Source organism: Pseudopipra pipra, chromosome 2, assembly GCF_036250125.1.
Source record: "Pseudopipra pipra isolate bDixPip1 chromosome 2, bDixPip1.hap1, whole genome shotgun sequence".
NCBI classification, from domain to species: Eukaryota; Metazoa; Chordata; class Aves; order Passeriformes; family Pipridae; genus Pseudopipra; species Pseudopipra pipra.
In genome coordinates, this window is record NC_087550.1 from 18111443 (window position 1) to 18183531 (window position 72089).

Below are 72089 nucleotides of genomic sequence, written 5' to 3' on the forward strand. Positions count from 1 at the left end.
TACAAAGTATTCTCCTTTAAGAGCTTAGTTTAAGCTGATATGCAAAAGCTAATTTTCTGCAGGGCAGAGAATTCCCTGTTCTCTTCCACTGGGCTCCCAGGTCACAGCTACTTTTCTCAGCTGAACCATAGCTCTCCCTTAACCAATACAGCCAAAGGAAACACACCAAATCCCTCCCTGAGCATATCGATAATAACAAGTTTTGAATGCATGCATGGTAGACAGAACATTAGTCACCTTTTGTATTTTAAAGCAATCCTGCTGTTTACAGAATGTAAGACAAGGTCATTTTGCAATTCAAAGCTATAGTTTCAGTTACCTTCCAGATACTTTTTTGGGTTGTGTTTTCTTTCTATTTTTTTTTCTTAGATCCATAATATGAAGCCCAACAATTTATTTATTTCAAAGTGCACCTTTGTTACTTTGCTTGTTAGTGGGATATTTGTAGCTATGATAAGGAATGAAAGAAAGAGTTCACATACCATATATTCTAGCTTACCTATCGTCTTCAAAAAATTGTGTCAAGTTCTAACACTGGATTTGAATTTGAAGTAGTGACAGTCTTTTTGTAATGTTACAGAAGTTACTAAAGTCCTACACATGCTGTTCATGCTTTGGAATGATATCCATATTTAAATATTTCAGGTAGGAGTGATATTTTTTGTGAAAAACTAAGCAAATAATTATTTATGGCTATATTTCATGCTATTTTGTTCTGTATTTTATCTCTGGGAGATCTCATCTCTGTATTCTGAACACACATAATGATACAATGAAGAAATTCAGGGTTTGCAGTAGCACCCATTTCAGCTTGTAATGGGAATTTTAAAGAACTGTTGAGAAGATTTCAAATATCTGTATTGGCTGCAAACAAGTTTTTGTCCTTGAATTATCTTGACTTCATTTAATTCAGGACAGTTCAATGTTTACATTATAACTTCACAGTGCTCAGAATCAGACATAGAAAAGGACCATTAAGATATGTTAAATTCCCTCTTCTTTGCAGGTCAAGGCAGTATTGTTCTTTAAATAGCATTTTTCTGTCATTTGCCTGCCCTGGATAAAGATTTATTGGCCTGATTTTGAAAAAGAAACAGCTACAGGAAACAAGCCACACAGAATGAAGATAAGAAGGCTTTCAGTTCTGAAAGCTGATAAATGTGGATCCTGATATTCATGCTAAAATACTGCAGGAATGTCTTGAAAAGTACTTTGAGGGTGACTCCTGCCAATAAGTGTAGAATTGTAAGTAAGGGTGTCCACTTATGTCTTCAGGGCATGAAAATGTAAGTACTTTATGAAACAATCAAGTTTACAACCTTAAGATGCTGCAGTCGTGTGCTGTGAGGAATGAACGATCTTTTAGGAAGCTGATACAAAAGAAAGGTTGAACTCGTAGTCGCATCTGTTCAGACTTTTTCCTTTGAACTCTGAGCCTTAGATACTAAGCACCCAGTGAAAAAAAATACAAGATATTATTCTCTTAATTTTAAAAGTAAAATAGATTGTAGTTTTTATGTGGAAACTTTAAGATTTACTCTTTGTCTGCTGACTAAAGGGAAGTGCTTTATCAGAGGGAGAAGTTAGGAATTGCACAGCCAGCAGTAGAATGCTGGAAAATTGGATTTATGCAACTGAGGGTACCCTTCCTTTCCAATTCTACTGTAATTATTAACAAAATAATAAATAGGAGTATAATTTAGCATTTATGAGAGATAGCTAACATGATAAGTGGTTTGCACAAATGTCTGTTTTAAAAAGCTTTCGTACAACTCTTTCTGGTCACAGTCCATGGGTCTTATAAATAATTTGCAGATCAATGTGGAAAATGGCACAGTTTAAACAAACAAACAAAAAAGAGATAACAAAGGTAAGCTGCAGAGTTTGGTGATGTTGGATGGTTTATCATGAGATATGACTCAAACAGGTTGGGTATTTGCTAGTTAGAATGTCTTTACCTAAAATTCCCTTCTTGCAGTATGTTTATTATTATTATTATTATGTTAAATTCTGTTAGCTAGTTTTGCAATATTAGCAACATTCTCCACACTGCCCTCCAAATTTTTAAAGCCACAACTTCTTCAGTGAAACGAAGGAGCATCTCCTACCGGCATCTCCTTTCATGTGAGCATTTTATTTTACAGTTTCATCCTGTCTTTAAAAACTTTTTCTCCTTGATTTATGCATCCTTTGTCCTCCTCTTCTCTGTAAATCAAGGGCCCCTGTAGGTCTTCATGGTCATCTTTTAGTCCTTTGATAAGCACTAGAAAAGGGAAAAAGACTTAAAGTACTATCTAAAATCATCACTGACGGCACGTGAGGTAGTGATCCTTGAAATGAGCAGGGCAGCTCAAGGTTGAGAGTTACAGTCCCTGATCAAAATCCCAAGGAAAGCTCTCCATAGCTGAAATCCCTCTTTGCAACTGGAGCAGTTATGGACAGCAAACTGCAGCGTAGTGGGTTATCATGCTCCAAGTTACTCCATTCCAGCTCTGCTGAGGTAACTGTCCTCATGCTTACACACAGCATATGTGAAGTAGTGCCACTTATTTTGAGCTTTTGTCATCTGGAGAATCCTGGGTCCGTGTTTGCTGAGTTTCTTTGTTTTGCTTTTCCTTGACAGAGAGATTGGCTTCCGAGAACAGGATTCACACTAGTCTGTTAGCACAGCACAGCATTCCATATGGCCACACACTCCTCCTCACTGTTTACAAAAGGTTGCCACAAATGAGTTGATGTGTTCATCCATTTCCTCTGAAATCCTGAGAAGAAGAGAAGCCCTCGCCTGGGTAGGATGGACATGAGATACAGCTCCATGATGCACAGCTTCTGGGAAAGGGACTGGGGCAGGGGCAGAGGGTGAAATACGACCTTGAAATAGAGCTATTGTCACAAATCCAAACCTCAGCACTGTATGGGCTGCCGTGAAGAAAATTAACTCCATCCCAGCTAGACCCAGTACACACACCAGGGATGTTCAATTCACAAAGAAAATAAATAAATAGCTCATTCCCCTGACCTTGAGACTATCCACAGCAGCCCTACTAACACCCCTGCGAGATCCCAAATCAACTTGTCCATTTTCTCCAACATGTAGTGCTGGATATTTTCTACAGGCCAAATTCTGTCACCTAATTGGTGACACCTGTGCAAACACACTTAACAGTGGGGTCTGAATCAGATGGGACTGATTTCCTGATGATGTTTACCTAGGGTTATAAATGGGCAAGCAGCAACAGCCTCCTTCCTTCTGTAATGTGGCCTCAGTAACTTGGCAAGCTAGAAAAAAAATTACAGAGAAGTTTCTAGTCATGGTAGTCTGCTACTATGATGGTTAAGGGGGCATGGATCTGCAACAGTAAAAATAATGATCTTAAAGCAGCTCTTCAGACAGACAGCCTACTTGGAATAATTTTTTTCCCTTTTTTCTCTGTCTCCACAGGATGCCTTACATGAAGAAGCATAAAAATACTAAACACATGTAAACTTGTGAGCTGGAATTCTCTGGTTGCAGTTAGGCATGTAAGTCAAACCTGAAAATAAACCATTTAAAAAATAAGGCCTGTAGGGAAGACAAAACAGGTGTAGAGTGGCCACTGAGAAAATCGTTTGCCTGTTGTTCATCTCCTTTAACACCTGATATTTCCCGGGGGTTTCCTGGGATCCATCAGGTTTGCCTTCCATGTGGGCCTGCTCTCCAAAAGACTTCAATGTAAGGATCCAGAAAGAGGAGCTGCATAGCATGAGTCCTGCTGGCTTCATGTAGAAGGATGCTCTGAATTTTTTCTTCCCCAGCATTTGAGAAATAGCAAACACTAGTTAATATCCTGAAGCTCTCCTTCAATATTAATTACTAATCAACTTTAAAAAATAACATCCCTGACTAGAAAAGATAATAGGATTGTGAAGACCATGTTTGGTCCAGTGGCTTACCGTTAGCCTTTTTTTGTGTCATTTGGATTTTTTAAGTTATTAAATACTGCATTAGTAGCTTCATTACACCTCAATTTCAAGCAGCTCTCAGTTCCACTGTTTTCTGTAACTCTAGAGGTGGTATTTGCATAGGGCAGGATGAAGAATGTTACTCACAGGGTTAATTTTCTTTTTATATGCTTCAGTGTGTCCATTGCAGGGGAATTAGGCAAGGCTGGAGGAACTGCAAACCAAAGCCAAGTGATGATTGATCTCTGTCTCCTCTTTCCTGCTTTTGTCCCATGCTCTACAGATGTTCAGCTGTGTCAAAGCATCTTCATAACTTCTCCAAGGCCAAGGGTAAGCCTGCATTGAGAACAGCATTGCTTCACTTTCTTCACCTGTAGCTTTATTATACAGGTGTGCCTAAACACATATTGTTGAAGTCATATCCCTGATATGTTATGGTTCAGGGAAATGCCTCCTCCAGCCTGCTGTGGACTTGTGCCTGCAAAGATCCTCAGAGCTGGGAAAAATGTCAGGGCTGGATGGGAGTTCAAGGGTGAAGCGACTTTTCAGAAGAAACAGAACACTGTGAATTAGTCTGGAAAGTGAACGATTTGAGGTTAGTTTTCTGTATGTTCCTGTGCTGTTGCTTGAGACCATCTTTCTGTGAGGTCTTGTGAAGAAGGATTGTGCTTTCTCTGCAATGAACATGTGGTTTGTTGAAGGAATCACGTATCAGGAGTTTCTAATGTGACAGCAGAGATCCAGGGTGGGGTGAAGAAGTCCTTTGAGTTTGGTGGGGGTTTTGTTTTCCTTTGATCAGTTGATCCCTTCAAAACAGTATGGGCTGATTTATTCATCTGAACTGATGTCACTGGTATTCTGTTTATCTACTGAAAAAGTGCAGCTGAAGCTGCCACAGGTATAAGAAGAGCTTTTCTATTTTAAGCACCTGCCCATCAAGTGTATTACCATAAATTCATTTCAAGTATAGAGATCATTAAGTGACACCTTTTAATCACTATCAAATTGGATTTGGATGAAGAACATTGACATAAGACTCATTGATTTTGTCATCACTTCTAAAGCAAACACCTTTCCTATCTCTGCACAAAATTTAAGGCAATACAGTTTTGTTCTCAAATATAAAGTGTTTTGCTTTTTTAAAAAAAAAGAAAAATCTGAAGGTTTGGATGTTAGCTGCTCTTTCTTCTGTCTGTGAGAAACCTGCTTATCAACTGGAGAAAGTAGTTAAAATGGCTTTTGGATAATGGAGATACTGATCTTTTATAACTGCTTTTAAAAAATTAGTGCTATGCAGGATTCTTTCTTCACCTCAGACATTTGTTTTTGACAAAATGATGATGGGACTGTACGTAACACTTGAACTGCAGAAGAAACACTATCATTTCCCAAACAGGGCATGGGGAATGCAAATGGCAGTCTAGAATAATGAGCAAGTGTTAGCTAATTATATTTTACCTGTGCCTGCTTTATTCTGATTCTTTTTCCTATTTTAGATAGAAGACTAAGACATGGATGAGTTGCTTAAAATTAAAATAAAAAATAGAACCAACATAGTGCTTTCATCTTCAAACTCAATTAAAAGTAGTTTCCATTTTTTAAAAACTTTTTCAAGGCAGGGAATTGCAAGATTACACTTTGCATGTTCTTACAAGTTCCTTTCTCTTGGCATGCAAGCAAGTTGCCAGTCATCATAGAAAATGTTTTGGCAGTATCTTTCTGACATTTTTGTGTGGGAAGTGTAAGAAGAAATAGAGAGTTCACTCTCTACTGTAACTGTTCTTTCAAGAAGTGATTTTTGAGGTGGAGTTGCTTTCTGAGAGCTAAGCAATGGGAGTTATCAAAGATTTCTAAAGGGAAGAATTGCAAGGGTTATAAAATGGCCTTTAAAAATATATATTTATGTAATATTTTTATTACCTGAGCAATAGCCGGTTGTGAACACTTATGTGCTGTTCATGACCTTTCTTCTACCCAACTCCAGTCTCCTAGAATACAAGTTCAGTTCCTCAGATGCCTCCAGTGGGGCTTTCCTGACTTGTGCATGGGTCCTTGGAGCCCTTTGGGTGGGGAACAGCAGGGAAGCCAGAAGCAGAAAGGAGGAGTGATGCCTCCATGATAGATATCACCTCCATGATGGATATCTCCTCCATGAGGATACCTAAAAGCCCTAATAAGATAGATTTCTTTGGAAACCAGACTCTGCACAAATCCTGCAAGTTCCAGTGAAGGGTGGGTGGTCTCCACTTCCTCTGACATCGTGGGGCCCCCCAGCTGCAGGTTGAGCTGCCTCTACAGAGTCCCTGCTGGCTTCCCCTGCTCCTGTCTGGGCCAGTGGTAACACACACCAGGTGATCACAAACACTCTGCCTCTTGTTTAAAAACCACAAACCCTGATTTGACCCCATCCCAGTCTCCTCTATCCATGCTGGCATGAAGTCTGTTTTTGCTCAGTCTCAGGCCTGCAAATATGTGAAATCCCACAGCCCTGCCCCAGTTCCATCATCAAGTAAAGCTCTGTCATGGGGTGATGGCACTACCCATTTCATGGCATAATTTTGTGAGTTAGCCCGTGCAGGGCCTTGATGATCCTTGTATCTTCCAACTCAGGATATCCTGTGATTCTATGACTTCTTCTTGCTTCCTTCTGCCAGGAAGGCAGATATTTACAGCAGTGGCCGTGGCCACACCTGTAACCCCAGAGCAGGACCTGAGCCCCTTTTCGAATAAAGGCTGAAATCTCCTCTGTGATCTCTTTCCACCAGGCTTTCCTTCTTCCATTAATCCTACGTAAGGAAGGAAGTAGCACAGTGACACACTGTTATCACTGCTTGTGTAATGGCAAACACTGCTGGGTGACTAAATTTCTTGGTCTTTCCCAAGTTAGCCTTGAGCCAAAAAAAAAAAAAAAATAGACAAAATAGACTAATGCAAGTTGCAAGAGGTAGGAGAAAAAAGGGCTTTTAGAAGGACAGCGTGCAAACTGATTTCTGGAAAAGAGTGCTCTGTGTGCAAGATCCTTAAACTGTGAAGGTTTTAAAGGGTACAGTCACAGTTCTGCCATTGAGGAGCTGTTGGACTGTGGCAAGATGCAGCCCAGCTTCAGTCAAAGGAAACTTTGAGTCTTGCTTCAAGCTGATATGAAATTAAATGCCAAAGGCCCAGGACTGTTTCACTACCTTGGAAAGGAATAAATGAAGAGGAGTTTGAATGCGAAAAAGTCTTATAGTCATGAAACAGTTGGCATGCAAAAGGGATTAGTCCAAAATCCAGCCATTTTTTGAGAGAAATATTTTCCAAGCTTTCTAGTTCATTCATTTTTCCTATTTAGTTTCTTTTGTTTGGTCATTGTCAAATGATAGTACAATAATAGATTATTAAGACAGTTTCAGGGGGGCATTGGAGCATTTTTGTGTATGTCTGTGGTTTTGTTTTTACTGCAAGCTAAGCATTGGTCTAAGGAAATAGAAGGAGAGTCAGTCTGGATCTGTCTTCCACCTACTTTGGAATCAAAGCAGAGAGCTGAAGAATAACATGTATCTTCAGGCTCTTGAATTCCAACTGAATTAAAATCCTGTGAAGGGCTTATCTTTGTCAGTTTACTGCCCTCCTCTTGTGCAAAGTGAAAGGTGTTTCTTTGATTTTCACTGTAGTGCTGTCAAAGGCAGGGGAGTCATTTGTTGCCCTATTTGGTTGATGCTGTTATACCCGAACTTGGTACTGCTGGTAGCTCAACAGCAAATGCTGATCATCTGGTTTTATTGAAGTGAAGACAGAGGTGACTAAAATCAAGCAGACATATGTAGATATGTGAATCTCTGTCAGGGAAAGCAAGAAAATTGGGATTAGTTCATTCTTCTCAGCCTTGAGTCCAGATGTTAGACATGTTATTGATCTTATACTCTCACGATAGGCAGGACTTCTTTGTTTAATCATTACTTTTTCCTGAACAGAAGCTAGTGTGGTCATTTGACTTCTACCACACTTTTGCTAAGAAAGTTTGGATCAGATGATCCTCGAGATCCCCTTTCAGCCTGCTATTCTATGATTCACCACTTAAGCTATAATATTCCTGGTTTTAATGCCTTAAAGCTACTATTTCACCCTAAAAAGTGATTTTGTTTTATTTTTTAAGGCCTTACTCGGCAGTCCCCTTTGTCACCCTCTCCTTTACTCCTGGGTGGCATTTGAGCCTTTCCTGGCTGTGGAAAGGCTCTTTCCTTTTTCATCGTGTCTGTCTTTAGGCCCTGTGAGTTTCCAAATCCCATGAAACAGGATCAAAATCACAGCCTTTGCTGTGACCCCCGTTCCCCTCCACCTGCACATGCTGTATTTTGTCTTTTCTCCTCCCTGCCCTCCTGCTCACTGTGCCCTCTCGCATGGGATGCCTGGACACTTGGCTGCTATCTCACAATCACTTTCCACACAAACCATGTTCAAGTGAACTCTGAATGAAAGAATTCATCTGCGGCATCCGAAAGGGAGAACAATGGCGCAATTATTCATTAAATTTGGTTCTGGGGAAATTCAAGGAAATTGCTGCAAATCTATTGAAACTACATTTAAAAGGTCACCCTGTGCTTTACTATTTCCAGCTGCCTCATACAGACACTTCCCCTCCTCTGTGCTCATATGTGCCCCAGCAGAAGGCTGCATCTGGCAGAGAGGAGCTCTTCCCAGCCCAACCCACTCACTCCCATGGATGATCCGCTTTCCTGAAAGGAGACACGCTTACTTTTTAATTCAGTTTTTCTTTCCAATGTGTTCAGGAAGCTGCGTTTCCACTAAAGAAGGTCTCACTCTCCTTTTTGGAGAAGAAGCTCCAGGAATATTTCTGTAGCACATTATGTCCCATATTTGGAGTTTAAACTAGCTTATTTAACTGTTTCTGGAGCTATCAAGGAGTAACACCTCCATTTTCCTCTGCTGTTTTCCCAGACATAGCAACATTAACCTCTCAATGTGAAATGTCTTTATCTCCTGAAATTTCTAGTACTGGATTGGATACCAGCTCAAAAACTGACCACAACACTTGTCCAAACCCCAGCATCAGAAGAATACATGCAGCTCACTCTTGAGACTAGGTATGAAGGTAATCAGTTGATTCAGGTTGATGATTGGCTGACACTTTGGCTTTAGAGAAGGTGTTAGTAATGAAATTCATGTTTTGTCAAGTGATGTGTAGAATGACTTTCAGAACTGCCATCCTCTTGCAAGAAGAAATTCTTGAGTACTGCTGTGTAGTTTTTAAAATTTTAGGCTCTTTTGGTAAGAATCTTTCTCACTGCTATGATAAAGTTAGTGATTTCAATTCAAACAATCTGGAGCTTTATAGGACAAAATGAAGCTCTGTCCAGAAGTCATTATAGCCTAGAGAACCACTGGTTGTGGGTGTCTCTTTTATAGGCTGTTTCAATAACTCATTTTGCAGATTTAAGTTAATTTCATAGCCTTTTGACTAACCTGATGTCCTTTGAAAGTGCTCAAAGTATTTACTGCATAAATGTGCCAAGTGTGGCCACAAGACTGTGGGTTATTGCTAAAAAACATCTCTACTAGAACACAAAAGGGAATTCAGGTAATTCAGATGGCTCTCTATGCATATGTAAGTAAAAATTCAAGTAGCCTGCCTTCATTTTCAAATTTCAGCTGGAGTTCAAGTGGCATGAGTGTCCATGCATGAGTATTTGTGTCTGAAAACTTTAATTGTTTTTCTGCTGGTCAGTAAAATGTGAATGTCCTGTAGGAGCTGTGCTTACTCCACATAGAAGCAAAGACAACACAATATGGTCCGGTGTAAAAATTGCAGCTAGGCACTCTAGAGTAAAATATGATTCTGTGGTTTCCCAAAACTGTAATATTAAAAAAAGATGTAGAAGCTGTATAAGTAAAATAAATACATTAAACCAACTGAGAAAAATAATTTTGATTTTCTTGAAGTTATTCAAATCTTCTTCAGTGATGTTGAGCCCCAGAACAAGATGAAACTGGAAAACTGAGCTTCATTCCCTAACAATACACTGCCAGCCTATTAATGGATCTGTCTATTATAGCAATCATTCTATTCTACCTGTGCAATCTTTCCATGGCTTCATCACTCTCCAGTGTTTCTACTGATGAAGTACCTGTGCAACTGCTATTGATAATTATTTCTAGAGGCATAGTCTGGCGCTGCCATACCAAATTAGCAGGACATCCATACATGCTGGAAAAACCTCAGATCTCATTTCCACCTTCTAATTCTATGACACTTTCCAACCTTTTTCGAGAAATCCATGTTCTCACTGTGAACTGTTATACCATCTTAACAACCAAATTTTCTGTGTCCAAAAAAAAAAAAATCTGTGGTATATATTTACTTGTATTAATGCAAGTTTGGAGAACTCCAAAGCCCACAGTTTAGCAATAACTGATTGGTTCCTTCTATCTAGGATACTTGCTTTCTATGCAATCTAAGAAATGGGAAAAAAAAAAAAAAAAAGAAGAAAAGTAATCAGGCATATATATATAGCCTATCCTTGAGGAGACTTTCTATAAAACTGTTGTGTAGTCACAAGTTAATGACAATCCTGTCACAAGATAATGAGACAGAAACACTTATAATCCATTATTTGCATTGGACGTAATGATTGGTAGTGCTGTTACACATTGTATGATCTTGTACTAGAAAGGTAATGAATTCACATCTGTATTCTTCAGTGCTGTGAGCCATTTTCTGTGAGCCTGAAACATACATCCTTCAGGATGCCCAATTTTAGAGCATGGTAAAATCAACTCTTTAACTTGATTGAGTCCTGATTCTGCAGGACTTGTGAGATGACATATCAGTTGTATCAGGGTCAAATGCAAAGGACAGATCCAGTCTTTGCCAGCCAATTTATTGACATAGATGAGCTACTTTCAGTCTTTGCTCAGAACCAGAACTGACAATTTCAAAGCATTTCTCTGAGTTCCCTTTCTGGACTAATAGTAGCCGCAGTTTCAAGATAACAGATTTCAGGGCAGATTAGTTCAACTTGAAAAAGATTCAGAGAAAACTTGGGTTGCCCAGGCTATCCAGGGAGCTTCTGAGGCAAATACAGTTATCTGTTATTGGTTCTTCTGGAACTCATTTCTTCTAATCACCTAGCTACAATACAGATGATCGCAGTGTTTTCTGTGTTAATCTCTGCTTATTCATTAAGTGTTCTTCCAGAAGCTGATTTTAGGGGCGTGCGCCTAAAATTTTCAGCATGCATTGGTGACTGTCCCTTTATTTCTAGACATGCAATTTTACATGTTGGATAAGACCTGTAAAAGTAGTCTTTGCCCATCTCAAATAAGTCTCTATGCTCTGTTGACACTGCTCCCACTAATAATGTAACTTCAAAGCTTTCACTGTGGGAAAGAGGGATCGTGTGCACAAGCAATTCTCTGAAAACCCTCAGCTTCCATTTCTGGTTTCAAATTAGCATGCCTTTATTACAAAGTCTATCATTTCAGGGAAAGGGACTTTTTTGTAATCACCTTATTTTGTAATTGTTGCTGAATATGCTGTTCCTGATACAATTGACCTGGTAGATCAAGACAGCTTGAACATTTTAGTGAGGCACAGAGCAATCTTTGGTTGCTATAAACAGTACCTGTAGTTGTACTTTGGCTAGATCTAATCCTTTGGCAATTATTGAGGGAATGAAAACAGACCTTAGCCTGGAGCAGAGAGGATGAGACAGGAATGGGGAAGTGTTAACCCTGAGTAACGAAAAGGGAGGTTATTTTCTTGTTTGTAGAAAAAATATTTCTGTAGTCCACAAAGTAAAGTATCTCTAATTTAATTGTTTGTACACTTAGCAGAAGGTAATTGTTCCAAATGACACATGAGTAAAAGCATGGGGGCTTTTTTAAATTTTTGATCCTCTTATGTTCACTATGATAAATGTTTATAAATAGTCTATTCCTCATTACTGCACGGTCTTAGAAATTATAAACCAAATGTCAGTACAGGTAGCTTTGCTATAATGCAATGGTAGTTGCCTTGTGAGGAACCATAGCAAAAATCAGACTACATCGTGCCCACAGTGTAATGTGGGGCTGTACAGGTCCCATTCCATCAGAAAGCTTGTGGTAGATCTCTCAGCACTGCGCCTTCTACCTGAACTCCACAGCAAGGGTAGCACCATAAATACTTCAACATAGACAGCAAGAGGAAGCAGCACTCTATAGTTCTCAGTGCTAGGTTCAACCAAAGCTGGTTTAAAATTGCAGACAAGATTCTTTTTAAGTCTTTCTTCTAAATAACTACCCAATTAGTTATATTTCAGTGCTAAGCAGCAACCACCAACACCCATGGTTGTCTTTTTAAACCGCTTCCTTTCTGTGGTTGTTTTCTTGCCCTTAGATAGTCCTTCCTGCATTTTGAGGATGCTGGACTAATACATTTCTCATTGCACCTTGCACAGTCAGGCCTTGGATTTATGATAATAATATTGACAGCAATTGTAAGGATGTTTTTTAAGCTTTCCTTGAATGAGCTCTCTGTTGCACAGCAGCTTTCAATCACAACCGGGACATAGTTGAATTATTCAGATAGGATCACACATGCTTATTCAGTTCTGCCAAGGAGGCAGTGACTGGCATGAAATCACCTTAGCAGCGACTGCTATGAGCAGGAGTAAGTAGCTGAATAGAAAGTGTCACTCCAAGCTGACTGTCTTGTAACACCTCGTAGAGAAAGAAGCTTTTAGAGGTTGACCCTAGAAGGCTGAAATACACCAGGCAGTCCCTGCTTCCTCCTCCACCCTGTATGGACTGACAATGACATAGGTAAAGCTCACTCCCCTAGAGAGGTGATGGTTAAATTATCATTGCAAGTCTCTATGAGTATTTGTTTTTTCTCTGAGGTGGTCAGCCACAGCACTCAGCCTGCCTAGTGCTGTGGGAGGATGTGACTTCGGTTTGGGCTCAAAGGGGACTGATCACCTTTACAGATATCCAGCTTAATACCACTCACCTCTCATGAAAAGAATTGTTCCTCTTTTTTCCAGCCAGTGGAAATCAGACTCTACAGGTTTGATGTCACTATGTTTGAAATACATATCTCTTAACAGTTTTGGGGGCAGAGCAGTAACTATTGATGTTTATATTATTAACATAATAATCACATACAAAGAATGCTTATTTCCTGGATGAACTTTTCTTTTTTTGGATAACTTTCTATCTTTGCATTCTAACTACCAATCTCATTGCTTCCTATGGATGATCCAAAACACAGCGATTTATTTTCCATTCTACATGAAGTGGTTACAGTAATGCACCTGCCTCAGGTGGGTGGTTTGTATATTTAATCAGCCAACATAAATTTGATTTGAACACAGCTCACTTTTACTGGCAACTAGCAGCAGGTATACATTAGATGGGTATTTTGTCTCAGCTGTTCTGGCTTAAATTAAGAAGATCAAATGCAAAGAAGGGACATAACAGTAGTGTGATGCATTAAAATCATTTGGGACCAGGTTCAATCATATGAATTACAGTAGTGATGAAGTAGTGTGTAGAACTTTCATTGAATACCAGTTGCCAATGTTCTGTTTGAAGGAACCATTTCAGATCATAAAATAAATGGTTCTTTCTCATTATATGCTCACCTGTCCTGCTGAGTTTATAGAAAACAGCGTATCTTAGTACTTATCCCATATTAGGCATTTTTAAATGGTTGTGTATAGGTTACTTGGGTTCTACGGTTGCCCCTATTTGCTCTGTTCAGAATGACTTGTTTTTCTCATTAAAAGAAAGCTCGTGGAGTATTAATCTTTTTCCTCAATTATTATTGGAGACATGGGATTTCTTATTTCTCCTGTGGCGTCAGACTAAACTTGAATCTTTCATCTGTTTCTCTCACAAAGCAAGGCTCCCACAATCATGTTGTCTCAGTAGGTACCTGCTTATCCCCTGTGTTTAGCCACAGTAATTTTGTAACCTGTGGGCTGTTTTCAGTTCAACTTGACAGAGCAGCAGAGATTGCAAAAGTAGTTTGGTTCTTCTAAACTTCGTAAAATTAGGGTTAGAGGAAGCTGAGGGAATGGGCAAGTGGTCTGACAGAAGAAGAGGCTGCAGCATAATTCAGATCTGACTTGGCACTTCCATGGAAGTAAGGGCCTTGCCTGGCAAAAAGTTTCTGCTGAAGCTAGAAATCACCCATGAGATATTGGGACATCTTGATTTTTGTCATTGTGTCGACCTTAGACAGTCACTCTGTTCACATGACTCAGAAAACATTTGGAAACTCAGACTGCCTGGCAGATATTCTCCTGCTAACAGGAGATCCAGTTAACATCTATACAGAGACAAACATGACTGCAGTTTTCTGTGACTCCTCTTCCTCTCTGCTTATTTGCCCTCTCCCCCAGGACCTCTGTTGTCTCTAGACTCAGGGAGCTCCAGTGTTTGTGTGGTTTAGGGGCTTTTTTCCTCAAAAAAATTGCAGTACTCAGAAACTACTTAGAGAAACTGCTCTCCATTGCACCAGAAGCAAAGATACTGTGTCCTGAGGCCTCACCTTCCACCCCCATGATCAGCATAGATGTACTTGAAGTTCTCTTTAGTTTAGCACTTTTCTTTGGTTTTGTCATGGATAAGTTACTGCCTGTGTATCTGTGCTGTGTAGAAAAAGCACAGAGATAAAACCTGTAGGTGGCAACATGAAGATGTGTTAGAAAAGGCATAAAAGAAGGGTCCGAAGTCGCCTGTGTTAAAGTGCTGAAAGAATATGTGAAGATAAATAGGGGGAGCAAATTCACAGGGTAAATATTTTTCCCAGTTATAATAAATGCAAATGGAGGTATTTAATATTCAAATGCTGTGAAAGCCATTTGCTCATTGTCATGAGTGGCATGTATTTCATAACATGAAATAAGCACCTCATCCTCCACCGCTACTCATGCGTGCACAATCCTTCCCATTTAATTCAGCAAGACTAATTATCTGAATTAGTGACATTAGCTTGAAGCTATGGATTTTCAGATTGAGTCTCTGGCTTTCAGAACAACTTCTTTAAAGGAATTAGTCATGTCTAAGTACAACAGAACTGTCAAATTGCATCCCCTGGCTTTGTCTGATGTTTTTGTTGCAAAGCCAGCCTTATGCAAGACTGTCCTCGTGGCAATAGACAGTGGTAATTCCAATTTTATGGCTCTGACAACCCTAAAATGGCTCATAAAGGTTGGGCAGTTACCTCACTAGCTAATAGCAGATGATAGCTGATAGCACTTCATTTTACCTTCCACCTCATTATGGACTTTGTCATCCTCACTCCAGGGATGTCTGCTATCTGTCTGCAAAGCAACTCCTGAACTAATCCCCATTTTGGTTTAACTTACCATGCAGTCATGAAAACTGCAGCTAATTCTCAAACAGGTCACAAACTCCTGCCTTGGCAGCAACATCAATCAGAGAGGCAGGGCAGAAAACAGCAACACTTCAGGAATGGGTGCAAAAGTGGCTTGGGCATCACTGCCTGTGGAGCTGCAATATCCCTGGGACTAGCAAGGTGCACAGCTGGAGCAGGTGCATCTTTTGAGTTTTACTGGATATCCATTAAATAAAAGGAGATGCTTATCCTTACAGTCCTGCATTTTGCTATAAATTGTAGAGTTTCAGTAACTCTGTCATGCCTGCACTGTTACTGAGGAAAATTTTGGAAGGTTTAGGATCTGGAACACTAGCTTATCCAAGATTGAGCAGCAGAGGGAAGGGGGACAGAAGAGACAGGCCATGACTGTGTTTAACCAGTGAGGTCTTTAAGTCTATACATCACTTGTCACCCCTTATCTTTGAATGAACTGTTCGTAATTAGGTAGTGTGACTGAAGATGTAAAATCCTACATGGCAAATACTAAACTTGCACCTCATTTATCTCTTTCAAGGGTTTAATGAATTTTCAGCTTCAGCTAATGAACAATGGCAATTTCAAGCCCAGGGAAATTGCAGGGAAATTAATAACAGCCTAAGGAGCCTAGGCCTAGGAGCATGGTAGAGATTGCCAAAAAACCAGAATGTGTGTTTCTTTTTAGAAGATCTAACATTAACTTCAAATTTTTTCCAATCATTATACAGTGCATATTTGCAAAGAACACTGAAATCACAATATGCAGAATCTTCTCTTAAGGGGTAAAAAGTGAGCAAAAATTGCCTTCCTTCACCTACCCTGTTATTATAAGGTTACCATACACCTTGTTTTACCCAACAGGTCCTCCTTGTTTATGCAGAAATTTTGACCAGGATGGAAAAACTTATAGTTGTTACCAAGATATTAATAACACACAAAAGAAATATGGCAGCCCAATCCTTTATTCAAAGATGTTCTTAAATAGGGTACAATAATTAATAGGAGCCAGGAAAATTCCAAACTCAAGAACTTGGCAGAAAGAACATTTGTCATCACTATTTTTTTTAGAAAAGGAGTAGTGAATGTTTCCATGAATTCCTAACTCCAAGGAGTAAGAAAAAAAACCAGCTCACAGTAGTAGCTGTGGATTCAGCTGGTTTGGGAATTCAAGACCAAGTACAGAAGTTTAAATAAGGAAAGCAGAGTATGGACATGAATGGATGTATACTACACTTCCTACTATTAATTTGACCCCGATACTTGAAAAAACAGAAATGCACCTGAAGTACAGAACTGTACATGAAGCACACGTGCTCTACATCTCTTACCCACCCAAAATGACTGATTTTCATTTCTTACTTGCCTCTCAGAAATGTAGCTAAAGGAAATAATGAGAAATAAATATGTGGTTTTCAGTCACAGAAGCGGGAATGTACATTTCAGAACAATTGTTTAGTCAAAAAAAATATTTTACCTGAAAACACTGTATTTTTTTAAACTCAATCTGCTAAAAGCTCATTATTGTTTTTGTTAAACTTCTTATTCAATTTATCATGAGTTAGATCTTAGTTCTACTTATGAATATAAAATATATAGTATTTATGCAGAGAATTAGTGTATTGATTTTGGGTTTAGACAGTTGGGTGAGATAAATTCGTCTTATCAAATACATAACGGCAAATACATAACATGCCATATCCTAACATGGCCAGATACAAGACATGTAGGATTTAATAGCTTGTCCTTGTCTGTTGGTGGAGGTGAATCCCAGACTGCTGTAGCAGGTCCACTTAAGATAGGATGTTGTCACTAGAAAAGATGGAATAAATTGCTTTTAGAAAAAAAATCACAAAATTAATTTAAAGATCTTATCAACAGCTGCACTCTTCAGATTTGTATGCTTTTGCAAATGTTTTCTTCTGGAAGTACAGAACCAGATTCCTGCATATGCTGTATAGGCTTGCCATCTCAGAATTATCACTAATCAGGAACAATAAGGTTAAAAAGAAATGTTCTACTTTATCCATAATGTTTTTTGTAACTTCCAGCTTGATGTCTTTGCTGCTATATGCCTTCATAAAAACTCTGATGCCAATTTCTGTCACATTTGCACTGGAAACTTATTTCAGTCTGGGAGTTAACTAGGCTTGCTTTGAAATCATAAACATGCTTCGGTGGGAGTGCCTGTGAATGTGTTTCTCTAAACTGGCTTTAATCCTGTCATACAGCCATCATTAGGATTATCATTCTGGAGGAATAACTCATCTTGGATTATGCCTGGCAGCTGCTGTGATCACAGCCTTCAGACACATGTATCCAACAACTAATAATTATACACAATTAGGTGTTTTCTATCTGAATAATTTTTCTGATGGAAAAGATGGTGGGTTTTTTTCCAGAAAACTAAGTAAAGTGTCTTCAGGTAATTTCAGATCTTTCATAAGGCAGAAGTGAGTGCTGCTATCCAAGAAAGCTGCCACCCATGTCAGTATTAGAAATGATAAGAGAATAATCTGGTGCTTCCTTCCAGTTGCCCGAGGTTTAGCAGGAGTGTAGGGAAATCATGGCTTTCAGATATTCTTTCCTACTTTGCTTCTGCTCAGAGTGAATGAAACTGGTGTCACCTTTTAGGCAGAACAGTCCTACGAAGCTCAATCTGAGACTCTCCAAATCAAATTCTTATCTTATTTTAAAAAAAAAAATCTTTTCAAAAGCTGCATTTCAAAAAGAAACTCGCTTTCAAAAAGAATATTACTTTTAAGTCAATTAAATTTAAACCATATTCAATTCAAAGCATATTATGAGAAGTTTACCTATTTTCCCATTGGTGGTTTCAGTCAGAGTGATCAGATTGCTGTCTTAACAAGTATTTTAAGCACTGAAACTGTGTGAGTTTAGTTCTACCCACTCTTGTCCATTTCAAGGGACTGCAGTATCTTCATATGAAAAGTGTTCCACGGGAATAATGTGTGTATTCTACCTCACGCTTGTCCAGCTGAATCATCTAGTAATTATTCCTTAAATCTGACAAAATTTTGTCCCAAAAATGTGTACAATTTTAGCACAGTCCTAAACAATTTTTCTATGACAGTTTGAGACACTTCATTTCATGTACTCTTGTGCAGATCTATAAATACTGCTTTTACCAACTGCTATGTCTAGTTCTCTTTTTGTTCTGCCGAGGTTTTATTCTACACTGAATACAGTTTTGTTACTGGAATAGATGGAAGTTTTTATCTTTTATTTTTCTCCTCAGGAATTGCTTTCTGTCTGCTTTTTAAATCAACTATATTGAGGCAGTTTAGCTTCTGTGGACTTTTAAAAGGATATATATTCTTTAAGCTTTTACTGAGTTCTCCAAAGCATAATTAAAAAAGAACCTGTCACAATAAAAATGACTGCATTTAAATAACTATTAAACTTGGACAGTAAAAACAAATCTTTAATTTTTCAGGACACCTCTCATAATTGGGTCTTTTAATGTGTCATTATGACACCATAAACCAATTGCCAGCACTGTTATATGGGTCAGTTTTACTTACTTAGGCACACACATACACTCCAAGCCTATGAAATGCTCTGTTGAGAAACTCCATCGTACTTGGATATCGAAGGATTGAAGGCAAGAGGGTTCAAGTCCATGTAGTACTGTGCTGTGTCTCTCAAAGCTGCCCATGATTCACTAATCTGAAGTAGATAAAAACAGGAAAGAATATTCTCAGCTTCGATAATAAATGCAGTGTGTGATCAGTGAGCAGACAGGAGTTTCAGACAACCTTCCCCGTGTTGATAAATCAGGCAAATTTCCTCTTTTGCCCCAAAGGATTTATGTGACGTGTTGAGTCCACACCTGTACTTTCTTTTTTTTAATAGATGCTGAAAGATGATGGAAGAAAATACCTGTTCAGCCACAGTGTATGCCCATGAATTCTGGCTGCTGCTTGGGTCCCAGGAGCTCTGAGAATATGGTATGTGTCGTTTAAGTCGTATGAATTGATTTGCTGATTCTTCTGTCAGAAAGGGTGATCCAAGGACACCTGAAACAGAAGCTGAGAAATATTTGTAATATTATAAAAATATCTTAGAATGTGCACTTCAGAAAACATGCTTATATCCAAGGTACATGGGTTTGGACCTGTAGTTTATTTAATAGAAATCAAAGATGGTCCTACCTTAGGTTCTCAGAAAGAAACTTCTTTTTTTTAGGCCTGAAGTTACCAAAACAGGTGTTCTAAATCACTATTTTGCTGTTGAATCCAAAGTAAATAAAGTTACAGTCTAACTAAGACATTAATTGATTTTTAATACAAGATTTTGAGACAAAAAATCCTCTTAGACTGGAATTGCAATAGTCTCAGGCATGCTGAGAAGCCTAAAATTTTTTAAAAGAACTCTAAACCTACCTATGAATTTAACTACAGTTTCTAAACCTCCTGGCTTATATATAATACTTATTCTTATTAGTATCAGCATAGAAATTGCATACATGGAAATAACTTGATAAACAGAAGGTATTGCAATTCTAATCTTGTTATTGCATTGCTTCAGATAGCTTCTGAGGTCACCACAGATGCAGAAGTACTTCTTGCAGATCTTTCTGAAATAACCAAACCAAGGTTTGAATTCCTTGTCAGCTTCATATGAAAGGCCCTGGTACAGGAAAAATCTTTTGTTTTTTATTCTTGTGTGTTTGAGACGTAACTTAATTTGGGGCTAAACTGGTTCAAAATAGCATATCAATTCCAATCATTTTTTAATTAACCATGATTAAGTTGGAGCTCGATACCTCGGCCAAGCTGAGACCACTGTCTGTAAACAGCTCTGCTCCAATTTAGGGAAGTTTTAAATGGACACCTGGGGGTGACCTGCACATAGTTGGTACAGATGGGCCAAGAACTTGTATTCCTGTCTATTAGGTCTTACCATAGGAGCTCAGCAGGGCAAGCTATCACCTCACTCACAGCTCTCTAATGACCTTATTTCTGAATTTCTATGGGGAAAATCTAAGGATGTCAAATGTCTGCTTTCCTGTGCAATGATCAGCTGAAACCAGTTCACTTGTAATTCTTGTTGGCTTTCCTGATCACCCACAATATCATTGCTCATTAGTTTTTTAAATAGAAGAAAATGTATGCTGAATGCATAAAGGTAGAACATAGGTGAGCTAGAGAGTTTGCTGTTCTCTTTCCCTTTGTTTGTTGTCAATGCCAAAATTGCTATAAAAGAAGACAGGGAAAAGCTTGATTATGCAGTAATGAACAAAAACAAAAAAAAGGAAATGAATGTGCTTGTCATCTTCACTCTTAACAGACATCAAATGGTACTTTAGAAAATTTACTTAGCAAGCAATGAGAGTCCCAGTAGTTCCTTCCTACTTCGGTTTCCTCGTATTCTGAGTTACTATAATCATAAAATGGAGGTAGAAGTTTTAGGTTAGGAAGTTTTCAAGGAATACCATGTTCAAAAATGTTACCAACTCCATGGAAAAAAGTAAGTTCAGACATTTGGTGTGAAGACTCATGTGTGAACTGCTCTCTCCCTTAGGGAACAGAGGAATAGCTATTTCTGTACTTCAGAAAACAAGATTTTGGCCTGGGGAAGAAGAAAATATATTTCATGCATATGTCTATTAAGCTGCTATACTTCTATTCCAGAGCTGCACAAGAGAAAACTAAGCTTGTGCCAATTTCAATATTTCTCTGGCAATTTACTATTTTCCAATAGAAAAATCTATGATCTGTTAACTTCTCTTTAGTGAATTGTGACTTTGGGATTTTTTTTTTAATATTAAATATTTTGTAAGCTCATTATTGCATTTCTGGACTGAGATAACTGAACTGGGATCAGAAATTGGCTCAGTAACAGGCTTCTACTTTTGTTTAAATGTCTATATAGTTAGTAAGGGCCATTAAACATTAAATTTTATCACCAGTGTGTGCTCTGGCCTTCCAGATTTAAAGTAAACTGGAAAGAAAAAAGAACCTTAAGCAGCTCTTCTTCTTGTGTTTCTTTTCCTCGTTGCCAGCATCTTCAAAACATGAGCTTGTAATTCCGCTGATGGGACAGTGAGGTGTTGTCTTCACTACTGTGCTGCAGAGCTCTGTATCTTAAGGATATTATTATCTTTCAATTTTTAATAGTCTGCTCTGACTGCATCTGTATCCAGCAAGAAATGCCGTTCCCAACTATGCTGAGTATTCCCTTTGATTAAAGTGCACTTGCCTGCTCTGAGGAGAGGCAGGTGTGTCAGCTCTGCTCTTGGCTTCTCTTGTCACTGTTGACACCCAGTTCTTGTGCTCCTCTAGTGGCAGTCTCATCTCCTTTCACCTCTCGCATTTAGCACCTGTGAGCAGTCTCTGCAGGACTTTTCCCCAGCTGCTGGGGCACTCCAAAGATGCATAAGTACCAGAAGAAATGAGGTAAGTGCCTTTATATTCCAGCTAATCCTTGAGGCTTAGCTCATTCTCTCTTCATATTACTGTAAAACTCATTGTAAGACTCTGAACAGGGCAAAATTCATTCACCTACAGAAAAACTCTAGTGAGACCATTTATAGTGAAACCAGAAACAGCCCTGCTGGTCTTTCCCTCTGGCTGCATGGACTAACGGGGTTGCACATTTGCTTGTGTTGTGGCAGAGCTCTAATGGAGACCTGAGGGCATCAGATCAGATGTCCCCATCTGAGTAGCCCCTCTGAATACAGTGCATAGTCTTCATCAAATAACCTATGTCTTGTTTAAGTTCCTTGGACTGGGTGTAATTTTTCCCCAGCTTTTGAACATCTTAGTAAAATATTGTGGAAGAGTTTGTTGCTCTGGTTGGTGTTTTATAAACAGACTATTCAAGAAGGACTGCAGCTCTGTCTTGTAGAAGATTAGAACACAAACAAGGAGAATGGAATCTCAGAGCATCTGGATGTGAGACTAGAGGGAGTTAGGAGCAGGTGGGTAATGTTAATGAAATGGCTCACAGTGCATGAAGTTGAACCCCAAAAAGATGAAGAATTTCAAATTGTTCTGAAACAGTTAACTCACTGTGAAAAGCAATCAGACATATTGTAAGTTAATGTTTTTATTCAATACCATTTTCCCTCTTTTCTCTTAGATAAATATGTTATTTGAAAAGCAAATTTAGGGGTAAATGGCCCAGTGGGAAAATAGGAGGAAGGTGTGTGGAGGGTGAACTATTGCAGAGGTATCAGCTGTTACCAGTTAGAATGTTTCCTTTTATCATCTCTTGAAGATTCATTCAGTGTTCTCATATGAAAAGCAAATTATAGAAAAATTGGCTGGTTTTAGCAAGCAGATGCTTAGCTCATGTAATTATTGCCTTCAGCAGATAGTTTTGTCTATCCTGCACACCTAAAGAGATTGTCCAGAGGGAAAACTATTAGTAATCATTTCTGCTACGGTGCCTTCTGAGTATCTAATTTTGGATTACTGTGATCTGATATAAGACTAAACTTGAGAGAAGGGAGATGGTGGTAGAACCTTGGCATCTTTGTCAAAAAAAGAAAATGTTTGTTTAGCATTGACTATAAAAACTGATTATGAAAAGCAAAACTGATTATGAAAAGGCATACTTGGAATGTCAAAATAAAAAATATTACAGTATAGTAAGCAAACTGTACTTAAAATATAAAATCAACCTGGATAGATCTTAAATCATTGTGCATTAAAATCTCTTCATTCTAGACTCAAATGGAAGCATAACTGTCTTGTGCAAGGATAGGTTTCTAGAAAGCAAGATATTTAGCTGGATGCAAACAGAAAATCTTCACAGGAAGACACCCATTTCTATTAGCTGGATGTACAATGATCTACTTCATCACACAGTCAAAAAGGTGAGTATGAGATTAAATTTTGACACATTTTTCTGCTTAGGGGCCTATTTAATTGATACACCTTTTCTTTTTTAAAAGCTAAGCAGCATGAGCCCTTGTGTGCTTAGCAGTCTGGGGAGAACAGGCAAGCCACTATTTACACATCTAATGGCAAAGTTAAATGATAGGACAATCCTTTAAACTTGCTTTAGTATAGGATACACTTTTGCTTCTCCTCCCCACCCGAGAAACTTTTTTATCTAGCAGTATTTTATAAATGGTGAGAAGCAATCTCAAGGCTTAGGACCAAAATTTACCACTAGTGTGCATCTACCACAGGGAAAAGAGGTTTATCTCTGATTTGCTGTGATATTTAAAAAAAAAAAAAAAAAGCGACAATTACTTAGCAGCACTTCAGTTACTCTCTGTTCACATTGTTATATAAACTGAGAGTATTTGTTTCTCCCTGGTTTCTGAAGACTGTTGCAAGTTTCTGACAACCTGAAAATCTATTGTTAAAGTTAATATCAATGGAATTTAAATGTCAAAAGTTTGCAATTGTTCTGGCTCCTATTCTTTTAGTCTCATAACTCTTCTTATTATCAGCTTAGGTGACTGCTCAAAATGTCAGCTCATGGGGCTGAGGCTGCCAGTCTTATCAGCACTTTAGGACAGAGTTTGGACAGAGACTAAACTTGGACAGAGCTAAACTTCAACCTTGCTGAGGTGGCAGGAGCTGACGTGTTGGGAACTTTGAAAAAGTAAATCAAATGCTGCAGCTCAGGTGTGTTTCTTAAGGTTAGCAATGGGACAAAATGGACCACCTCCCCTTCATTCTTCAGCTATCTAACTTTCTAAATTTAAATTCACAAAGTCAGACTACAGAACTTGGGATGAGGACTCAGAATACCACAGCACAAGGGCTGAAAAACAGGTGTGGAATTAGCTGGTTTTCTCCTCACTCAAGTATTTCTCCAGGTTATGTGGCACTTCATCGAAATCAAGATGTGATTCTCTGTCAGTACTTTGTATATATGGCTGGATTGCAGAAGGGATAGACTTTTGGATTCTGCAGGCCACATCTGGCCCAGGCACCACCTTTTTTCAGTAGAAAAGTGCAATTACATTAAAGTCTAACACCTGCATATTGCTTTTTCAAATGTTAAAAAAGAAATGTGTGTATGTACGTTGGCTTTGAACCCCACAGTGTTTGGATGTTAACAGGCCTTAGAATAGAATTAAATCAGTCAGATTTGCTAATACCTGCTGATTTAAAGTCACTGATTTTTAAGAGCTTCAACACTGTTCATATCATCCAGTCTTTGAAATTTTGGTCTCATCTGTTTATTTTCAAAGCTTGACGTAAAGTAGTTTTTATTCCTTGACAACTGTAATTTTAAATCACAGGACACAAGAGCTCTATGGTTCAAGACATGAGAGCTCAGTCATTTAACAGTTGTTAGAGCTACAGCATCAGCCTCATTCCCTCATCAGCAAAAGCAGAGAAGTTACAGACACTTAAAGCAGAATTAACTATTGAACATAGTTCTGGTGTGATGCCAGGGGTCAGGAAAGTTGTCACATATGGGTAAATAGCAAGGCAATTTGGCAAAAATCCTAGATAATCCTAAGGAAGGAACTACTTTCACTGCAGCAAAATATATTAGAAAAAGCATTGGTCTACTCAGTGGGCCCTGTCGAAATTTCCTTTCTAAACCCATGTGTGGCTATCAGTTTAACCTTGAATGAATGGGCAAGACACCCCCATCAGACATCCAAGAGACTCTAGTTATTATCCCAGTGCCAAGAGATCACCCTCGTACTCCATCCCTTGCTGCTGCACTCTGCAGAGGCTAAAGGAAAAGGTCCAGAAAGCCTATTTCCAGAGATGTGACTGTGGTTTACTATGAGGAGTGATTTACAAAAGCTGAGTTGAGGGCATGATGAAGAGTCAGATTCTTATTGTTGCTGAAAGGATTCACAATTAATGAAATGTTTGTGATCATTGAAATGTTAATGTTTGTGATCATTGAAACTTTTGAGAGTTCATTAAAAATCAGTAATAAGTAATTCTTCCTGCCTTTTGAAGAATAGGAACCAAGGAAAGAGGGAAAACAAGACTACTTTAATCTGCCTTATGTCTCTTGTCTTTCCCAACAAAGTCTTCCAAAAGGAGGGGCAGCAAGCTGCTGTACTCCCAGTGTGGCTTCAGGTGACACTGCGTCATGATGGCTTTCAATGGAAAGGAGGTGAAGTTCAAGATAGATAAGTACCCAGGAATGGTCCAAGTTCAGGTGCACAAAAGATCAGGAAGCACAAATAACGGGAAAAGAAGGTTTCTAGGTTAGCTCTATCTTGCAGGAGAGAGAAAGTCTCTTTCCAACTCCTTACCTTCCTACAGAGTTTCACTGCAGCCAAAACTCAGGGTCGTGGGACAAGGAAACTAATTTGGCCCAAAAGAGCGATTACACCCGGCTGTGGTCCCAATTCAGAAAATACCTTTTTCATTAATTCATGATTAATCATTGGCTAATTCTGTCTCCCTCATTTTGCCTTAGCTGTTCACATCATTTATTTACTGCATGTGTATTGGAGCACTCAGATCTAAGAAATGCTTTTAATGCATGCATGTGGACGGAGCAACTTTCTATGATGCAGGCAATCACCTGAGAAGTCAAGTCACTGCTTTGTTTGTTCTAATTTAGTGAGAAATAAATTAATCTTGCAGCATGTGCATCACTGATCATTGACTGTACCAGCGTGTGCTGCTTTGGGAAGAGCATGTGACAGCCCTGCCTTATCCATTTTCCCTCTGGTTCAAGTTTTATAGGTTGAGTCTTGATTGTAGGTGCCCTGGTTACAGGGTACTGTGAAGGATCATTGATCAGACAGCCTGAGTGCTTTAAAAAAAATAGTCTCCTTAAGCCATTCAAATTAGGCATCCCAGAAATCACTCACAACATAGATCATTTTGGGTCCTTATAAATGCATGTGAAATTGTTTCATGTAAACAGTAAATGTTGAGATCAGAATAATATTTCGGGAAGATTCCATAGAAACAGCATGAAGCTCTTTTTACAATTTTAACAGTTCAGGAAATCATCCTGTAAAAATGCCTTTCAGTCAGAAATGCATCCTCGCTCCTTATACATGAGGATTGAGCAGTAAAAGGCTCAAAAGTAGTCACGAAGAGCAGAATCAAACTGTATTTCACAGAATTTGCCATGCAATCTTCTGCTCACCCACTCTCCCATATGTCCCTGCTGCAGTGATTTCCAGTTAATTCTCTTCCATCAGTGCTGTTCTGGTGGTGACACAGGGGTTTTTGCCAGCTGACTATTTAACAAGCCAGAAGGGAATGACATGAGACAGGATGCCAGGCACTTACCTGTAAACAGCAGAGCAGACACCAAAATTTGAAACATTTTCAGAGACATGGCAAATTATTCAGAAAGGGTTTCCTTTGTAAAGTGAAGACAGTGACACAGTTTTATACTTTGTTATCTTTAGGTTTATAAATCATTCACCAAATACGTGTAAACCGTTGGTGCAGGCAGAGGGCAGGGTACAGTGCTTAGCTCAGATTTGCCCTATATGCCTCTGTTTGTACACTTTGGACTTTGCAAGCTGAGCCTCTAATGAGCCATAATGGCTCATTATTGTGTGGATGCATTTACTTCTCCATAAGTTTTATGATGCAAAGTAGCCCGTTGGGCTTGTTCTATGAGCACTGAACAGGCGAAACTCAGTGTATCAGTCTTCTGCATGATTATTTCCCCTCATCCTGGTGATAGGCACGAGCAGTTTATAGTTTGGTGTGAATATGAACGGCATTTGAATCCACCTGCTCTGAGAGCAGTGCCAGTTTTTAGCTGTATAGTGCTTGGGTCGAGGAAATAAAAGTATGATAAAATTGACTGAAAAAGCACTAAGGCAGAAGGAGAGAGGGAGTTGGATTTCTGTCCTGAACAAGTCAGAGGTCCCAGGGTCTCTTGTTGCCTTCTGCTGGTTCAGGACTCTGTAATGTGGGACACTATGAGTTCATGCTCTCTTACCTTTCCCACCTCTCCAGATAACGGTTGCCTTTTTATATACAACTCACTCGTTGGCAGCAGTCGTTGTACTGCAGACCAGTTTATCTTCATAAGCTCACCTACACCGATGATAACAGACCACAGAAAAGCTGAGCTTTATTGCACAGTGACGTGAGTGATCATCACAGGCGCGCGTGTACCCAAAGGGCTTTACATAAGGAAATTAGACTCTGTTGACGTCACAGGTCAGGGACCAGACTCCACGCTGATGGGCAGTAGTACTTCATTCTTACATTCACAGTGAGAACCGTCCTGTCCAGACAGTGGATGGAGTAAAGGTTTGTTGGGAAGCAAAGGAGCATTTAATTGCGTAGTTACAAAGTCTTATAGCTTTTTGTTATTACGTATGGGTGGCCAGGAGGGGAGACTATTGAACAGCAGGTCTAATAGTGTAATCCTTAACCTTAATGTAGGTCACATCACCACTTTAGTATTATTTTAGCATTGTTCTAAAAAAAAAATCAATCCATCCACCACAGGTGGCGAAGTACGCATGGAGGCAGGTGCTCTGCATTCTGGTGCCATGTTAACAACAAATATTAATTATCCAAACCAATGATCAGTTTTCTCACCTCTGAGCTTCTAAATTAAATTTTAGATGTCAGCATTTTTGTGGACTAGCACAAAAGGTGTAAGGACTGGGATATTTGCCAATAGGTGACACAGATAGCTATGGCAGACAAGCTCTCAAAACCTGTAGATCCCCCAGAAATAAGTTCCAGGAAATCATACAAGTTATCCTTTCATCTCACACACTTTGTGAGCCATCTTCTCCAGCCTCTTACACACTTCTCTCCTACATGGACCTGCCTTTCTATTGCGGTTTCCCTCCCACAGGGAGGTTTTTCCTCACAGTTCCTGGTATAATGACCGGAAGAACATGTTGGTATGTCATTTTATTTTTATTGCAGTTATGCCTTCTTTAATGTGAAGCCCACTTATAGAGAGCAGTGCTAGGGATATGTCATAGGTAGAGAGACAATAGCAGCCAGTAAGACTTCACTGCTACCTGGAAGCAGATCACAGGGAGTTATGCTGGACTGACAACACAGACCCAAGTCACCTACTCCTCCTAATTCATCTTAAGAAGCAAGTGAAAGAGATAAGAAAGTTTTTTCAGGAGCAGGATTTAAAAAAATGGTCAAACAGCTAAAGGCGACAGATCCCAACCGACCCTGAGTAAACTAAGTTCAGGCTCCCAGAACATAAAAACAACCTTGCTCTTACCATTTCTAAATGAAACTTGCCACGTACTGGAGAATATGACTTGTCTATCTCCCTTACTGATGAAGCTTGACTCTGTTATAGGAAAAGTTCTCACAGAGAGGCACAGAATGTCTTCAGGTGGGGTCACAAAACATGATGGGGATGTTGCAATGCCTGGATTTAGACTTCAGAAGAACACAAGGCTTACCCTTCTGTAGAGTGGGACAGCAGTCAGACAGTTTAGGTTATGATACAAGATCTGTGAAGAAGCTAAATTTCAGACAGCATGTCCCCTTGGACATATAGATCCATGACACCTGAACACTCCTCCTGGTTTTCTACATTTTATCCCTTATCCTGTCATGTTTGCTTCTTTGTCTGATTTAGGCCTTGCTCCTGGCCTCTAATCTTTCTTGTCTAGGCTGCCCAACTCTGTGTTCTTCCCTTGAGACTTGTCTTGCCTCTTGTTCTGTGCACTTGAGTTTTACATAAAATGATGCTGTGCCCATAAACCCCAACATCTTTAGACTGAAGAATTTATAGGTCTCTTATGAGGAGAGTGGCTTCCCAGTGTCATTTCCCTTTCCTCCTTTCATATGTGTCCTGCTTCCCATATACACATGGTGTACAGCCCTAAGGTTCATTCCCTCCCTGCCTCCTACCCCACCCTTGCTATTGCTGAGTCTCATTTCTGCTCAGAATAGTCAGTGTTTTTCCTGAAGCCCTATAATGTATGTGTAGTTTGGGGGTTGCATATGCCCCAGTGGCTCACATACAAAAATTTTTAGAAGACAGATGATTTCTGAGCTGTTTTTTGAGGCCATTACATAGAAAATCTGGATATCACTAAAAACCCATGAAAAGCATGAATTTTTTCATTGAATGTAGAATTTTAGCTGTTAAACACTAACAGATATGCAGGCTGCGATTTTTGGAAGATTCAGAGCTTGGCCCAACAGCTCAGATTTTTATATGGAGTTTAATTGTATCATTTCCATATGATGCCCTGCCTCTCTCGTGAAATTTCTATTCCCTACTTTAAAGCACGGAAGGCTTAATCAAAAGAAGTTGTCATCAGAATATTCAGTGCAAGTTAAACTTCACATCGAACATCCTTGTCTCACCTGGAGAAACAGCCGAGATATTGGTTAAAATGGTTCCAAAAAATATCAGTTTGATGCAGACACCTGAGATAGTAAAAATAATTTAAAATTTAAAAAAAACTCAGACCAAATTATAAAAGTTTAACTGAGTTATAGGCAAGTGAAAATAAGATTATCTGAAGAGACATTTCAGGCAATCTACAAGGGTATCAGCCTTATCAATAAGGCGTAAGGTAGGCTTCAAACAACAGAACTTTAAGTTAGGGAAAATCAGAACATTTTTCCTGTTACATTTCTTAATCCTACATGGTTAATCATCATTGTAAGGGAAAGATCTGTGTTCTTCCCCTGCTAGTATCAATTACTTTTCTTTTAGGAAAAATATTAAAATCCCAAACTGAAACAGTTACAGCAAGAAAAACAACAAAAGAGGTTGGACTCATCTTAAAAAAACATCCTGAGGAAGATGATGTTGACTGGCTGTACAATGAGGCCTCTGTCTTCTTGAATTATTTTTTATTGTATTTTTCACTAGTGCAGGAGTTGTAAAATATCTAAGAGGGGAGCTGAACATCCCTAAGATTGCTTGTTGCTTCAAGTTGATCGAAATCTGATAGCATACAAAGTTATTGGGAAGGAGAAAGCTGGTAGGAAATCTTATATATAGCCTGGGTTTGGGAACAAAAAGATAGATAAAGTTGAACAATTTGGGCTGGAAAATCTGCAATCTTTTTCTTCCTTGACACCAGCTTCACACCTGCACAGTGAAACCTAATTCTTTTAGTCAAATTTCACCATCTAAGTATAATGCTAATCCCTAAGATTTTGTAAACCACTATGTAACTGTTGAAAAATGTAATCTTCTTCTGGTGTATTTAATATCAAATTCCTCATCTGTTTCAGCTTGTCTAACTTTTGCCAGTTTTGTTTATTTATCTCTAAGGAATCTTTAATTTAAGTATACCAGTGTTTAACTTTGGGTTTTGAGTATCTGAAAATACCTGTTGTGTTGCTATGATATCTTTTTGGAATAGAGATGAGAAAAATGCAGGGTAATATTTAAAAGGAACATGAAACACACGGAGAATGTGAAAAACCTCTCGCAAAACAAAGGAAACATGCAAGAAATTGTACATGGGGGACAACGTACAAGAACTCAAACAGAATGTGTATTAGCAGCATAGAAAGACCACAAGTTTCTTATACCTTGTCTTGCTGTTATGTTTGGCGTTCTCTTCCTGGTTTAGTCTAATTAAACTGAACCAGAAGGCTGTGCAAAGGCAGACTTCATCAAATTAAGTGAAGCAGACCTCTTCCAGGAGCACAGCATAAGACATGTTGTACTGGGTTAAACTGAGAACCCGACATCCTGTGCCTGACTTAGGCCAGCAGCAGAGGACTGGGGAGGGGGAGAAGAAAACAGTGGCCATGGCTGTTGCCACCAGCACACCTTCTGTACAACCAGCACGTTGTGGCTAAGGACTTGAAGTGAGGGCCAGTAGCTTAGTGTTCAGTATTTCTTGATGGATTCTCAATACCTTAGTTTTGTAACCACATTTAAAATCCACAGGTGAACTAGGTGCAGTATTGAACCCTGCACCTGAAGATTATTTGAGTAACATTTCTTCTGTTACTTTTGTCTCATGGGAAGAGCCTGGATACGTAATTCTGCATCATGTTTCTTTTCTGGTGGAAAGGAAGGAAGGCTAAAGTTGGACTGTTTGCAGTGTGGGTGCTGCTGCAGTTCACTGGAAAAGACGATCCTTGGCAGGAGTTTTAAGAAAGTACTGGGGGACTTTCAGCATTTTGGATCAGTCAGTGATTCCAGTTACTGTTTTCTATATTCTACCCTGCTGCCTCTGAGCAGTGCAAGTCTTGGAAGACATCTGCCATCATCCTGGCACTAAAGGCATGTATCCACACACAACCTTGGGGCAGCACTCTGGTTCCAGCCACAAGCAGCGCTACCAGAACTCTGGTTCCAGTTACAGGATGCCTCTCCAGAGTCATCTGGAGAGTGACCTGCCTTTACAAGATTTTCCCCCTTATGAAAATTCACTATCTCCTATTTTTCCAAAGTGATGGTATAAAGGCAGTTTGTATAAATCTATGTACAGTAGAATTGAGCTAAGACTTACAGGGAGGTCTAATGTGAGCAAGTTAGCAGATCTTTTATTGACCATTACTTCAAATGCCTGTCATGTCTTGAAGTAAGCCTACTGGCATATGGTGAAGTATTTAGCACAGCAGGACTGTGCACTTTACACCTTCTGACTTGGAGGTGTGCTTTAGTTCATCTTTTTATTCCAACAAGCCACAGCTCTTGATAAGCCCTTGTCTGCCTGTGATGAACAGCACCACCAGTCCCATCCTGCTGCTCTTGTGCACAAGCACTTCAGTTCTTTTTGCCTTTATAGCTCCCAAGGGCACGAGTAACTCTCTCTTCGTGGTGGGAGAAGGCATGAATGCTTTACCTCGACATGTTTTCCCAGAATTGCACTGTCTAAAACTCTTATCTTTCAACAACAGGTACTCCTAATTTTGCCAATTCCAGGAGCAGGTGCACTTGTGCCCTGGCATTTGCACAGCATGGCTGCGTCTCTGGCAGAGTCCTCATGCTGGTTTGTACTCCCTCTGTCTGGGTTTCTGGGGTGCAGATGGTAGTCAGCAGGTTTGTTCCTTCCATGCCTCCAGCCATTTCATCAAGTCCCCTACAAGCATCACCCATAGGCTCGAACCTTGTAGTCCTTTACTGAACAAGTGTCGAGTGACCACCACGACTAATGACTGTGGTTTCCTTCCCTTTATCACTACAAAGTTGAAGAAAGTATTCCAAGATTCATACAAGCAGCCTAAAAAGTTAGATAATTAGTGCTTTAAATGGTTATCTAGTTCACAAAGTCATGACCTTCATACATGACTGTAATGTCTAAGGAATACGTTTCCTGTTGCTGGGATTGTAATAACTGAACTTCTAACACCCTTTGCAGAATATTTACTACTGTATGAACAATGTTTTTCTACAATTCCAGCAACTTCCTTATTCTTTACAATATGTCTGACTTGGTGCCTATTCAGTGCCTCATTTTCATGGGATAATGGGTGTCTTCAATGCATAGTGAAGCTAGAGGAGCAACAAGCACCTGGATTACCTAGATTTTTTTGAACCACTGAACTCAAGTACAGATCCCAAGGTGTAACTAAGTGACCTGCTCAGTCACCCTCACTGATAACTTGGACACTGGCCTTGTTCTCAGTTCACCTGAATGCAGCTGCCCCAGTGTAACAAGAAAATATAGTGACATCAGACTGCACAAGAAGGTGAAGCAGTGTGCAAAATCTCCAACTGTCAGTGCTTTATCTTCTGAGTGCTTACTTCTTATTCTGTAGGAGATTATATAGTCCGGGTGCCTTTTTTTTTATTTAAACTTTAGGTTTCTACTTTAAAACCTCTCATGATAGCATGACCTGCAGTTCTTGTGGTGGCAGCCAGAAATTGTCACAGCATTCCAGAGAGGCTGCTGCTGTCTGAACTTGCTGTAGTATAGATATTAGCTGACAGCTCTTGGTGCCATTCTAATCCATCACTCCTGATCCACAATAGAGCAACTCTGACTTGCAAAGACACATAACATGATCCTCTTGATGTAGCATAAGGCCACATCCAGAATCTTCTGTATGTTTTTCTTGCCTTTCTGCCAGCAGTGATGTAGGAACTGTGGTAATTTCAACTTGAAACAATTTTAAATACAGAATTCTTTAAGACCCCTCCCTCTTCCCAAAATTAATATATATTGCTTTTCCTATACAGATTTGGAATGGTGTTTATGATGTTGGGATGATCCAGACAGGGCAGGACTTGATGATTCTGCTTCCTCTAACATGATCCCTTGGAGGCAGGGTGTGGGGATACCATTTCTCAGCTAAAACAATAAAGCTGTTGGGAGTGTCTTGTGCTGTCACTCCCTTTTTACTTACATAGTGCAGCAATTTCTAACAGCTATAAACAAACAACTGTTTTAGCTTGTTGTAGAGTCAATTTTTATTACTTCTTCTTAGAAGCTAAATAACATAAAGCCAAACGATTTGACTTTGATGTATAGGGCTGAGCATCAAACCGTAACCTGTATTCTCATAGTCCTGTCATACAACTGGGAAAATTAGTGTCCCAATGAGAAACGTGAAAAATTGTATAGCTAGAGCAATATGAGAAGCATTTAAGTGCTGTCACAGACTGCAGTGGGAATTAACTGCTATTGGTGTGACTTGTGCCACAGGTGTATTTAACACAGTCAAGTTAAATCCTTGTTCTGTGAAAGTCCGTCTTTTAATCTGGCTTCGATCCTCCTATCACCTGCTGCTGGGGAATGTGGGATGTGCACTTGGGAGATAAGACCTGGGTTTAAATCTCATTATACTGGTAAAACAGGAATAGATTCACTAGGAATGGAGCTGTACAGCTGTGAAAACTGATTAGATCACTCTAATTACAACAACACAAGTCTGCATAGCACCAGCCCTTCATAGATCACTCTGTCACACTATCACAAAGGGGTAGGGGTGTAGTACTAAATCCAAAAACATGTATAGGAGCCTTACAACAAAGTAGAGATAATTGCTTTGCACTTAAAGTGCTGTAAAGGAATGTACAGAGTACAATATAGAGTACAGTACATAGTTTGAGGAAGGGGATTAGATGACTTGGTCAGCATTTTGCTGTTTAGAAATCCTTAACAGAACCTTTCACAATTATGTGTTTGAATCACCAAAGCAGCTTTTACTTGACTCTGTGCATCTAAAACTGAGGATACTAATTTATTTATTTTAGCTCTAGTCATTACTTCCTTTTCAGTGACTGCAGAGATGTTCATTAATGCCTAGAATTACTATGTTTTTAAGGATGAAATACTTTTCATTTTTGTGGAATCTCCAGTGGCCATCTGAGTGAGGAACATAATGACCATCATCTAGTCAATAAAAGCTTTAACAAAATCAGCCACGTTTTACCAAAGCAGTACAGGAGATGGTAAATGACATGTGATCTGAATGAAGTAATGCACTTCAAATGTTGTGGGTTTCAGCTTTTTTAATTATTTTTTATTTTATTTTTCATTGTTTGCTTATGAGAAAAAGTATCTTATTTGGCCAAAACATACATGATTGTGTTTCCCTTGCTATTTCAACAATGACTGACATCTGTGACTACTCCATCTCAAGAAAATACTGGAGACGTTCACTGTATCTCATAGGAAAACAGATTTTGGAAAAGTAACTGCTGCAATGTTATTATGATTTATCTGATTGATTGAAATTACAGTAATTATCAGCACTAAATCTGGGAAGCTATAACCTATGTTGGCATGATGGAGACATAGATTGAAGTCTATGAGCCTCATGTCTTGAACTCTGTTCCTGTTTATTGTGTATGTGTAGGAAATTAAAATTTCTCTTTCAAGTTATTTAATGTACCACGTTATCTAGACTAGATTCAACACTCCCAAATGCAAAAAATGTGTTGAAATTGGCATGTTACTTAAAGGCAAAAATGAAATTTTATCTATAATCTGTTGCAACTAATTGTTTCATTAAGAAGTTCCTAGTACTCTCTTCAAATAGTTTACAGGAGACCCAATTTTTTAGTTGCTAGTTTATGTTGACTTAACTTGTCCTCTTAGCACAGTTCCTCAAAGAAGCAGTTCTGGCTGACTGTGTGTTTCCCATCTCCAGTGACCAAAGAGTATACACCTCTAAAACTCCTTTATTGTGCATGTCGATTTATTGTCTTCCATTTTGCTATCATATTAGATGAATACTTTAACTGCCAAGAATGAATGAGAAATCACACAGTGGGCAAGTTGCTAGCTGAAGTTAATTCATATCATGAAAACACAATAGTTCGGTAGCAGCACAGAGAAAAATAGTAATTTTTAAAAAATTTTTAATGAGCAGTAAACAAACATTTTGTAAAGTCATAAGGTCTAGAAAGTTACTCTTTATAATTCAAGCATTTTGAAAGTGTAAAGTGCCTGGATGCAAGACTGAAATAGTATCTCAGGATAACAGAAAATGGTGAGCATTATTTAATTTTCACACAGAGAATCTGTGCTTAAACAGGAGGTGAGAGAAATTTCTTGTAACTGAGTATTTCCAGAAAGTCATTAAATAAAATGTGCCATGAAAACATGGTATAACAGAAACAGTATATTGACAAGGTGTTAACTCATCAGTGTGCTCCATGAGCTCAAAGATGCAAAATATGTTGTCCAAGTTTCTTAATGCCTTCCTGGTAGGCTGAAGGCAGGGGAGAAGAGCAAGGTTCATTTCAGAGGTACTTGTGAAATAAAGGGTATTGAAAGCAATGTTATACTTAACTCCCTCTCTACTTTGCAAGAAACTAATGTTCTTTGAGTTGCCCATTGTCAGACTGTGTCTTGAGGTTCATAGTGAGGTTATCATAGACTAGAACGAAGCAATTGCAAAGAGATTCCTGCTGTGCCTTGCCTCTCGACACTGACAAGGCTACAGAAAACACCTGGGCTTACCTCTGCCTTGTTCCTTTGCTACCAAATACATGTAATGTAAAATTCTTCTACTGTCCACTTTTTCCCCCAGACTACCTAGTCTTGATGGTGGTGAGATGTAAGGGAGAAGATCTGCTAAACCATGTCACTAGAGGATGAGGTAGGAAGAGGTAACTGCGAGAAGGAGTGGGTCTTTGTGAAATCTCTTCCCAGTTTGGATCTCAGCAAACTCTCGCGTGTGAAATGTGAAACTCCATCCACATAAGTAACATTTAGGTGTTAATAAAAACGATCAATAAAGCGACAAAGTATCAGCCTTCAGAGGCACTCTCAAATGTCACATCATTCCTTGGATGCTGTAGATGTGTCCTGGCAAACTCCCTTGGCACGTGCTGTATGTCACTGATGCACATTCAGTGAAGTACTCACCTTGGTAAGAAAATCAGATCGAAATATCAGGATCCTAAAAGCTGCATATCAACATCTGGAATGCCTAATAGCTATTTTATTATTTCTTAACTGTCCCTGAGATGTTTAAGCTTTCTGACCTTCCCATTGCATCAGTGGCACTCTCAGCTTCATTTCTTGTGAAATATTCAGTAGCTTGCCTTCTAAAGCTTTCCACCTCTTAATCCTCTTATTGTCTCTCTTGATATCAACCTTAGCTGCTGACATGACAGCTTTTTCTAATATGTATGTGAGCTAAAAGGTTTGGATAAAAGCCAAGGAACATCTTGCCTCTTGGAGCATTGTAGTAAACAGATATTGCATTAAGACCTTGCTACCCAGACTTTAAAAAAAAAATTAAAAAAAAAAAAGCCTAGCAAAGTATTGCCTGAACAACAACTTAATTCTACAAAGCTTGTGAAGGACACACAGTGTTCACTGCTGTTGGTCAGTCCCACTTGCTGAGGAGTGTCCAGCATCACTGAGCTTGCCAAAGATGAATAGAAATGGCTTTGAAGTCTAAATTGTATCTCTTCTGTGGAGTGGCTTTATTTCATCCCCGCAGACGAGTTACTAAAGTGAAAGCTAAAGCTTTTTGCCTTTTTGTTTTGTTCTGGGTTTTTTTACATTTTTTTCTTTTAACAGAGGCTTTTATTCAGGAATCCATCCCCTCCTGGAAGAGTCAGTAACAGGGATTTCTGGCAATACTGGCTGCAGACAGCGGCCACCAGGTGCTGGCAGTGCCATGCTGCAGGGTGGTTTGATGTGCCAGACATCCCTGTGCATCCTGAGGCTCAGCTGATCCCTCTTGCCATTGCCCCTGGACAAAGTTGGGCACGTCCCTGCTTGTCTAAGGGATGCCATCAGTTTACTGAGGGCAAGTCCAGGATGGTGAAAGGAAACACAACCTATCTCCACTGCTGCTTCCCTCTTCCTGAAAGGGGAGCAACCCAATCATCAGTATTGAGCTTTAAAGGAAGAGGGAGCTTTCTTTCCCCCACTGTTGGCATCTTAGAAGGAAAGAGTGAAGGGGAATGTGTTTGTTCTCATCACTCCTGTGTGGGGGAGGCCTTCAGCTCCAACTTCCCCTGCTAACACTTTGTTAGTGTTGCCATCTACCCAACTCATCAGAGGTGATGTTTTTCGTAAGTAAGGGATTTCTAAATAAAAATAATTTAAAATAGTTCTGTGGATTGCTGAGAATTGTAAACCTTTTGAAGCCACGTACTAGTGCATTTATGCAGCACAGCACTAGCTAACAGATCCTCCAAGCAGCCTGCTGTCAATTAGTGCCCCAGTCCTCAGGCACTCTGGGGGCTGCACTGAGGAAGGGGCAAATTCCCAGCATCCCACTGGCTTGGGGCACATCAGTGTTCAGCTGGTGCTTCCAGAATTCTCAGGAGAGGCCTCTATGGCATAGTGCTCATGTGTTTGCAGGAAGGGGAAAGTTTCTGCCCCTGCGTCAAGAATCCAGCTGTGCAACAGGAAAGGAGGGGATAGATGAGGCAGCCCAAAAGCTGGCTTGAGACAGGTTTTTGGCTGAATATGTTCTGCTTCTCTGCCGATGTCACAAGGGAGTTCTTTCAAAGCACTGTTCAATTAAACTTCCTTTTTTGAGACTGTATGAGTAAGAAGGATTCATTTTTCAACCTAAAGGTCCTGTCAGTGACTTTGTAGTGTTTATTTTCAGAGACTCGTGAGTGACCAGACTTGACATATTCACTGGTAAGCACTGTGAGCCCCGTGATAGGGGAAGTGACACTAATTGCCCCAGGGAAACATATGGAGAGTGTACTGGTCTGTGACCAGATCTTCTATTTAACACTCCTGCCGGCATACTGTCTCAGGATTTGAAAGCTCAGCTTCAGAAATGTCAGGTGATGACATTTTCATTTCCCTTTGAAAACTATCCCACAGTCAAATGGATATTGCCTTTTAGGAAGCTTTTTTTCCTCCCTTTTTTCTCCCCCTAAACTGTTTTTATCCTTCAAATGGAAGGCATGCAAAACTGTGTGTTTTGCATTTGGGTGTGAGAGCCTATTTCTTGTTAATATCAACACCAATAAGCCTGTTAAAGTACTGTCAGTTGAGTTTCCTTGCAGAAAAAGGTTTTTATTTTTCCAGGTGAGCTGTTTTCAATTGACCTTTCTACTCTTGGTCATTGATAGAAAAAAATATCTGCGGCACAGACCTGAGCATTCTCAAATTTTTTCTGGCTGTTATCTTGCTAGAAACTGGAGTTGAGCTGATCTGATTCCCCTAACAGTTTCTGACAATAAAAATCAAACCATACTTTTTATTTTTACTATTATTATTATTATTATTATTATTATTACTACATGGGAGATTTCTAAAATAGCTCTTTTTATAGTGCTGTGATGTCTCAGAAGCCAGCCTTCACTTGTGCTCCTCCTTTCTTCCTCCTTGTGTGTCGTTTCCTTCGCACGCTGCCAGGAGCATCAGATGTGGCCTTGAACGAAGGCCAGCATTTGCACAGCTCTCATGAGGTTTGAAAGGGATGCCATGACAAGTTTCCTTTCTGCACAGCTTGGAACAAAATAAAATATGCCCATATGTAAAACACAACTGCAGTAAATGGCAAAAAATGGAGTTAGAATAGCACATCAGAACATTTTATCAGCTCTCTTCTGTGGGTGTGAAGAAAAACTTTTAACAAAAAGACTGCTAATTTCCTGACACTTTTTTTTTATTATTTTTTCCAGTGGGTGGAGGTGAGCTGAAAGCAAAATGCCTACTGTGCTTTTTGGACAATAGATATGGCATGACCCCAAGTAAGGTAGTTACATAAATGCTGAGCTACATAGTTAAATTTCTTTAAATTAACGGAATACCATACATATAGAGTAATTTATTATAAAAGGAAAAATATGTCTAGATCAATAAACATTTGTACATTATTTTATTAGAAGAAAAAATTAATATGAGGCTGAGAAGTTTGCTTTTTATTGTTTCTGAGATGACTGTGCATTTTTTTAAATGAATGAAGTGTCAAATTGATCTTTAGAGAAGCCTATCTGACTTGCTTTAAGCAGTAGCACCACCACATGTCAGGAAGCAGCCAGAGGTCCAAAACACAGTATTAACTCTTAATTCTGTGATTAGAAAAAAAAAATCAAGAAAGTATGCTATAAGGAAAATATTCAGTAGTTTTTGTTAATTCTATAAAAATAGAATATTAGTCACAATTTGCAAGTCAGATTAATTTGCCAGCTAAATATCCTTCCTACTATTCTTCTTCCTTCTTTTCTCAGTTTTAAGTCCCTTCTTATACTGTGGCTAAATTGTGTAAGGTCACAGAGGGTCCTCCCTAACTGCTGCATTACTCTCTCTCCAGAATTCACATTTCATTACATATTTGCTGTAGCCCTTGCTGCATTGTCCTTTAGGTTTATCTGTGCATGTTGGGATCCTCTGGCACGTGAATTAAGGTGAAAATATAACCAAAAAGCACAGGTGCGTAAAAAGTAAGTCTGGGACTCTCATGCTTCTTAGAGAGATAGCCACAGTGAGAAATCAGAAGAGCACTTGAGAGAGCTTTTTGTTCTAAATTCTCCAGCTCCCTTGCGATGTATAGTTAGTGCCATGGAAAGCTCACCTGCAGCAGTGCAGTTGTAAGGATCAAAAATAGTAGTGGCACAGATGAATGTATATGACCTTTTTCTTTGAAGCTAATGAGAGAAGAAGCTTGCAAGGGATTCTCACTTATTTTTTGAAAAATGCGTGGAACTTTAATTAAAATATTATTTAAGCAGTAATTAATGTGCTCTAATTGTTACAGAGATGCGGCTGGCACCTGAATTCCCAGTCCCTGTATCGTGCTTAAGCCAGGTAAACTGTAACCATTGAAGATCTGTTATCTGGACAAGGCCATTTATCATTGAAATCCTATATTTTAAAGAAAACTCCTACCAACACCATCTACTTGTGAGAAAAGAGTCAATATAAGCTTACAGCACTGCATATTATAATTTTCTACATAGTCCCACACATGTATCCTAAAAGGTCTTTACTACAAGTGGTTGTCATGGTGGTAACTTTCATTGGTTTGGAGGATCTGTGGTAAAAATATGCACAGTTTTGGTGTTGTGTTTTGCAAGCTCACATAGGGATAGCATTAGAGCGCTCTGCTACGACAGTGCTCTCATTCATAGGTTGTTCCTCTCCAGGGAAGAAGCTACATGCTGTTGTACTGGGAAGTCCTTAGCTGCCTAAAAAGTCTTTTCTGGCTTTATTTATATATCTCTTTTCAAGACACCATTTGCCCTTTTTCAAGTAGCCAAATAGCCTTGTAAACAAAAAGGTGTCTTTGTCATTTGATATCTCGTTTGTTTCGTGCCAATGTCAAGTAGATAATGCAAAATCTGCCTCCTGGTATCTTTGGGTTTGACACAGGCTGAAAATAAGCTGTTCTCAAAATGGGGTTGCCAGGTATTCTTGCAAGCCAGCTCTTTGTATTTAAGCCTTTGAAAGACATTGAGTATGTGGATTTTCCTGAGAAGCAGACCTCTTCATTGGCTTCAGCAGGCATCAGTGCCTACCAGAACTTCTGAATCTGCATATTTGTGTGTTCTTTGCTGCGGGACAGCAGATCACAGTCTGGTCTCTGATGTGGCCAATCAGCTGTCTGATCTCAAGTATAATGCCTGCTGTTAAAGGTGTTTCTCCTTACATTAGAAACAGCCCTTACCTGTTCTGAATACTGAAGATCAACATCCTCATGCTACTGAAGTATCCAGAGCATTGCGTCAAATACGATGCAAATATTGGCTAATTCGTAAATAAAACTTAATATTTATGGTTTTATGTGAGTAGACAGCAGTTCAGGGCATTGGAATTCGGCCTGTTGTCTCTGAAATTCATCTCTCGCTGCTGTCAGTGACATGGGACAGGTAGAGGAGTGCACTTGTTAGCTGTACTGAGTTTGCTGAGCAGGGGGAAAATGTCTTAGATGCCCACCCGGCTGAACAGATAATAATATACACTTGAGTTCTGACAACTGTTTTGTTCTGAAGTATCGTGAATGATAATAGCACTAAGAAAAATGCTTTATGTATTTGAAACTGTGTATTGCGCAATTCAAGGTATTATCTAATGAATGCCTCAAAGGCACAACTCAGTAAGTGAAAAGGCTGTTTTTGTTTCAGAGGAAGCAAATGATTTCATTTCTCCTGGAAAGTTTTCTAAACGGGTTTGAGGTTCCAAGATTGTTAGCTACTGACAACAGATTAAGTCCAAGGACTTGCTTTTAAATCATAGCCTTGCTAACCAATTGTCTCTTATCTTAAAAAGTTGTTAATTTAATGACAAATTCAAAAAATGAAGGAGAATGAAGTTATATGACTGTGGGTAGTGAAAAACTGATGAGTTATCTTGTTCAATGTTTAGATTACAGTTGTTGCTAATAATTCAGCTGAAGCTCTGGAATACGTACTTTCTGGTTATTTCTAAGGAATGTTTCAGGAATATATTTTTTCTAATCATCCTGCTTCCTATTGTCTCATAGATTTTCAGAAGAATTCTGTCAATTGTTACTCATATTGTTGCTTTATATGGATGTAGTTTCTGACTGATCTAGGTACAAAACCCAGAAAATTTCCTTGGTACATAAATTCCACAGGGCAGCCCTGGGATTAAAATAGTTATTCCTTTCTCCAGAACCTTAGTTTATCCTCAAATTATCATGAATACAGCAGCACTATTACTCCAAATTTAACCTGAACATGTTAGAAAAGGGGCATCAGACATGCTTCCATCTTTTTCAAAATAGAGTAACATCTTGATAACAAGCTTTTGAGAGTAATCATCTCTTTCCTGATTTTATTGCATGCAAATAGGAAAAGATTTCATATTATTCACTGAAAAAGAAGAGGCAATGGCATAAGCCCTTCTCTTACACATTTTCTCAAAAAGGAGATCTTAATGAGGCAGTTTGGTTTTCTTTAGTTACCACATAAGCAGTTTGGGTATAGCTTTGAGTTAACTTCAATCTGATCAAATTTAAAACTCATAGATATTTAAGTGATCAACTGTTTATATTGTTTTGAATATTGCTCTCATTATTAACCCTTCTCACTCAAAGGTTGGTTGGTCCTTTGCTGCTCAAGGGAAAAACAAATGGAGTAAACAGGCTGTGCCTGGTCTTTGTGCACAGGAGAAAGGTAGATGTATACTACAGTAGAGCTGCTCTCTTATACTTTCACAAGAAGTTTTTTATGTCCCTGTCCCTAGTACTGGCAAGGACAGAAGAGAGCAGGTCTATGCCCCTGTGAAAACACCCATGGAGCAGAAGTCTGGCGAAGAATTCTATCTCCGCACAGATGAGACTCAACATTGTTTTAAATCCTGGTAGTTCATATGCTGGTGTGTTTAAATGCCTCTGAATAAGAAGTGATCACAACAACTGACGGATATTTTCTCATATCCAGGCCTGAAGTAAGAAAACCAAGCAATTTTCAGCATGTGCTCTGCATCTGTAATTTCAGCTTTGCATCTGCTGAGGAGAGATGTGATCCCAGTACAACAATTAAAAAAAAAAAGGTGAGTATCTTCATACCATAAGTATAAAAAAATAAAAACCTCAAAAAACATTTCAGGTGTGTTAGGGGGAAAAAAAACACAAACAAGAAACCCTAAAATAAACATCATACTTCTGTAAAGCAGTTATCAGGGACAGGAAACTGTGACTGCAGAAGAACAATTTGGTTTTAGATGTTCTGTTTCTGCCCTGCTGCATGCCATGTGTTGAAATACACCAAAGCATGGATTTAAATTTCAGATGTGCTTTTCATGTGGTTTTGTGTTGCCTCTGGTAACATTACTACTCCAAATATATAACTCAATAATAAGGTTATTGAGATAACAATCTGTCATGAGAAAATGCTGTGAATAGTAGCAAGTCTGATCTGGGGTGTTCCATAAAATTGTGGTTTATTAATAATTGTAATAACAGCTCATGATGACAGCACTGAGAGACAAACAAAGATAAGGAATGTTGTACAAGTTCCATTTGTGATTGATATTTTCCTGGAAGCGTGCTGTAGTTTTCTTCAGTGTTTTGTGGAGTTTTTTGGGGGGTTGAGTTTGGGTTTTTTTTTATTAAGAGAAAAAAGGTTTCTTTTGTTGGAAAAGTAAATTTTCTCCCTCAGCTGTTTAGTCATTTCTCCTTGAGATAATGAAGCAGTGCAACTGCTTCAAGCATTCCAGATCTCCTTATCTTAGTTAATGTTTTACTTATTTTGAGAATTTGGCAGTGAAGGCCAAATAACACTTGAGTGCATCATAAATTTTAGTAGAACCTTCCAAGACAGCATCCCCGTGAGAAGTACAGTGCTGTCAGCTGATATTTAGTTCTACACTTGATTTCTTATTGACAGTCAGATCTGAATCCAGTTCTTTAGGGTGCAAGATTATAATAACAAAGAAGTTAGGGCATTCCACTGTAGGTCTTTAGCTGATTTCCATAGGTTGGTACCTGGATGATCAGCCAATTTTGTACCTTTTTCAGGTGTAGCCCTTGAAAAGATCTCTGCAGAAATAGGAGTCAACAACATACATTTCAAAACTGTTGATCCTATGTCTTGAAAATAAAATGAAATCTAACTGTTAGCAGATTCTTCTGTTTTTAATTTCCCTAATAAAAACTCATTACAATTACCACTCTTCTCATTCTTTCTTTTGTGTGGCTAATTATCTTGCAAGTAATTCTTTCATTTATGATTTCTCAATAAAAAAAAATCAAAGGGTAATATCATTTCTTTCCTATTCTTAAAAAATAGTGTAGGGAGCATGCTTTTTATTATTTCAGATAGTTTTCCTAATGCTTTTAGAGTGATCAAGTACCAAAGACCCAATCACAGATTATGATATTTCTATGTGTTGTGGAAGTGCCACTCACTTCAAAACACCCTCGTTTAAATACCAAGGCTGAACTAATGCAATGGTTTGGTATCTTCCTTGATGTAAACAGTAAGTACAAAAAGCTACCATTTTAATGGTGATAGCTTATAATGATCTTAAAACATAATCTATGTGCAGCCATGCTAATGTGCAGTTAACAGTGAAGTATCATTTGGGACTCCATGCAGTTGTTGCTTTTTCTGGGTCCATTTGCTTAAATTTTTCTTCAAATACTTCAAGCAAAAGCCACGCCAGGTAACTCAGGTTGTTACAAAAGAAATCAGCCGGACCTATTATATTTTGAGAAGGATCCCTGTAGATGCTGTGTAGACATTTATTTTTTCCTTCACCTGCCTTTGGGGCTGGGCTTTTTTTAACGTCATTACATTAAAGGATGCAAGAATCTTTGTTTTTAGCTTATGTGTTACAGATGACAGAGGTGCTTGGTTTGTTTCCCCCACTTTTAGAGTTCTGATTTTACAAACACTTTGTTCTCCATCACTTCTCTCTACTCCTCCTCTATTTGACTTGGCATGAATCACCACAGGGTGTTATCCTAGTCATGATGTTCCAAGCAACTAAAAGAGGCAAGATTTGGAAATAGAGATCAGAGTTCATCCTCCTCCCAACGCTACTTTTGCTGCAGCTCCAGTAAATATGCATTTGCACCATTGGTGGCCTTCCTAGCATGACTGGGACCTAAAATTCTAACCAACTGAGCCAATATCAGGGCTCTATAACTTCCACAATTTTGTCTGAACTGAAGTAGACCTTAGAAAATAATAGCACTCTGTGTGTGTATTTGAAAAATGAATATTTTTCTCTAGGAACTTTATTTATTGCTTAAACTTTAGAGCAATGGAGAGCCCAGCTATATACAGAACCACTTTGAATGCTGGGCAGGTGGCATAGCTTCATTGGGCTACTGGGATAATTTCTTTAGCAGACACAGCAGGAACATGGTCTGTTATTACAGCAAGCTAATAACACCTCTGGAGGTGACAAATAGCATGGAAATGATTGTGCTATTTTTTTAATAAAAAGGAATATGGAGGCTTGGTTGTGGAAATGAAATGAAATATGGAGGCAGTAACAAGGCTTGGTTGTGGAAATTAAATGGGACAGCATTATGGTAATACTCAGTCATTTTTCAGTGAGGTTGGATGAACACTATAGAAAATGTTTAAAAAAATAAATAAGTGCACTGCCTCTGTTTTGGACAAGAACTACCTCGGGGATAAAAAAAAAGGCAAGTTCAGCTCTTAAAAAGGAGGAAGCCATACTGGAAATAGAGAAGGCTTTACTTAGTGATTAATCTTTGTATTTATTTTGATTTTTTTTATTCACTGGTATTTTTGTGTCTTCAGACCCTTAAGAACTGTAGTTTCAGAGAGCTTTTATAAAGCATCATTGACACACTATCACATGCACCATCCAGTAATACTTTTAGAAGAAAGTACAAAATTGCTGGGATTTTTTTTCTTAACATTTAGCTAGGGAGAATGCCAAATATGTCAATAAATGCTGATTCAGAATTTTTAGAAGGAATTTCTAAGAAATGTTGATCCTACAGAGAACAGAAGAATAGACTAAACAGCAAGGATGTAACTGGTGACCAAGGGAAGCTGAGAAAAAATAAAAAGAACAGAGGTTATGAAAGACAGATATATGGAAAAGCTGTGGCAGCTACTGTGTTCTCTGTACAGTCTCCACTGCTAATCTCCCGTGCTTTGGGGAAGATTTCAGCAAGAAGCACTGGTGAGCACAAAGCACAGGGAGGAAAGGGTGCTTAATTTTAATACTGGAGCAGAGGTCTTTGAAAATGGGAGAAGAGCTCCCTGAAGCCACACTCAGTGAGCAGGAAACATAACAGACATTGTCCTTTGTCATGAGAGTCTCCCAAAGACTTTGGCTAAAAACTGCAACCAGGAAAGAACTAACAAAGCAACGCAAGCAGAGCAGAGGAGCGAGTCTACCTCTGTCTCTCCCAGCAACTCGTGCTTGTTTCCAGCTTGCTCTTCATTACAGCTCTTTTCAGGCAGGACAGCAGTTCCCTCTCCACGATTTAGTAACTCTGCAGGACCACCATGCCATGGACCTGCCCCTCTGTCATTAAATCCCACCAACTGGTAAGTTTTCATCCTGCACAGCCCCAGTATTCTGTTATAAATCTTGTTTCTAGCCAAATATAGTGAGTGTTTATTTCTGTTAGATTCACCCCTAGTGAAAATGTTCAACTGAAGCTTCCTTGCAAGGGTCTGTTAAACTTATTCAAGGAAAATTAAAATAATCCTCTTATTTTCCACAAAGCATGAGGAGGGCACCCAGGACACTTTAGTCTAATAACTCTGTGATGATTGTGTGTTCTTTGCTTATTATGCACCTCATATTCTCCATATAATAATAGAGTTTTCACTTTGTGATCTGCAGGTAAACTTATTTACGTGTCAAATATTTCAGCCTTCCAGGATGACAATCACCAGAAGACTATGTAGCTATTATTGTGTTTTGACCCACAGTTGAGAACATTTCTTCAAGCTGAGAAGGCAGACGCAAATCACTTGCCTTTTTCTTTTTTCCTCTAGATGCAGGTGAGTAGATTTGCATTATTGTTACACCCCTAGATATTTTAATTTTCAAACCAATGCACTTGAAAGCTTAAATAACCTTTTTTGTCATGGTGGGAAATAACTTAGATGGCAGAGTGACTTATAATTTAAGCAAAGTTCAAATCTCATTGGTAGGCAAGTCTGCTTAAGTGTAACCATCTGTGACAAAAAAAAGCCTTGGCAGCCACTGCAACCTAAGGCAGCAAACATAGTACAAAATATAATCACCTTAAGATGGCCCTTTTTTTTCCTTGTCTCCAAAGTGTATAAAAGTTGCCATATAAGATTATAGGTCACTTAGGTAGGTCTTTTATAAGAGAATCTTAACCTTCTAACATATCATTTACACAAAATTGCTCCTGAAGTAAATCTTTCCATGCCTAATTAGTGGACAGATTCCCACTCCTGCTGGCGTCTGATCCAGCTCTCTCAGATATCAGCATAGAGAGACTCTAAGTGTACAAGCTGAAGTAATCCATTATTTACCAGCTGTTAACACAGGTTCTCAATGGAAAAACTAGTCATTTGCTCTATCACCCTGTACCACATGTAAAATGCTGCTGAGTCTTGTTGTAGATGAGGTATGGGTAAAAGGGCTCTGCTAAAGCTTCTGTTAATACTTTCAGAGTGTGAAATGCAGCTCAGATGAATGAATATACTGGAACCTCAAGATCCAGACTCTGGCACAGTGTAGTCTTCAATTTTCTGGGTGTTCCACCTCTGTCACTTAGATTCAGGTCTAACATACAAAAAGCTTTATATGTTTTCATCTTGCTTTACAGCCTGTGTCTGTGGCACGTAAGTGCTGGTGCCAGAGCTTCTGTAAGAGCTTTAAGCAAGTTCTTAGGAAGACTTTCTTCCAGTCCTCTTTGTCAGCAGTGGTAAATTACAAGTGTTGACATGCTGTTCCCTGTGTGATGTTCCCAGTATGGCAAGACTTGCTTTTTATTTTGATCTGGTCTTTCATTTTTATCAGGATTAAGTTTACCTCTGTTTAGGCGCACATTTTCTTGTATCTTTTGTAGCTGTGGAGTCCGGAAGTAAATTTTTCAGAAGTGTTTAACCTTGACCTTATTTCTGTCTTCTCAGGTTAATAGTGTTTGGCCAGCAGAGTGCTCTTTCTCTGCCCGCTGCTTGTAATCTGCTTGTTTGCTGCAGGGTGAGGTGCAGATTGTACCTGTCGTACACACAGCTGGATGTCATAAATGATTCACACCTGTTTTCAAACAAGTGCACTTTTTTATAAAAATCCTTGTAGTAGGTGTTTTATAAACTCAGCAAGCCCATGAGCCCAACAACATAAATCGGAAAGGACCAAGGGTCTGCTGCTTGTTTTGGATGATGACCTTGCCTATCCTTAAAACAAGATTTTAATCACAGAACCCGCTTTTTGAGCTCAAACTTCTGAAACTGGATTACAAACTTGTGGCCTTCCTCTTTTTTTGTCTCAGGTTTGCCCAGTGGCTTTACTGTCATCAGTCATTCTTGCTTTGTGCCCTTTTCTGTATCCTGCTGAGCTTGACTGAGGGTTCTTTTAAGGAATTCTCCTGCTTTAGATATCTATATTGAAACGTTTGGGATCATGATAATGATCTTCTATTTAGCATTTCTCCTATTCCTTTTTCTAATTGTGGTAACTGCTCATTTGTAATATCTGCTCAAGAATAATAAAGCACTCTGTTCCTGTTAGGCAAAGTTTTCTAATCTAAGCTGTAAACAATTCATTCAGTTACTAAAGCTTTTTTGGGCAAATTCACAACCTGTCAAAGTGTTTGTGTGAATTTTGTAAACATTTAAGCTGAAAATAGACATCTAAAGTCAATTTTTGAGCCCAGTAGAGAGTGGCACACATAAAACTTAAAAGGTACACTTGTAAAGGAGAAAGATATCAAAGTGTGGGTGACATTTTGGAAAATATTGAGCACAAAGTTAGAGGGATAAAGAGGCACATTAAAGACTACTGGCTTGAAGAAAGTGAATGTTGAAGAGTTGTGGTATTAACATGGTGAAATCCTTAGCTCCTGCCCTGAGGAGTTGCTTTTCATCGCTTGGAGTCTCAAGGTGTCTGCCTCTTAAGTAATCAAAAAATTAGTCCCTGCAAGTTTCCTGTTTTGAATTGGAAAGCTCTCTGGATCAGAAAGGATTGCAGGAGCCTAAGCCTTTCAGTTTCTCCAGCAGAAAGCAAGTTAACTGGTAACTTCTAGATGACCTCTGAAAGTCACCTGTAATTTTTCACCAGGCTGGAGACCCTCCCTGCTGCAAGGCCACAGCAGCACATGCCACATTGTGATTAGAGACTCCTGGAACAACAATCATTCAGCGCCACCCTCGCTGCCAATGTTAGGTAAATATTAAAATAATTTTCAAGTTACCAAAAACTGTAATTGGTTTTGAAGATAAACTGACTATTCCTTTGTTCTAAATATGTGGTATTGTGACAATATTCAGTTTTCCCATAATTTTCAGAGTCTCATCTCTTTCTAGGGTTATATTCAGTTCATTTGCATGTTCTGTCTTTGCTCAATCACTTTTTAGATATTAAGCCCATTATCTTGGTTCTCAGTCATCTTTAATGGACGCTTCTGTAATTTGTTCTATTTTAAGTACCTATTGCCAATTCTATTTTTTAATGTATTATATTTGCTTTTCCTCGTTTTTCTTAGGAAATCAGAATCTCTTTAGATCTTATAATGTGCTGCTACATTCTTACATTTTTTACAAATTGAGAAAGTGATATTAGAATGAAATTAAATCTAATCAACTCCATATATCATCTCTTTCACCCAAGAGGTTAGAACCTTGTTCAGTTAATCTTTACCTGCTTCTTTTTGTTCCCGCCACCAATGTGTGCTATTTCAAAATCTTTTTATTTAGTGGGGAGAGGCAGCTGTAAGGCAAAAAAATATCAATCCCATTAATTCTTCATTGTTTTTAATTTATAAATTGGTTTTGTAACTTGTTCAATAGTGGAAATGTCACAAAGAGTCATGTCTGTTGTTCATGTCAGCTAAAACCTATGTGCTCTCCGTGTTCTTCAGCTTCTCCACAAAACATCAATTCAGAAGGGTCCTGAATGCTGTCATTACTGTCCAACAATCTTAATAGTGATGTTTGTGTTCCTTGCTTTTATATCTCTTTTTCTTCATTCACTGAGTCCGTAAGAATCAAAGATGAAAAAGGGGTTGCTTATGCTATAAATTTCCAATTTATAAGTCTTGTTTCTCTGTGTCGATAGAAACTGCCATCTTCATCCATTCCTGGCTATTTCAGGATTGGCTTCTTATCAGCTGCCTTCCTCCCACGCTTGCCTTTTCCGCTGGCTTGGGATCCAAGTCTGCACTTCAGACTATATTTGTCAAGAAAATTCCTTTAGAGAGACAACTGGCAAGCAAAGCACACTATATGCAGGACCAAGACGCACACAATTGTGTCTACCTTTCAAGGAGCCTGACTCCACATTCCCTACTCTCTGATGTAAATGTTTTCTTTTCAGCTATCACCTCTCCTGCACTTAGGTTGTTTAATTACAGCATGAAAACATTAGGCATATGTTCAATTTACAGTTATTATCAGTGTCATTTCTTGTTTGGTTTATGTTTCATACAGGTTCTTTTTTTAAAAAAATCACCATTCTGTTTTGACGTTCCAGGTTCTGCATGTTTTGGTCTACGCTCTTGCCAGTGCTCTGTGGGTGTTTGGACTCTGGTAATCATCCAGACTAAATGCCTCATTATTTGCCTCTCTATCTGTCATATTGTTCAACACTGCACTGCTTCAGGTGCAGTACTTAAATGTTCTGGCCTTCAGAGTCAGAGAGCGCTATTTTGACTAATTATAAGAATCTTTCAGGTGTCATGAAGGATTTATGCTATTCATGCTCTTCCTATTCTGCTATGTTGCCACATTCCTTTGTACCTTTCTTAGGAAGTGCTAAACACTAGTTATTGATTTGCTTCAACATCTTTCATTTATTTCTCCACTGTCAACATGGTCCCAAGGTGTAGGAAAGTACTTGGCTGACCTGCTGTTGTCTTAAAGGTTTCTGCAATACCCAGAATTTCTAGCTCTGAGCAACTCTATGAACCTACAGGGCATATATAAGAGACCAGCATTCATAGAAATAGCAGGCTTGACTCAGGCTTACTGTCATTAGATTAAAGAGGTGAATCTTTTGCTAAAGCTGTAACTACATGGTTATATTTCTTTACAAGGTTGATTTTTTTTTTTTACCCTCCATGTTATTCCTCCAGTTTAAAGTGAACTTCATGTTGGTCAACCTTTTCTTTAGTTTTTGTCATACACCAAAAAAAAGACAACAAAAAGGGGAACAAATGCTTGTTCACTTCATGGTCCTTGAGTACACAGAGTACATGTTGCTTCATCAAAACCATCAGAGTAGCACCATCCTTCTAAAGTGAGGGCTGTGCATACAAACTTTGACTTTTGTGCTAGTCAATGACTAGAAGCAAATGCAGAAATGAGTATGCTAAAATTCCTGGGAGTTTCAAAAACAGGCTGCTGCTTCTAATAGGGCAAGTTGATTGACTCCCACTACTTTAGTATGGCTTACTGTATCTGATACTACCTGATCTTGAGCAGGAGTGTAAGTGCTGATGAGACAGCTGTGTCGAAAACAATAAAAAATCTGTCTCAGGGTCTGCATAGATTCTCAGTTTCTCCAGTTCATTACATTGACCAGTTATACCCCTTCAGATCCTTTCTTCTTGGTTCAGTAGATGGAGCTGTAACACGTTTAAATTTTTCCTCGGCCAAGATGTACAGTCGCAGGTGCACTGACAAGCACAGCTTTTGGTTCCCAGCAGTGCACATATTTATCCATTTTATACAAGTTGGCATTTTGCGTCATTCTGAAATTGCACATAAAAAGGAACCTCAAGTTCTATGCTTATTCTGCTTATTTCTGGGAAAAACCATCAGTCTCCGTTTCTAATATGCACTTTTCAGATTTTGGATGGCTGTTTTCTACTGTTCAAAAAAAAAAAAAAGCAAACATGTTTAGGCTCAATTTTAATATCTTGGGCTTTGGGAAAAAATAATCTCTAACATAATAATTTTTGCTTATTTTGCTAGTTGCTGGTTTGAAACAGACTCTTTGGAACAATTGAGAATTCATGAATTCATTCTCATTAATTTTTTTTCAATTTTAGGATAATATCAAATCCATTGTCAATTGTTAGTTTTCATGTTCTCAAGTAGTTTACACTTTATAGTGTCAATAAAAGCTTTTTAAATAACAGGAAGCTATTATATAAATGGACATTTCTGATAATTTTTGCAAAATTGCTCTTAAAAATTCTGTGCTACTGAAAAAAAAAAGAGCCTGGTAATGAGACTAATTCACTCTTCAAATGTAACAGCATCATTTGAACATTGTCACATCATCTCAAATCATTCTTAATTCTAAAAACCCTTTCCCATTTCAATTTTCTGTGGAAAGTTCTCTGTAAAAGCAATGAGAGTATCCAAATTAATTTTAAAGATCACAAAATTGCTATTTCTTTTTAGAGAAGAGCTGTCTTGTACTGATCTCCTGTATGCAAAATTATCTTAATGGTATCTCCTTTCATCTTAGTATTCTCCCTTGAGCAGTTTGAGTGCTTTCTAGTTCTCTTTAGTTGCAGCTAAATATTTCAAGCAGGCACCAGAAACATTACAGATTGTCTCCTTTGAGTTTCAAGAGCTTCTTTGATGGGGGCTCGTGACATCCTTTTGCAATGCACCATATAAACCAGCAGTTCCTAACCTTTGTCTTTATATTTTATTTTTCATAGGAGTTTCTAATGACCATGACTTTCTCCTTCTCTGCCCGTACACTCTCCCATCCCTTGATGCACGGCGAGGCTGCCACGGTGAGTGTCTCCAGCCTTGGTCCTTCATCCTTGTCCTGTCCCTTGGGCATACTGTGTTTCCCGGGGCAGGTCAGAGCAATGGAGAAAGGAGGACCCATTTGCAGCTTTAACACCTCTCTTGGCTAGCCTGTGTTGCCACTTCCACAGTTAAAATGACCAGCAGAGCTCAGCATCTTGTGCTTTGCTCACAAGTTTACCCTATACATTGACATGTCTCCTTACTAAGGTATCAGCCAGAAACCACTAATACAAACAAGGACTATAAAAGAGCCAGTCTTCAATAAAATACCTGCTTTTTCCTGTTAGGTCTTGTACAAGCTTTTTCATGGTCTTTAAGAGTCTGCAATTGTATATTTACGTTCAGCTTGAAATACAGCTGTCCCATTTGGAAAATGTTATTATCGATACTGGTGTTATCCAAGACACTTTATTTGTCTAATCAGCTGAGTTGTCAGGTTGAATTAGCAAACTCACTTGTATGAAGCACAGAACAGCTTGTGGCTGTGGTGTATTTGTTTATGATATTTACTAGGTATGCATACTGGATAGTTTGGATGGAGACATTAAGGTTCCTTTGCTACAGTCCTATGCCATTCAAAGGCAAATAAGTCATCCTTTCGAAAACAGTACTGCAGAGATGAGAAGAAACTTGTGGATTCTACACTGGCACTGGGTGGTGGACCATATTTTGAGGAACTTATTTAACATTGCGAATAGCAGGTGCTGTGCATTGTAGACCCATGAGTTACTGCTTTGTCAGAAGGTAAGTTAATCAAAACTATAGTAATCCATTACACAGGCCTTAAAGTATTAAGAAACACTGTAATGTCTTGAGCAATCTGTAAAATCCACCCTTTGAAGAAAAGGTTATAACGATTTACTGTACTCCTTCATAGGTTGTATCCCTTCTTCTCAATCATCAGTAAAAAAAGGTTAATGAAGTTAAAAGGCAAAAACGTAGCTGAAGATTGATATGCAGTATCAACCTGCTGGCACTATTTTGCTGCATTGTGTGCATTCTCATATTGCTGTTTAGTATGTGCTTGTAGTTTACAAAGGCTAGCTGAGCTTATAATTGCCAATAAAATTCAGTAGCGTTTTATTGTCTATCTTCACACTTTGTTCATAGACCTCTATACTGGCAGACTTTAAGACTGTTTAAAATCAGCATCGATAGTGATGAGTGATCACCATTTAGGGATACCTTATTTTAAAAAGAATCTTGCTTACCAAGCAAGACTACAGTGATTGATCATTGGTAAGTGCAAGAGGAGGGGAGAGAGTGGTTCAGTGTAAAGTATAAACACAAAATTAAAATTTCTAAATATATTAGTTTGTCATACAGTTCTGTACATTTTCAGTTAAAAAAATAAAAGCAAACTTTTCCATTTGATCAACTGATTTCTCCATGGCAATGGACCTGAATTTTATTAGCAGCAGTAAACAACTGCTTTAAAAGGAGGATATTCTCCTTCCTGTGAAAGCACATTTATTTCCTTCTCTCTTTCCCAATCACTTTTCTAATCCTTATAAAAAAAAAGAAAAGGCCAAAACAAAACTCAAAAGTACCTCTCCTTGAAATGTTCATGTGTATATGTATATATATATATGTACGTGTGTGTGTGTAGACATGTATAAATTGCAAATAAACATGTTATTACTTCAGTATTACAATTAAGAATTGAATTCCAAGCTTCCTAGAAGAGAGAATTGGAAAGCAATTACTCTCAAGTGAACCAAAACACATTTTCGTTATTCCCGCGCCGTCTGGAAGCCATGAAATCCTGTCTCTGGGAGGCAGCCATCTTTTCATCTGTACCTATCCAGGCCTGCTATCCCATCTCCCTGCACTTCCCCTCTTGCTTTTGTCAAAAAGATTCAGTAGCCAGCCTGCTCCTAAGGAATATGTTGGGTTTGTTGAACAAGTGTTTTTTGTTCGTTGCAGAATGCATTATTTGCTACTCTTCCCACACCTCTAGGTGTGCAGCCAAACTGTATGCTGTCACTTGAAATGGAGTTATTGTGAGACACCTTGTGACACGAGTGGGTGAATACACTGCTGACTCCAAGAAACCTCTGAGTAATTCTTGTTAGGGTTGTGCATGTGGCTGAGGCTCGAAGGGTGATCCGCAGGGGCTGGAGCCAGGTTTGGCACCAGGCAGCTCACACTGTCAGGTGCCTCCTGGCGCTTTAGCCAGTGCTCTTGGTTGCTGTGCATGCCCACAGGTCAAAAAGCACTCAACATCTCACAGATGCGAGACTAATGATTTCTAAATCTAATACGGCCAAGATTTCATGCCAATTATCAAATGAATGTTCCTATTTCCTGTAAAGATGTGTTTTATAGTACTCTCAGCTACACTTTGACTACTTCATGCAGGCTGTCTCAGTGAACAAGCTGTAAAAGGAGTTAAGTGCCAATTAAAGCGCTGCGAAGAACCTCTTTTGCATGAATCAGTGAGGCACTGTAGTGTGCATAATATCACTTATACAAATTCTGAATTGTTGCCTTTCGTTTCCAATATGCTGCAGCAACACCTGGTTTATAGGACCCTGGCCATTCCTGTGCAAAGTCAACAATGGCATACTTTTGGAAAACCATTCTGTTTATTTTTAGTGTAATTGTTCCAAACCATATTAAGAACAAGCTGAATGAAAGGTTCTTGACAATTACCCCACTGGCACCTCTAAAGATCAACTGAATAGTTTGCTGTTAATTACATATTTACCATCACCAAGGTGGAAGTATTTAGTAGCTTTGGGATCAAATTCTGTCAATCCTCCAAGAAAAGATTTTAAGCAATTGAGCTGATTATACTTCCCTAAGTTTACATCCACTGCATTTTTTATATTTCCTTATGTTTAAATGAGTTGTATCATGGGAGACAACAAATAAATGGGTTTTTTTCCACTTACTTCTTTCTACCGTCTCCTGTCTCTGCATGCGCACAGATTTGAATTCTCTCTGCAATTTCTCTAGGGGGTGATAACAGCAAGGCTTTTTCCCTCTGCAAATGTATGTGACTTTGCTGAGTTAATTAAAACATGGAAGAGGAGGACCAGCAGTAGACACAGGTAGGTAAACGATTGCTAACCATTGAACCTAAATTACTTTCTAAATTATATTTTTGACAGTGTTCACACTTAGTAGTATTTGGAAGGAGTCTACCATTTCTAACTGTGTTCTACAGTTTATTTTATATTTACTTGTCAAAGTCATTTGTTTTATTTCTTCTTTTTTTTTCTCATTTTCTCATCTTACAGGACTGATTTTGCTTTTTATTTTGCCTCTGTAGACACTAAATTCATTCAAGAGGCCAGCATCAGTGAATGCTGCTGCTGCTTTCAGCTTCATCTCCTCCACTGAAAGGTGGAAGCAAAGGCTTGTCAACCTTTTAAACTTACTTTGATTCACTTTCCAGGGTGCAAACATTAAGTAGAAGCACCAAGTCAGCTTTCAGAATAAGACTTAGCTTTGCAAGCAGCATGAGATCCAGACCATTTTCTCTTTTAAAGGAGGATGTAACTTGCTCTGTTTTACCTCGTGCAAAATTAAGTTTATTTTCCTTTTCCTTCCCCCGACAAAATAGACTGCTCAAGCTGTATTACTATCTGTGCATGAAAATGCAGAAGAAATGTGTCAGGAGCTTGAAGAGAAATAAAGACATGATGCAAAATATGAAAAGATTGGTTCCTTCATCTAAGGGACAGAAAAAAAATGCTCTGGGATAATTGTAATGCATAAATGAAAGCAATATCTAAAATGCTGGTTCCCTTTGTTAGAAATGTTGAAGAAAAATTTCCTCCGTGCCTGGGAGATTAAATCAAAGCTGTGTCAAAGTAGGTGTTCTGGAGCCCCTGTGTGCAACTGAGCCACTCAGGACAGCAAGGGTGGAACACACAAGGCTGCTGGTAGTCTGTAAAACCAGGGGGTTTTGAGAGGAATATTCTGCTGTTAGACTCCAGGTAGTATTTTCCTGTACTAGTTTCTGGGTGCAACCTGCATTTGCTTCTTTGCAACTTTCTATTAAAACAGTTTGGCTCGTAATCCCTAATTTTAGGAATACTTGTATCCATTTAGTGTATTCTTTTGGAAAATGTGAAGGAAACAGAGAGCCTGGATTGTCTTCCCTGGACAGCTCATCCTCAGAGTAGATCTCGGATATCCTTGGGAATACCAGATGAGGATACCAGTATTCTGTAGGTGTACTCAGCCTGTTTATCTCCTCCTAAGCCCAGCTGTGACTTTCTATTCTTTGGAAATAAAACTGAAATCAAAAGCTACCTCAGTTATTTGCTAAAAACTCTAATTATCCTCTGTTTCAGTCAAGTTCTTTGACTTTTCATCTTCAAGATTGCAGCAGAAAATTCTTTTGTGGCTCATATTCTCTCTATCAGTTACCAGTATTCAGAAGCCCCTGACATTTTTTTGTTATCAGAGAGGGTAGGTTTGTAATTTTTTTCTTGATTTTGCTCTTATTTTCTCTCTCGCATTTACAGTCATTCAGTGTCAATGAAAAAATTATTTCCAAATAGAGCTTGGCAATGGCCATTAAACTGGAAGTATCTAAAGTATTTTAAAAAAATTTAAAAAACTAGTCTGTTCATTTTTCACTATCTAGAAAGTTAAGTCAAAGAAGTTCTATCAAATATTTGGAATAAATGTAGAGAACAGGATTTAGGGTGGATATTTAATTTATAACAACAGCTGTGTAATCAGAATGCATGAAAAATTACAACCCAAAAAGAGGGCACAATCTTAGCAAGTATTTATCTTTTTTTTTTTTTTTTTTTTTTAATAATTAGACCTTGCTCAAAAACTTATTTGTGCTTTTCCAGGAGACAGCAATTTTTGTTGGTGACAGGACATTTTCTAACATTTGAGATATCTAAAATTTTATGCCAGGAGACCTAAAAAGGAAGTAACTTGGTCTTGCCTTTTTCCAAGTCATCCTGCCTACAAAGTGTTTACTCTTGATTATGTTATTTTGAGTTAGGGTTTTTGCCTGGGCAAGGTACAAGCAGAGATAACGTCTCTGTTACTTTTCCAGACTCCAAAGGTTTTTCCTTTCTCCCCTCTGCAACACATTTTGAGGTTCTTGCCTTATTCACTGTTCCAAGTGCTTTGGGTTTCAGCTAATTTTCTTCAGATTCATAGCTGGTATAATAGTTATGAGGGGTGTGCCTTTAGAATTAATGTGGACAACTCAAACTAACCAGACTTTTACTGGGAATTAAGCCCCTTGGTGGCATCCACTCAATATATTGATTGTGCCCATTGGAATGGGCACAGCAATAAGCAAGTCTCAACCACTTGGCCCAGACGAACAGGGTTTCCTTGATTCTTGTTTTTACTGTTTTATTGGGCTTTTTCTCTCTAGATGTTATTGCTAATCCATTAAATAAACTTGGTAAAGTAGAAGGGAAGCACAGGGAGAGAGCACAGGTCAAAAACAGTACCAGTGGCAATTTCCAGATAATTTTTCCATGCTGAGCATAAATGGTAAGCAGAGAACTGATGTGCTTGCTGTGCAGCTGTCACCTTGTCTAGGAATATATGTAGGGACAAAGACCAGTAAATGCCCTGACACCTCTTAAGAGGCATATTTTGTGTAGAAGGATATTAGCAATTCAAAAGCTAAACTGGGATCTAAGCAAGGTCATTGGCTGGTCAGACAGTTTATTTTTGACCTAAGCAGTGTTTAATTTAAGAAGCAGAAGGACTGGGATAAGTAGGTACAAACCTAAAAGGGCAGCTGGCTGCTGGGTGATGTTGAAGCTGAGTCATCCTAAAGGGCAGCCCATTTGTACTCTCACCCAAGAGAGAAGAAAGGTGAAGACCAGAATGATAGATAGGACGCCCTCCCCAACACTATAATGCTTCGTGTCAGTGAACTCAAGCCATTTCTGTGCCAATAGGAGGGAAAGAAAAAAAGGAAAGGCAAATAGAGAAAGATATAAATTTTAAATAAAACCTGCCTATGTATACATGCAAATTAGCTGAAACCCTTGGTGTGTCCAACTAAAAGGAATGTTTTAAAAATTGTAATCTGTTTTCTGTAAAATTTCTTAATTCCAGTATGTATTACAAATATATGCAGTGTGAATAAAATCTAAGTTGTCTCGTAACATCTCAGGAGGGAGACTAATGAACAATCTTAGTATGGCTTTCTTATAAATAAAACATGCTACTCTGTTTTGTTTAGGGTTTAAGTCCTCAGCTCTGTGCTAGTGGCTGGAATAATTAGGTTCTGTTTTGAAGGTCATGATTTTTCTTTTAATATAAACATGAATTTGTCACTTTGGAAAAGAAACTTTCTTCTGTTTTAGTGAATATTTTTTTCCATAGTTTGAACCTCTTGGATATCCCTGCTCTGTTTCTTGTCAAGTCTAGTTTCCTCATCCTACACTAGCATCAAAAGTGTGCTTCTGAGGAGGAGCTTTTGTCTGCCTCAGAAGAGTTGCTGTCTTTTCTATTTCAGCTTAGGTTTCCCTGATAGCCCTCCCTCTTCTACCGTAGGCACAGAGGTGCTGTTGCAATACTTAAAAGCAGTATCTAATAGATCAGGTGTGACAGAACTTCCCTAAACCACTGTAAAAAGCTTTTTGCCCAATTCCCTCCTGAAATATCATTGAAGTGGTGTTTGACAGATTTGTGTAGCTATAAAAGCTCTCAATTGCTATTATTACACAAGTCTCTGAAAATATATTGATAGGCTTAAGTCTCCATATTTCTGATTCCACCTACTAAACAGAGCCCAGGCTATATTTCTGGCTGACTATCTTTCTCCTTTTGTACAGATTAATCTGTTAGTTTGACTCTGGAAAAAAAAAATTGTCATTGCCTTGGCCTCAACACTAGCTGGGGAAAAAAGGGGGAAGGAATAAAATACTTCCAGTTCTCCAGTGTTTGAACCACAAAAGCTGAAGTGGGTACCTGCTTACTTCATCACTCATTTTTGAAAATGGGGAGTCACCCAAGCATGAACTGAAGCAAGCAGGTAATCTGTTGTATGAAGGGAGATGTAAGTTTGATTTCTGATAGTATTTTGTGCAACTTTCCTTCTCTTTTTCCTTCTGTTGGCCTCTTTTTGTTGTGGTGTTTAATTTACCAGTGGTTAGACATAAACAAACCACTTGTTCTGAGTCGGTGAGCTCAGGTCTTTGGGATCCTGTGAAGCCTGTGTTCTTGTGCAGTGCATGAGAACCAGCTTCTGGTAACTTCTCCACAACTCTGAACTGCTCTGGGAGACTGGACACCTGGGCCAAGCACACACTCTGATATCAGGGACAGAAATGTGGAGCAGAGAAGAAGGTGCTGCTGATTCTTTTAGGCTGCAAATACCTATGGGAGAGTACTATGGCTTGTCTGGTTGTTGCTTATAGGATTTAGAAAACTAGTGATAGTTTCTGAGTTGCATGGATCACCTCAAAGGTAATTTGGCTCTGGCAAAGGATAAAAGTAAGCAAAAGTCCCTATTTCTAAAGATGCACTGAGGATCACAGCTAACCTGGTCAGATGTGAGAGGCAGAATGTGAGAATATTTTAGGAGGAGATGGGCTGGATCAGGTTAATGAGCCACCAGGTCTGCATTCGCAAGGAGCAAGGGTGGTAATTGCAGGGGAAGCGTGTGCTGTCATTAGCATTTTCTGCCTGTCTTCACCCCACTGTGCTGCAGTTTGGACTTCTTGTGCTAAACCCAACTGCCTGGATCATGACATCCAGACAACTGGGCATTCAAGTCTATTCACCTGGGATCAGAGTAGAATTTTCAGCAGCTCTCGATGAGCTTCAGACCTAGAATAAGAAAACAAGTTGTACCCATGTGTGCCATCTATTCTTATCAATTTTTCCTTTACTATGTGCTCCACATGTTTCACCAAAACAAAATTGTCTCTTCATTCTTCTGTTCATTTTGTTGGGCACAATGAGAGGATGAGAAATATTTTCTGGAAGTTCACTCAGCTCTGTATTTTTTTGACAATAAGCTTCCCTTTCCCCTGTGATCTTGAGATTCTCAACAATTTATTTTCCAAACCTAAATGCTAGTGGGTAAGTTTATAAATTTTTTGAAGTTCAAATATGTAGAATTTAAGCCCTCAAATTAAGTATACAAAGCATTTACATATTTTGAGGACTGCATTATTATTTGCTTTGATATTGACATGCCTATTAAATTGATGAGAACTCCTTAAAATTGTATTTTGAATGCTTCAGTAAACTTTTCTGGAACTTAAATGCATCTGCGTTCAGAAACCTTGCCTGATCTACCACTGTTTTTCATCATAGGAGACTAGAATATATTTAGCTTCAGGAAAAATGATTTAGTTAAAATGTAATTTGAAAGCTCCCATGGCACTGGGGACTTTTTTAGGAGCATATTTTACAAATTGATGCTAAAGTAGCTCCTTTTGCTTACAGCTGTATTTTGGAGTTTGGGCAGGCGGGAATGGCTTTCATTTTAAAAGGTATCTGAGGTCCTCTGCTTCTTTTGAACAGGTAAGATGCCAAAAAGCTGTTCATAGGTAAAAAAGAAACACATTTCTTCAGAGTGCTCTGCTAACCACACATCTCCATTTCTATTTACAGACCAGGCACTTAAAGCATGTCTTCAAATTATAGGTATACAGGAGTTCACAACTTACCTAGTAGAGTTTAATGATGAAAAAATGCTTCCCGTGCATTTAGGGATTTTCAGAGGACTTAGCAGAAATGAAATAATCAATCTCACTGCAACCCTTGTATCAGATAGGTAGTTAATTGAAAAGAGACAGTCCTGATGCTTTTTTGGCCACTGGAAAAAGCCCTTGAAGGGCACCATTATGTCACTCAGGCCTGTTTTCCAGCAACTACCTACTCCAGTTAGCCTCCTGTCCACGTGTGCTTCTTGATATAGATAAAATTTGTTTCCCACATGTACATTCTTCAACTGCAAACTCTGAAACTACTCAAACATGTTGCACAGGCACAGGATAACTGGCTGATTTTTGTTTGGTTTTGTTTTTTCCTCAAGCCCAAAGGAGGTAGCTTCATTCCGGAACATGTTTAGTTTGTAGGTGACAAATGGTCTGTGAAAGCCTCAGAGGCAACTCAATATTAATGAGGCCAGGCAGTAGAAATCCCCATTGTTGCTCAGTGTGGTGAGCCAATATAATTGGAACTGTATAAAGTGAAACAGAGTTAGAATTTAGCAAGGTAATACACCCAAAAAGTCATAAAAATAAAGTGCCTTGCCTCTGCTCTTTCCAGCACTTTGAGAATATACTGCTGCTCTCTCATTTGCTTCTTTCTACATATGCTTTATTTCTTAATGCTCTCTTACTTCATCTTTCATCTTTGCCTAAAGGTTGTGTCAACATTTCATAAGGGCTGATTTGCTGATTTCATTATTGTCAGTTTTTGTTTGGTCACTTCCAAAGACACACAAGAGAGGCTGCAGTGGTTTGGAGCATTGTAACATACTAGGACTCATTACTTCAAGAAAAGACAAATAGTGGCAAATTTTTTAATCTAAGTCTAACCATCTAAATCTAGCATTAGCCATCATTCTGAATTAACTCCCTGAATTAACCATTTTTACAAGTCCTATTTTACAGAAGTGCATCCCATTAAAGTTGTCTCACCCTTCCTTGGGCATCAGGGGCATTCAAGCCTGGACCCTTTATAATAGACAAATAATAGGTGAATGAATATAATGAATAGTCGAATAATATAATGCCTTTCTAATAGGAAACTAATCCCATGTCTCAGTTTATCATAATACAGTTAAACAAGTACAGCACAAGTCATTCTGAAGAACTGAGAAGACAGATGTTCCAAATCAAAATTTAATAAGAAGTGTCTTCAAGGAAAACCTCTGTAACAAGGTAGGCATTTTTTCCCCTCAGTGTCTCTGAAATACAGTATTTTCTTGATTAAATTATCTGTTTTCATGAAGGAGACTACTGTAATAATAGTAAGAGTGAAGAACGTGACATTTCAATTGCCTTTACAGTTACAAAGGAAAAAGACACAGACGGTGCATGAAATTTTAAATGTCTCTATCTCAGATATGTTCCTCTACTTCAGTGTAGAGTGAGAAATATCAAATTTTCTTTATCCATTAGATACGTATACATTCATACACTGAAGATTGCAAAATTATTACAGCAGAACTGAACATTTCACTTGCATTTGCACTTAATGCTCAGCCTGGATTAGTGCCAGACAGGTCTCCACTGTGACACAGAAAATCTATTGATAAACATTCAGTGAATAAGGCTCGCCAAAATTTGCCTTAGATCATCAGAACCTCGTTCTGTGCCACTTCCAAACAGCATGCAAGGTACTCCTTTTCAGATTTGGAAAGACATGATGACTTGAATAAATAAATAAAAGGTCCTAAAATTTAATACCTCTCTGACTTCCTTAGGGCACTTCAATTCAAATGTAACTGATCACCTTCTAGGGCAAATCCAGTGAAACAAGAAGTTAGCCAGGGCTGAAGCCATCTAGAGTTGCTTCTTCCACAAAAGTAGGACAATTCTTTGTGCATTTCTGAGAACTTCTTTGACACTGAAAGTATTGACATTCAGTAAAATGCAAATGAAAGCCAGCAATGTGAATTGCAATATGACACTTTGAGAGTAGTTTACTGTTAGTCATTTAAGTATCTTTAAGGTATTGGACTGATAATTAGAAAAATATTGATTTCTGTCACACAGAAAGCAACATTTAGAAAATATTCTGCTCACTTTATTACTGCTTAAGTCACACTACAGGGCCTACACAAGAACAAATTAACTTAGTTTTGGACAAAGTAGGAAGCAAAAGAGTGTAAACATTCAAACACTGCTAAATATCAATGAACTCACAGAAGCTGCACCGGGAAAGACAAATCACATGGTTGACTGGTTTTGTTTTGTTTTTAAATTTGGATGGGTGAAGGAAGGAAATTATTATTGTTTTGAATAAAACATATTGATTATGCAAAATGCTGTCACAGAATGGTCTCTGTAAGCATAATTGTATCTACATATCATTACCCTTACATTTTTATTAAGGGCAAAAGAAGAAACATGTTATGTGTAATGCCAAGAATATAAGTCCAAATGGAATCTTAAAAGTCGAATTAAATAATATTTATTTACCCCACATGAAGTCATTATGGACAAAGAAGAAGTACTTTAAAGAAAAAGTGTAATAATATAGAGTTGTCATACACATACTTCCTAGTATCTACTACTTTTTCTGATATTATGCTCTGTCTTCCAATGCCCTTTGGGGTCCTAGCATTGAAGGTTTCAGAAGGAAGAGGGAATCATGCAGCTCAAATCTTCACCCATGAGGAATATATTGTTGATTTCTCCCTTCTCATCTTAGGAGCTTCTTGAGGTAATAATTCTGTGTTTGTCAATGTGTCAAACTCCTTGCTTACTCTTTACTGATTAGTTCATGGTGCAACAGAATTTCCTATATATGTTGTATTTCGCACAAGTTGGATACTTGTTCTCTGTTCTCTTTGTACCTCTAAATGAGGTTTTGCTCAGCTCTGAGTCTGCATTTCTTCAATTGACCATCAGTGAGTTATATATAATGCTGGGGCCTCCCATGCCAACCTACCACCCGTCTCTTACCATCCCACGCCTTCACGTCTCTAGACCACCTTCTCTGTCCACACTTTCTGAGGTCTCTCCTATCATACCATGTCTTCGACAGAAGAATATCTGTAAAAACTATTATTGTCCTGTACAAAGAGGAGCAAAAATAGTCATTAGAAAAATTGCTATCAAAAAGCAAAGTTGGGAAATTGCAGGCAGCTCAAGAGAAGTTGAGAAAAAGTATACTTGACAAGCTGCTCTCCTGAGGCCTTGCAAACTCAACACTGCTGCTAGCATGGCAATACAGTGTGTACTGGATACCAGGGCTTGTTGCAACCCGCCCCAGAAAGGGGAGGGTAACCCAGGTTCTTATTAATAAATCCCTTGGGGTGGATTAGAGTGAAACAACACTGAATAACTGGTGTTTGTAAACCTATATATGTAGGGTTTATTTTAGAACAATTTTGTTTCCAAGGTAAAAAGGTATGTTGCCATTTTGAGTGTTATCATTCTACAGCAAAACAACATCTATATGTATGTTATCATCTATACAGCAATATAGCAACGTTAAAGCGTAGCAGTATAGCACTATTAAAGCATAGCAATATTAAAGCATCTATAGCAATAAAGCAATATTAGAGCATAGCAACATAGCACTATTAAAGCATGACAATATTAGAGCATCTATGCAATATGACATTGTTAATACTAAAGCATCTGTATATTAAAGCATAACAATATAGCACTATTAAAGCATAGTAGTATTAAGGTATCTATGACAATAAAGCATTGTTAAAGCATAGTATCTATAGCAATAAAGCATAAAGGTAACACTTAAGGAAATGCATAAGGGAGAGAAAAGGAAAGAAAGGATAAGGGTGGAAAGAAGTATATAGTCACCACCCACTCCATGCAGTGATGAAACTCAATAGTTGCAGCTTCTATGTTTGTTGGTTGAAGTGGTGGTCTTGGTCCACTGGGGCTGGGGGAAGCCCCCCCCCCCCCCATATTAGAGATGTTATGAGTTATTATACACTGCCAGGTCAGGTGGGAATGCCTTGCACCTCCCCGGGGAGGGGAGTTTTACAATGGATGGTGTCACAGAGGCAGTTGCAGCTGCCTATTTTGCCAGCATCAGTAGTGGTCCAACATTTGAGATACATAGCCCAGGCTAGATGAGGACATTGGCACGAGAAAAGGGATTTTCCCGCCTTGCAGGACTTGTCTCTTCTTAGCCTCTTCCTTTCCTCAGGCAGGCATCTGCACCAAGGATGGCTGGACAATGGCACCTACTAATCTGATCTGAAGGTCCTTCAACAGTATTCAGGGAGGAGTGGGCTTTGCTGGGTGAGCAGCTGCTTCTTTTCAGTTTGCAAAAGTCTTTTGGTGATCTCAGAATGTGTAAATCATTAACTGTTTCAGTCTCTGACAGGGCTACTCTACACCAGCTATGAAGTTATATATGTCGTCTTCCTTAGTAATGTGATCCCAGTTAGGGGCATCACTCTTGGAAACATTTTGGAACTACTTCAGCTAGTTTTTTATATGTCATGTCATTTCTATGGTACCATATTTTCTCTCCTTGAAGGATTTATGGTCCCAGTTCCTGACTTTTTAATGAGAAGGCTGACAGCAGGTTTCAGTCATTCCTACTGTAGTTGGACCATCATCGCTCACATTTCAAGCCAAGGCACTTCATCTACCCTAAATGTTACCCATTCTGGGATGTGGAGGCAATTCAGGAAATATGAAAAGCAGGCCCCTCTGTGATGGGCTAGTCTGAAGATTTGCTGTTGTTTTTAACAACAACCGTTTGCTTGTTATTGTCTTGATATGTTGAATTAATGCCAGTTCCAAGAAATGATTAGTCATGAAGGATGCGGTTAAGTATCCAGAAGAAATCAAAAATGGGGCACAGGGTTAGACATCAGGTCTCACATTTACCATAATTTGGTAACTACTTTCTCTGGTTGCCCCCAATCTATGTCTTATATTGAGAGCTCAAACATATTCTTCTGGTATAGAAAGGAAAGGATCTAAGGACTTGTGCAAAAATTCCCAGGGCTTGGGAGGAAACTAGTCTTTCAGTTCATCATTTGACTCCTTTTGATGTAGTTGTTCTTCCATTAGCTACCTTCAGTGCTGCTACAGTAATAAATCACATCAAGTAAAAGTACCTCTAGAAAGTAAATGCTGATTACTTTTTGTGTTTATTATTTGCTCTGTTATTGTGTAAATATACTGTTATGCACATATGTATGTAGCTATAGAGAATAAAACACATAACATCTTTTTGCAAGCCACAGCTGACAGCAAGTTTCCTAGGATAAGTTCACTCTCAAGACCTAATAATAGGGCATGGTTTTGTTCCATCTCTGCAAACATACACCAAACATTGATGGTATGTATGTTCCTATTGGACCCAGCCTAATAGTGAAGTTAAACATCTGAGTCACCCCATTTCTCTCATGTTCATGGTTTCAGTTCCCAGGGCCTCATCCTAGTGAGGGCAAATGGATATGTGACTGAGAGCCAGGCAGCTTAGTGGGATGTTATAAAACTGTTCTGTGTGTGAAGCAGTGGAGACACACATCCCAATTTCATTCCATGGAGAGAGCTGGGGACCCTTTTCATCTCGTTGGGGACCTGCATGCAAAGTTCTAGTCTGAAAATTAACTTTGCAAACAAAACTTCAAATGAAGCCTTGCTTCTGGTTCCTCTACTAATAGAAACTAAGTGACAAGGAAATGTTGCTGTCCATGTGATGCTCAGCCAGATTCTTCCCATTGGTACTCTCTTCTGCTTGTATGATTTTAGCACAGTCTTCACAATAAAGTGGATTTTACCTGCCTTTAGTGCAATTAACAACTAGACTTTTTTTCAGATCTAGTAAGCAGTGCTAGTATACATCCAGTGCCTGTCTCTAAGCAGCATATGCTTCCTGACAGCTAAAATTAAAAATGCCTATTTTATCATTTGATGTTAACAGGAATGATGTGGAGTGCATTCAGAGAAGGATCTATTGTATAAAACAAAGCCTTTCTTCTAGTCACTTCGGAGAATGGCACTGTATGAGAATAGTCCTGTACCTTAAATCTTAAAGATAACTTCTTGCCAGGTAATGCAAGATAATGATAGCACATAATATTCTTCTCTTGCTGCTTCTTTCTCATGTATTGATTTGCTCTATACTGTAGGTGTGATAGACCAGGGTGCTTATCCTCTATTCCTCTGAGCACTTTGAAGAAACTACTACATTTGTCAAATGACAAAAAGAATCATCTTATGAGAGTCAATTGAGAGACATCAAAAGCCACTGGAAAATCTGCAGTCCCAGGTGTGCTGTTACTTGAAGATTATCCAGCTTTCGAGTCATCAGTGGTTAGTCTTTGAAAAGTTCTGGTGAACTCAGTCCGGATTTGAGAACTGAACACTGGATTTTTTTGTTTGTTTTCTGGGCTCCCTTCCCTCCCTATCGCTTGGGAAGAACAGATAAAAAAGCAGCGTGGTTAAAGGGATTATGGGGCACATTGTACTTGTCCCATGGCAGCTACTGGGTTAGCATTGCCTAGTTAAAGGTTATTTAATTGAACACACTTTATAAAAAATAATTTAAAAAAATTTTTAAAAAATCTCTAAATCAGCCTATTTTTCACATAAAATATTCTGACCACACAGGCATTAAAACAATGATGCTAACATTTAGGGTAGGAGTGTTTTTTGAAGTTTCTCTTAACTCAGGGGTTTTCAGATAGGCATTAGGAACCTGGAATCAGCTGCTCTAATCTCTTATCCAAGTGCAATGTAGACACTAATAACTCTTGAAATATTTATAATGTTTTTCAAACACCAAGTTTCCTAGGAATGAAACAGAGGTTGACCAGTTTGAAAGATGTAGACCTTCTTCCTCCTAAACCTGAAATATAGAAATCAATGTTTGCTTTAAAGTAGTAATAAGTTTAGGAATTGTAGGTTGTTAGGAACAAGATATATTAGTAGTTTACAGCCAAGTTGTTTGCTAAATGCTGTTAAGGAATTGCCTTCCCTAGTCCATGGAAACAGTGGTCAAAAGGAGTGCAAATGCAAGTATGTCCTTCAGGATCTTGAGCCTAAGCACAGCATTTGGTTTCCAAGGAGAAATCTTGCTTGAATTAGATCAAGGGGCAGGGGGTAAATAAACATCTGCTGTTCACAGGAATTTGCATCACAAAACTGTATAGTACAGTGCTTCTTCAGATGACAAAGTTCTTGTTCTCAGAAACAAACTTATAATAACAAGGACATCTGCTTGTTTCTGCCATATTTAAGGAACAGAAAATTACTGTTTGGTCAAGTTATCACTGTGTGATACGTAATACCATTCTTTTCATCCTGATTTCCAAATCTGTCTTGTCTTGAGGGAAAAAGAAATCATAAGACTTTCTCTGGATATATTTAATGTCTGATTGCTGTCTTAATATTTGAAATTTTCCTTATCGACTAAATTTGCAGTGGTAGCACAGTTCTAAAAATTACTTAGCATGTTCATTTTTAGACTATCTCATTCCATCTTTCTGTCACATTATGCTCTTTTTCAAATTATTCCACTGTTTTCAGAGAAGAGGCTTGACAGAGTTGTTATTAAAAATCAGAGATGAAAATACAGTGTCTCACGTAATTCCTACCCTTTGCTATGTAGTGATAAAAGGACAGGAAATTGTTTCATGTTTTATTTGTCTTTGTAGCCTCACAAGTGTATATTAAGCTGATTTCTGTAATTCTTATGAAATCAGTTCTTGCATGTCCATTGTGCTGTTTGCTCACAGGCTGTACAGTGTCACACATACCCTTCTGCCCCATCCCAGCAGCTGGAGCATGCTGCAGCATTTAGGTTTTGCCGTGGGACCACCTGCTCTTCAGCTGTACAGGGCTACTGCTCCATGAGTGTGGGTCTCTGGCATCCCAGCAAGCTTTGTGGAACTTCCTTCAGAAAGTGTGACTTCTCCAGCCCAGAGTTTCCAGAGTGGTAAGCACTCTGTTTTCAAGAGCCCTATTCCATTGCTGGGGCTACTTTGTGCTTTATCATTCTGAACACGTGATAGTTGAAGTAGATGGATTTTGCACAGTATTTCTAAATGTTTTCTTTCTTTCCAGCTCCTTGAGGAGGTGGGAATTAAAGAGTGCACCATCCTTCCATCTCTCACCATTTGCAGGTGTTCTGCAGTGTGTGGTTTGATGTCTTCTCACACTCATTTTCTTTCCCAACTCCATTCACATCATTATGTATCACTTCAGAAGATCAGGGCTTTTTTCTAAATCGTGGAGTCTCTTCTCTACCTCACTGTTTACTGCACCTTTGGCTGACCCTGATTTTTCAGATTATCCATTTTTGCCTGTCCTGGTTTCATAGCCCATGAGTTCTTTAGTGACATCTGTGGTATAGTGACATCTGTCTTCTATGTTGCTTCATCAGACTTTCCATTCAACTCACTACATTTCAGGGAAGTTAGTTTTCTTTAGGGTTTCACCGCTGTGCTCTGGGCAATATCTGTTTGGTTTATTAAGGATTTCTGACCACAGTTTATATAAGAATCAGATGCTTGGACATATCTCAAGTCTTGCAAAAGTTGTCAGCCAGAAAATGCTCACACAATATTGGTCAGTAGTTGTGTGGATTTTTTTGAATCTGTTTCTAATAGAAAAACTGAAATCACTTCAACTACAGGAAAGTGTATCAACCCCACCTCTTATGATGTTCTTTGAAAGCTGGTAATACTCTTCACTTTTATCCCTTCAACTCATCTGTATTTTTGATCCATTTTCTGTTCTTCTCTAGGGATTTACACACAAGTTCCCTAAAATCAAACATCAAAATTTCCACTTTCTTTCTTTTCTAGAACAGATTACATCTCCCTACATAGTTGATAAATTGACCAGAAATTACCACTAAATTAGTTTACAAGTTGAATTCTTCGTGACTTAGAATTTCTCTTTTAGCACACCTCTTCTGTTCTTAGTATTATTTTCTTAAAATTTCTTTTGGTAATGTTCCTTCTCACCAATTGGATTACTCTTGTCTTCATCTAGTTCTCTTTTTTTTCTAAAGCTTGTCTATTACAGCATTGGTTATGCTTGGCTTTGTTATATATATTCTCTATATCTTGGTATTTAATCGCCTTGTAGTGTAATCTCTGTGTTCTCTTTAGCCCAATGCTTGCTATTCTTACTTAACCCCGCTTCATTTGTGTTGATAGTACTCCCAGAAGGAATATGAGACAAGAATTTAGTAAAGCTAATAGTTTAGAATATATAGAATATAGGAATTCACTGATGGTCCAGAAATGAAGCAAATAAAGATTTCATAAGTCACTGTGCACCAGCAAACATAGAAATGCTGAAGCTTTACTTTGAAATTTAATTTGATACACTTATGTCACTGCCATTCTGACTAATTGTTTCTTATAACATCCCATATTTATCTAAACTATTGGCTTTCCAGTCTGAGGGTAATCTCTAACTAGCTCCTCAAATTGCCCTTCCAGACAGTGGAAACAGTGCAGCCATTGGAATCATCTCTGCCAAACTGAAAAGCTGCCAGTTCTGAAGCTTTTCTTTTTGTTCCTCAGACAGCTTTTTTATTCCATATTCTATTGTACCTTCTTTGATTGAAATCCCTTGCCAAATGCTCTTGAAAAATCTAAATATAACTACATCCTCTGAATTTGCCTTTGTCTTGGTGGTAGTACCTTCAAAGGACTCTTGCAGGTAAGATAAATGTTCTTTTCACAGTACAAATGAATATGGAATAACATTTCAGCTGTGCATGGATCTGAAGGAATGTTGGAAAATGTGACAAATTTTACCATGGTGGCTTTATACTACCTCTTTATTCTCAGCTTTTCAAGTAAAGCATAATTGCTTTCACTAGCGTCCATTTTTTCAAAATTCTCACTTGAACTACAGAATCTTTTGAGGATTTTCAGATGAAGAGGGGTTAAGCTCTTTTTGGATGCTTCTTGACCTTAAGTCACCTATCAAAGAATAATAAATGAATTCCTAAAATGTAGTGATAGCACAATGAAGAGAAGGGATGCATGATATATACTATTCCAAATGCAATACAAACATTTATTCTTTAAAAAAAAAAAAAAAAAAAGAGACAATAGTCATTGTTACACATTCTTTTTTTTCCAGAAAGGAAATATAAATGCTTCCATATTTTTGAAAATTTGTGTTTGTTTTCATGCATAAACATACTTTAGCTTTATAAAGAAATGTACAAAAATTTCACGTAAAAAAATTCAGCTGAAAGTAGCTGAAAGCTGTTGCAGAAGTATTACATATGGCTTGCCCTGTTCCTGTTCCCTCTTAGCATTTCCTTATAGCACTTCTGGGAACAGAATAGGTGGTGAGGTGGGCTCTTGGGCTAAAATAAGTCACCAACTTACCTGTAGTATTTCAGTCTCACAGTTAGGAAATTGATATATCCATATATTCTATCAGAAAGGTCCAAATATAATTTTATGCTGAGTGACCACTTTTACAAAGCCAGTATTCTTTGTGCAAAGAATATTATGCACATAGTTTCTGCACGTAACACGTTTTCCGAGTGTTGAAAATATATACAGAATAGCTCT

The 72089-nt window shown here is 38.6% G+C and overlaps 1 protein-coding gene and 3 long non-coding RNA genes across 5 annotated transcripts; 3 read left to right on the forward strand and 1 right to left on the reverse strand.

The window, feature by feature from the left end:
* The first annotated feature begins 2626 nt into the window (after positions 1-2626).
* On the forward strand, positions 2627-19284 carry LOC135409084 (uncharacterized). Its single transcript, XR_010428010.1, has 4 exons — positions 2627-2789; positions 3443-3522; positions 4133-4272; positions 19178-19284. It is a non-coding gene; the product is annotated as an uncharacterized LOC135409084 (long non-coding RNA).
* C2H3orf85 (chromosome 2 C3orf85 homolog) lies at positions 16249-26646 on the reverse strand. Of its 2 annotated transcripts, none has more exons than XM_064644129.1 (4): positions 26515-26646; positions 19205-19353; positions 18847-18991; positions 16249-17113 (listed from the first exon to the last, which is right to left on the reverse strand). In XM_064644129.1, exons 1-3 carry the CDS (start codon positions 26561-26563, stop codon positions 18872-18874), a joined length of 318 nt encoding a protein of 105 aa, XP_064500199.1. In that variant the 5' UTR covers positions 26564-26646; the 3' UTR covers positions 16249-17113; positions 18847-18871. The 2 variants fall into 2 exon arrangements, with proteins under 2 accessions (XP_064500199.1, XP_064500200.1); XM_064644130.1 differs by having other exon boundaries at positions 19205-19341; positions 26515-26639.
* On the forward strand, positions 19924-43021 carry LOC135409083 (uncharacterized). The gene is made up of 2 exons (XR_010428009.1): positions 19924-23147; positions 42944-43021. It is a non-coding gene; the product is annotated as an uncharacterized LOC135409083 (long non-coding RNA).
* A 2956-nt stretch (positions 43022-45977) lies between these two features.
* LOC135409086 (uncharacterized) lies at positions 45978-59683 on the forward strand. Its single transcript, XR_010428011.1, has 5 exons — positions 45978-46543; positions 46845-47005; positions 49263-49367; positions 55874-55968; positions 56190-59683. It is a non-coding gene; the product is annotated as an uncharacterized LOC135409086 (long non-coding RNA).
* Positions 59684-72089: the final 12406 nt, after the last annotated feature.

Bases quoted from the DNA above. Each gene is read 5' to 3' on its own strand.
- C2H3orf85 (XM_064644129.1), bottom strand. From the start codon at position 26,563: ATGTCTCTGAAAATGTTTCAAATTTTGGTGTCTGCTCTGCTGTTTACA. The intron at 19,354-26,514 runs GTAAGTGCCTGG...AATATTTCTCAG, and splicing joins GTCTGCTCTGCTGTTTACAG to CTTCTGTTTCAGGTGTCCTT. The intron at 18,992-19,204 runs GTATTTTCTTCC...TATCTACTTCAG, and splicing joins CATACACTGTGGCTGAACAG to ATTAGTGAATCATGGGCAGC.